The following is a 67,995-nucleotide window of genomic DNA, read 5'->3' on the forward strand; positions in this document are numbered from 1 at the left end:
CGCGTGCTTACCAACCTCGCCTTCGGCTCGGCTGGTAATTGCACTGGCGGCTGAGGATCCTTTATTTTCCCTCCCTAGGTTAGAAATATACTATACCTATCAGTAAATCTGAAAAGTTGGAGTTGTTATATTAGCTAATTACACTTTCATTTTTCATTTACAATTTTACATTTTTCATTTACAATTACATTTTTCCGTTCAAATTTTTCCCTAAAAAATCGAAAACATCCGGAAAATTCAGGAAAAAATTGAAAGTTCATGTCATTTTGGTTCTGAATATTCATGTTTCATTAAAAATGTAATCAAGTTGCGAAATTTCCGTCTCACTTCCACTGAAAACTGATGAATTTCTTTGAATTCTATCTAAAACTTGAAATCTCATTACCATTTTTTCCTTAAATCGGATTCAATGTCACTCTCATGAGAATTACTACCATATGTTCGGCGATGTTTTTAACATACTGACGGTTTGGCACAGTGGGTAAGAGTGTTGAGAAATTTTAGTCAGGTCTTGATCAGACACTGATCAGGTATATAACGCTATTTTCCACTAGGGTTTCGCCGCCTACCTTCATTAGGCATTAATTAAATTTTAATTTTGTGAGAAAAAATTTGTAACTTCCTAGCCGGGAATCGAACCCAGGACCTCCCAATGTCGAGTCGGGTGCTCTTACCATCTGAGCTACCAGGACACTTAAGAATTTCATTCTCAAATTGAATCATACCCGAGTGGAAATTTTAGTCAGGTCTTGATCAGACACTGATCAGGTATGTAACACTATTTTCCACTAGGGTTTCGGGTTCGACTCCCGGTCGGGTAGAAGGGTGATGATCTAACCATTCAGTCTTGATCAAGCGGTTGCTACAATATACCTTGATAAATTTAGGTGGCATAGGGCGCTTCGTGCGCCTAATCGCTCCATTCTAGAGTTATATGGGTGAATTCGGGGCGTTACGTACGCCCAGCCACCTGACTCCAGAATGCCTTAATCTTTTTTTATTCATTTTCCTTGCCATATATACCCTAATCGAGTTTTTACATTTTTGCGGTTTCATGGGCCGACTTTCTCTCCAACCGTGTCGCATTGTACCCCAGGAGCTGCGCCCCACGTACAGACTCTCCTGGTGACCAAGGGATACCATGGAAAACCTTGGTCGACACGGGCGTCCGTCGACCGAGCTTCATCGGAAAATGTTTTCCTAACACTTCTCCGATAATTGTCGGTATATCTAGACTCCCGTTCGACGGTTTTCAAAACATTAAAAATTCCAATTGCCCCAAGCCGGACTCGAACCCGCATTTCACGGGTGCCGCTGTCTGGCCGAGCGATTTAACCACTTCGGCCACCGTTGCCGGTTTGCCTTAATCTTTCCTTAACGTTTTTCACGATATTTCGGAAAATTTATAACCCTTGTACCCATTCTTGAATGAAGGATGTTGTTTTTTGGAGATTAACGCATTGAACGCATTAAAGTTGTATTAATAGTTTTTGAGTGTGAGGGTGAAAAAGTAAATTTAAAATGCTCAAAAAACCCGGTGGCTTGGTGCAGTGGGTAACTTCGTTGCCTCACATGCGAAAGGTTCCAAGTTCAAATCCCGGCCGGGTAGAATGGTGCGATCTAACCATTTAAAGTGTTGATAATCATCGCAGTATGCAGTAACTGGGTCGAAGCGATGTAAAATAACGATGAAAAAAAAAAATCCTCAAAAAGATAATCATTCATTATTGATAATTATTTATATGAGTGCTAACTTTGATCAGTGCAAGAAATTAATCTCAGATCATCGACTGTGACGTATTCACACCTCACAACGACCGTATAAATTCGTCTTTTTGAAACCGACCTTTTTCTTCATTTTTCCCGTGAATAACCCGTAAAAACAGATAATATGCACATATAGAAACATAAATTCATTTTGGCTCACAATTGTACAGTAATGCCCTACATTCTGCAATTATGTTTTGAAACAATAGTCTCTCGTTTGACTAGGGTGTTTCGATCAGTGACAATCCTGTAGATTCGAAAATATTTTCCTCCCACGCCATCGCTAGCATTTTTCTCGAAGCATTGGACAGATGGCATTACTATACACAATTTATTCAGAGGAGATCGGCACTTGCCTTCTAGTTGAATGAGAGGGGGATATAGCTCATCAAAGGAATAGAATAGAATTGCGAGCGTTCAACCAACGCAACCTGACACTTTTACATAACACGCACTCAGAAACGGAAATTATTGATTACAAAAGTTGGACATTGACAATAATTTTTATATTGGGCATCGGATTGTGATTCATTCTTTGTCTGATTTTTAGAGATTTTTAGAGATTTTAATGTTTACCGTAACCCCGACAAATTTATTTTCTCATTAAGACTATGTTATTTTTATGCTTCTAAATTAATTATTATCAATGATTATTTTTCCAACCCAAATATCGGGCAATATAATTGGCCGATTCGACATCACGTGGTACAAGCTACAGGGTTTTCAACTGATAATTTTTTTATAATTTTCTCTGGTAGTTGCTATATAAAAAACAAAACATCATGCAGTCGAATGAACCCCTCGTCAAACTGACAGATTGAATTCAATTGTGTCGTTGTGTTAATTATACAATTTTCGTTTCTCAATTGTGAGTTTCGTCTCATGGTCCAATTATATTGCCCGACATTTGGGTTGGAAAAATAATCCCCCGAATACCACACGAGCTGCAAAACTAATCGGGCATTTTCCTCAAGGTTCCCTGCATACAAACGAATCTATCGGAAAATACCCGATAATTTTGAAGCTCTTATGGTATTACAAGTGATAATAATTTAAACTGCCGATTGAGTACAGACTTAACTAGAATGTTTCTATTGATATTAACTTCCATTTATAATTTATTTCTGATTTTAATCTTTAAAATTTGAGTTATGTTTATACGACATTAAGTGAAATTCACATCACTTTTTTTTCTATCTCTGTTACTGACAAAGTGATGAATGGTCAAACATTTTTCGTATCCGATGGGGGAACTAGGCGGCAGGTAAACTTCATTTCATCCAAATGAAGGGTTATTAAACATCAATAAATTCGTTCTCTTCGCTGTCTAAATAATAATTCCATTTCTAACTAATAACGTCTTTTTGTGAATTAAGAAAATCCTCATTTATCCTTTAAAAACTATTTATTTAATGCGAATAAAATCGCAAATAAAGATTAAACGAAATAGCCTATTTGAATAAACCCATTTATTTCATTCAAATAAAATTTATTCAATTCAGATATATTATTTCTCCGGGGGATCACCATCAATTTCGAAAACTATGAGTTTAATTTTAATTAATCTCACTGAAGAGGGGGGGGGGAGGGGATGCAGTTTTAATAAATTCTGGGTTGACATTGCGCCTAAAAGACACTCTTACTTTATTCTATAAACTATGACAAAAAATTTACTCCACAACAAACCGTCCGAACTACTTGCACATATCCCTATGAACATGTTAATTTTAGGAGATCGACTATTTCTGTCATTTCTCTGTAAATGACAGGTACGCGGTACACGAATTTTTGTCTCCTCCTGAAGTTTCGAGGATAAAAAAAATGACTGGTTAAATTTCCCAAGTGACATCAAACAGGGATTCTTAGTTCTCCATGAAAGAGTATCAAACTTTTCTCATCTTCCGAATGAGAAATATATTCATGTTATAACCTGGTCCCGGTGAACGGTCTACGCCTGCTTTTCTCTACATTTCCCCTCCTTAAACTTCGTCGCTCTCTCTTCTTATTCATTTTTTTTCCCATCTTTTTGTTCAACCATATATACTTTTCCTCGAAGCCGGTGGGAGCCGTCTCAAAATGTACTTTCTGTCCGCACCTTCCATTCGAGAAAAGTAGGGTTTTCGCGGTATATCACGCTGATGTGAAAGCTCGCAACTCCGTGACGCTACTCTTGGGTTGAAAGACACGAAGTGGAAGGAAGAAAAACAAAAAGTTTTACAAAAAAGGCGCGTGGAGTGAGAGGGGAAACGTATAAGATGTAAGGAAAAAGTGGAGGGTAGGGAAAAGGAGACATTGGGTAGAAAATATTTGATCTTCAGAGGTGACTTGGCTGACATTGCTATCACCTTAACAACCCACTGGCGACCACTTCAACTTCTTCACTCGGGTTGAAATAATGGCGCTGGGATAATCAAGAATATCTCTTTGGTGGTGTCACACATTGTTTTTTATCCCATTATGTGGAGACGTGATGTTACCAAATTCAACATAATGTTTTTTGCAATCATTACTATTATTGGGGAGGAAAGGATGCACTGAGAGAAAAATCTCCCAACATGTAGATCATATTTACTTGAGGGAAATAAATTATTTTCAATGACTTAAGGTATATCCCAAGACAATCGGACGCAAAAGTTAGTCCCTATGGATTTCCGGAAAAAATTCGAAATAACTTAATTTATGGCATTCTCATAAGTTATTGGATTTTTATATTCTCATGTGTTATTGATGCAAGTAACAATGACTGTTTGAATCAAATCAGTAGGGAAGTGGTAAAATGGTTCAAGTGGACTTATCTCCCAGTTGAATTTTTCAGGAATATTTCCGAATCTAAAGGAGAAATTTTCGTAATTACATTTGTTGTAGCTCTCAGTCGCCTCTGCAAAAAAAATTTGTTTGAAACGCAGCAAATAAGTCATTATCTAAAGTTAACTGGCTCAACGGAAAATCTCGACCGACTTCGGGACTCTTCGGGTTCACGGGAAAATCACGAAGCAAATCGCCAAATATGAAATTTCAATAGTATCAATTTATTCCTCAAAGAGTATATATCGGTTAGTCAGAGAGTCACCTATAGAGTACAGTATCAAACTAATCGAGTATCGAGTACATCACCGAGTATTATGTTGAGTCTAGTGCTCTGTGTAGCGTCTCTATTTGATTCAATTATCAATTAATTCCGAGTTAACTATCAATTATTTTGAGTCAATCATCAAGTTTAATATCCAGAGAATCTCTAGTGCAGTGAAAAGACTATTATCAAATTGACATTGAGACATTCATCAATTCGTGTATCCCTGAAATCAAGACGCGTGGCTTGCCCCACAAATAAAGTCCATCACCAGTGTTTTGTAATCCGCGCGTCGTTAATTTTCACCATTTCCATATCACGTGTCCCCGATTCGCCCTAATGTTAGCCGCAATCTCTAACAAGATTTCAATAAAAATTTTGCCATTTCCCTTAGATTCCGAGATATTCACTGCCACCCGAATGAAGACCTCGGCCATGTGCTGCGGGACTTCTCCCGACATGATCAGCCGAGACAAAATATGCTCAACGCATTACAAAGGAAAAATTTCCTCCCTCCATACTCTAGCCAAAATATCCTGAAAGACCTAGACCTCATATGCATAGACATCATCACAAAGTTTCTGAAAGAAAGCAATTTAAGAATATAAGACCTAACTAAGACACCAATGTACACATCTATACACGAATCTATCCACGGAGAGAAATATTCAATATAAATTACGTATCTTTTCCGTAATTCCGGAGTGAAATGTAGTTGTAGCAAATTTTACGGAACTGTCACGGAATTTTTCCGGAGCGTTCCGTAATTTTTATCTGAATTGCTTGTGAAAAATTACGATACCGTCACTTCAATTTTCTGAGTCCATTCCGTAATCGGTGAGTGAAGTGAGAGTTCCGTAATTTTTACTGAACATTTCTCTCCGTGTATAAACTGCCTGTCTTAGGTTATATATTGTTTTCTGTTATTATAATTCTTCTTTTTTATTTTATTTTCTATCCTATATTGATAAGCTGTATAAACTTGTAAAGTTTTGTGCTAAAAAAAAAGAGAGATTCACTGAAAACCGGTCAATAGTCAAAATGGACTTAAATCGTTTTACCACTTCGCTACTGAAATAAGAAATTATTTGTTAATTAATTTTTTGTGAATTCCCAAATCTGTGGTATGGTCCATGTAAGAACTGTAAAGGGTACTTGGATACCCTTAATATATAGGTATCGATCATTTCCGGACTCTCTTTTATTTTCTTACAAATCTTTTTAATGGCTCTTTTTCAACACCCGTTGTGTAACAACGTTGGTCAACAATTCGGCTGAATTTTTCTACCTTGAATTCGATTTAAGGGGAAAAAGTTGATGGAATTTCAAGTTTCTCTGACAATTGAAGTAAAATCTCAATTTTTTAGCGACAGGAAGACGGAAATTTCACAATTTACATGAGTTTTCAAGTAAAAAAGAAAATTCACTCTCCTAAAGTAAAAAATAAATTTCACCAAATTCTGTTGGATAACTCTATGCTATTTTTTGGTTTTTCCCATTACCGTATACCGTTCGGTTTTTACAGATACGAGATCGGCTGCGCGTGCTGCGCACGCGCCTTCTCATCTCACGTAGTGGCGCTTCGGTTTCAGTCTTACGTTTACGCTTATTCGAGATTTTCGAGATATTTCGAGATCGATTGCCTTTTCCCTTTTTATAATAGGATAATAGGACTGTTCCTTCCCATTTCTACATTCCGACAAGTTTCAATCATCACTTTTTCCAAGGTGTTCCCTCGTGGTCACCACTCCACTTGGTGACCACGCTCACCGCTGCTTAGCTTTCCAAAGCTAACTAAGCCTGTCCACCGATGCCGTGCGCTAGCTCCCCAGGGCTCCAAATTCTCTTCAAATTTCAAGTAATCTCTTTAAAATTTTTGGAATTCCAGGATTTTTTAAGGAATTCTTTGAAAATTTAGAGAAGAAAATTCTCTGAATTTCCCTGTTAGATATTTGTGATTTTATGGATTTATCGAGGCGAATAAAATCAAAAACATTTTGTTTCGATTGGAGCCGACGAAATAGGAAACTGCTGAAAGTTTGATTTTTTTTCGCACATTCACTGCGGTACAAAGGTTAAAATTTCTTCGTAAATAGAAATTCTGGGATATTTAGTAGATAACAAGCGTTCCACTTAGCCGTATCTTCCTCTATTATTTTGTAAAAAAAATGAAAAAAAAAATTGATATTGGTAAAAGTTTCAAATTTCAACAGTTGCAACAATTATAACTTTTTCGAAAAAAACACCACTAGATGATGGGGCATCTAATTGACCGCATACCGAAAGCTATAAAAATTCAACCGAGAAATCATTCCTCCCCCAAATTTGACAATCCCCCCCCCCCCCCCCCCCCCCCCCCCNCAATCCCCCCCCCCCGTCCAACAGCCAGGAAATCGTAATCTCAGCCTGACTGAAAAACGATTTTTAAGCGACTCGACTGAGCGTTCATCGAGTATCCGCCATCGCAACCACCAGAAAAGAAGTGAACCGAGGGTGGAAGCGGATGGAGGCTCAGAGAAGAGGAAGTCTTCGTTTATTTTTTTTATTCCCTCCGAGGGTGCAAGATGAGTCGACGACACACAAGTCAGTCCTCCTCAAACACATAAAACGCCGAGAGTGAGAGGAACAGAGAAGTTGACTGCTGGGGTAGTGGGCGTGCATCCATCCATATCCATCCCAGGGTGACTATCCCCAGTAGCCACCCTGGCTTTGATTACTTGTTTTAATCTTCCGACTGGCGGGCGAGCATCTGTCACTCGAAATACGTAATTGCACACCCCCCACCCGACGTCCCACCGCGTTTTCATGTCTTTCAGCGTTTATATGCTCGTCTGGGTGACTGCTATTACCTTCTTATTGGTCGCTTAGCGCGTTCGTGTCCCAGCAGATAGCGCTCGCCACGGGAATTACCCTTGGTCGTATTCAGAAAAGCAGAGTGGATGAACAGTTCTCGTTGGATCCTTTTTTTTGTTCAGATCGTTATCGTCTCACGCATCTCGCTCGCGCAATCGCGAGAGAGAGAGTGAGAGGGAGAAAGACGAACAGTTGATTGAACAAGGGAAAGAGGGAGTTTTCAACAAAACAGGGGTGGAAAGGGGTTTGAAGAAGCGAAGTGGGTGTAATTAACCGAGCCGCTCTTCGCTGGCACTTAGATCGAATGCGGAAACAACTGTGGCAACTACATCGGGCCATGAGATAGATGAGACGAGATTCCCAACACGACACTCTACCCCACACATTTACCGTAAGTAGTGCAGTGGGAAGGAGTTGGAATAATTATTTGAGTGAATTAAATTTTGTTTTAATGAATTTTTTTTTTCTGGGAGTTCCATTATCAAATGAGCTGGACGACCGATTTCGAAGGACGTTTCGTGGGCGCTAATGTCATTTTAATGGTCAGTTTATGTTGGGTATGTGACTCTTTTTTTTTATTAGTATGAGGGTTAAATAAAATAGAGAAGTTTTGAGTTTATATTGAAGAATTTAATTGGATTTTTTTTCGAATGAAAATTAATCTGATAAGAAGATATCTGAGTACCTTTTACAGTTTCGTAGGGACCGTTTATCAGTAATAGACCTTTCCGAGGATCAGAGGTAGGCAAAATCATAATGCAGAATTAAAATTATTACATACAAAATCAATTAACTGTGCTGTACAATTTTGAAGTTTTTATTAAATTAATCATCAATCAAATTTTTCAAATATTTTATAAACTAGTAATCAACTTCGCAAGAATGACGATTATTCGGTTATCGGGAAATCAAATTTAGATATTTAGCATTAATTGGTTGATAATAATTGAGAATTGAAAATTATTTTCAAATTTGCATAAAACAAGTGTGGAATTGTTCTTGTATTCTATACAGTATAGTTATTTTTGCTAATAAATTAGCAATATGCTCCCGAATGATAATCTTGCACATCATTTCCTTCTGTCATGTACAATTCATTGTTTATTTCATTTTATTAAATTGAATAAGATTTCCTTTTACGTAATTTTGTCAGATTTTCAACTTAGTTTAATGTTATCAGCATCATTCATCTTATTAACCCTTTTCATCTATACATCCGGATTGTCTTTTTTACAGATCTATCTCTCCCCTCAGCTCTTCGATAAAATTTTAATAGAAAAATTTTATTTACACATATTTGAATGAACGTGGAACATCACATTTGAGAAAACCATGAGAAAACTCACTTTCAGGGAAATTCATGAAAAAGTCAAAATTTTCAAGAATCATCATAAAAATCAAATCAACCAATACAGCTATCGTAATCATCTTTTAACTCCAACTTAATGGTATTAAACAAAATTTTTGAACTATGATGGAATTCATTTGAAGCATGATATTCAAAGATATCCCCGGAATTCTGATTTTCAAAAAGAACAAAATCTTTGAAAATTTTCAGTAATAATACCACGAGACCTGCAAAATTATCGGATATTTCCCGGTTGTTTTGTTGCGTAGCAACGAGAGGGAGAAGTTTTGCAGATTAAAATCCAGAGCGCGCAGCGCGAGGGTTTTTGTGCAAAACTTATCCCGATCGTTGATACGCAAGAAAACATGAGGGAAATGTCCGATTAATTTTGAAGGTCGAGTGTTATTCGACGGATTATTTTTTGTAATCGGATCCTTCCAAAACCGACTCATTTTGACTTTCTTCATGACTTTCTTTCACTCCACAGGAGTGAAATAATATTTGACAGTTATTTGGTTAGAGAAACAATTGCAGAGCTAGAGGGAAATTATCAAAAGCTAGGCGGAAATAACCGCTGTTATTTTAATTAGGAAGTACTTCATGTTATTGATTATTGAACTCTGATTGGCTCAGGGAAGACCAGATCTGATTACCAAAAATAATCGAATAAATAAAAATAAACGATTATTGCTATCGCCTTCATATCTGCGAACTCGGTCAAAGGGACATCCAGAAAAATTTTTTAAGTTATAATTCAATCAATTCAGAACATTTTTTTTAGTTATTGTGGGACAACCGATTTCGAAAAAATTCAAAAATTAAAAAACTAATCTATGAATTAAATTTTAATTAACGGTGGTCGATAGGGCTCGATAATACGTACATTTGAAAAAAAAACATTCAATTCCATCCATTCATTAGCGAACAATGGAAGAAAAACTTTACCACACACATACCCACTGCCGCAGTCTAAAAATTCCATTTTCAGACTTTTTGGATCACAATGGGTCGATATAACGCAAAAAATCCAAAACTTGAATTTGAACGATTACAATGCTTCCATCCGGAAGCAAAAACCATAAGAATTCGATTTTTCTAGAGAATATTTTCTGTTGAACATTCCAATAGAATAGGACAAAAACTAATAGAAAGCTCAGTAGAAATCCAATAAAATGATCTAGCGAATTCGAGAGGTTTTTCTACGAATTTTCTTCCTATGTGACTTTACTTGAATTTTCAGAGAAACGTGAAATTCCATTGACTTTTTCCCCTTAAATCGACTTCAAGCTCGTTTTACGTAAAATTCAGCCAAATTTTTTACAGTGTAGGATAGCCTCAATTCACAGAAGACGAGTCCCTTCTCCAACAGTCAACCTCATCGACTCCGCTAATTTCCCCGCGTCCACTAAAAATTATTAATAAGAATGTAATACTTTGATCAAGTGTGGGCGCCCGAGTAAAATCCTCTTATCTGTAACATCCCCATCTTCACCCCCTCCTGTCACTTGAACCCCCCGTGATTGTGTACATAAGTCTTCACTCTCTAATCGGAAAAAATAATTCCCGGCCATTTACAAGGGGGCACAACAGATGCAGCGAGAGTGTGCGGTACCCTTCGACTCTTGCTTCAGCCATGAGCAAGAAGTGAAAGACCATCAAGAGAGAGGGGCGCAGAGACCTCGTCTCTGGGGGTTATTTTCAGTCGATTATCTGCTAAATGATGGGGTCAATGAAGAGTGCGGTGAACCCCCCCCCCCCATTCTCTTCATTCGTCAGCGGGACATACCGGACTCTATACTAGCTTTCGAGAGGAGAAAAAATCCTCACTGAATACAGTTATGAAAAGGGGAATTGTCTGTGTGTGTACCGGATCGGTTGAACGCGTTTACGTTTTCTCGTTTCGTATACCATTAGATGAGTATTTTTTCTCCTCTGTGCACATTCATGGCTTTCACCAACGAGCAATGGATAAGCGTCGATTGGATTCGACGAATTCCCAGTGGCAGTAGGATATACATATACAGAATTTAAAAAATGCCTGGCCGTATTCTGCTGTCTCCTCTCTGAATTCTCATTCATCTCTCTCTCTCTCAGTTCTCTCTGTATATCTTCGTCTCTCGCACACTCAATATTTTTGTAATTCTCTGGATGGAAAAAAAAATTTACCATAGAGAGAACAGAGAACGAGATTTCCCAACGTGGGCTCTCCTTCTTTTTACGCTGATTGGGTGAAAATAAAAATAGAATTTAAAAAAAAAGGAAAAACGATGGGTAACAGCCAGAAATTTCGATGAAATGTAAAACAGACAATTTTTTTATTACTTTTTGTTTTATGATTTTTTTAAGGGAGATTTATGAAAATGGTTTTGATAGTAAAATTTTTGTGCTGGGGTGAAGGCAGATGGGGTTTTGCGGGTGGCAGTGAGTAAATTGTCATTTCAATGACCGAAATTCCGGTGATGAATGCTTAATTGTGGGGTAGAAAGGGTAAGAGGTATGGAGAGAGGGGAATGGTGCAAGCGTTGTGCTGCGTGTCCAATATCGGTGATCCCTTTGCTGTATGGTTCTGCATAGGGCGGGGGAGTGAGAGAGGTTCATTAATTAATCCAGGAGGAATGGAGCATGGGTGGGCTCAAAGGAACCCCTTCTTGCCACATGCTCCACGCTTCGGTCCATTCATTTAGTTATTTAACTTTTTTTTGAGAAAAAAAAATACAAAACGTGGGGAATACGTTTTTGCGTACGTTCAGAAAATTTAATGCTGCTCTTGTGGTAACATCTGAGGGATAATTAATTTAGTAATTGAATTTCCTTGAAAAGTTGGGTAGTTATGTATTTCCTTTGGGGGTTGGGATTTTTTGTTTTTGGAATTTCGTTGGTAATTAAATTGCGATTTTGCAGGTGGTTGTGGTGCAGTGTTACAGAATTACTCTTGAATTTTCAAGTAAAATATCTTGAAGATGTTAATCGCATTGTCACTATGTACACGGAGAGAATTTTTTTAGAAAAATTCTGGTGCTAGCACGGGAAAAGAGGCGCAAAGTGACGGCCAGAAAAAAATTCCATTGCCAGCACTAGAAATTTTATTGGGGAAAACGTGAATTTTTCCCCGTATTTTTTTGAAAATTTCACAGAAATTTCCAGAAATTTTACCAAAAATACCAAGAAATTTTACCTTAACAGCACTAGAATTTTTCACAGCCGGTGGATTGTGATTTTTTCCAGTACTACTCGTACTAGAATTTTTCTAGAAAATTTCTCTCCGTGCACCCTAGTAGAAATTTCATGGCGCAAAAACGTCGCTGCGTGAGTTGGGGCGCGACATTCAATGTTATAGGTATAGACAATTGGGCTCAATGTCGCGGAATTTCGATCAATTTCTACTAGGAAAAATGCGGTTATGAAGAAGAAAACATCGATCACGTCCTATGGCAGTGCCCGCTGTAAGATGATTCGAGACAAATCATGTTTCAAAAACTTATGAAGCAAAAATTTTTTCCACCATATTATGCACAAGAATTCCTAATTAGACTAGATAAAAACCCTCTTGGTATAATTAACGAGTTTCTTTTCAAATGTTCTATAAAAATCTGAAGTGTATTGTAAGCTACCACATGTATAAATATTTCACATAGTCTTATTTTTATAACGAGAAATATGCATGCAAATTGAACTGCAATTGTTCACAAATGCTTAAATAAAAAAAAAGTCAAGTAATCGTTGAGGGAACTCGATTTTCAGTACTTTGTCACCCTATATCGGGGAAAAAGTGAAAAATGAATATCCATGGAAGAGGAAGAGAGAGGCAGATTTTTTGAATAACCGAAGTGAAAGGAAATTGAAAAAAATTGTCGATTTTTTACTTTACGGGTAATTTTGAACGTTCAAGGAAAAATAAATGAAGATATTAAATAAAAATAGTGAGCGGATAATCCTATAATTCAATTTCATAAGGTACAAAATTTGCACATTTAGAGGTGCAACACGGGCATTTTCTGCGAGTCGCGTTTTCAGAAAATTTTGATAATTGATCAGTGCGAGTATGTTGAGAGTAGGAATACAAATTTTTATAAGTTTTTCACTTACAAGATTTTCATATGAGAAAAAAAATCGAAAAACTGCTGCGATTCCTCAATAACGCGACCACTCAAGGATTAATTCGGAAAAAATTAATTAAAAATTAATAAAAACATCGCAAGGGTTTGGTTAAAATGAATCAAATTTTTCAAGTGTTTGTACAGTCCTTGGTACAGTCCTCGATTAATTTGTTTACACAGTAAAAAAATTTTTTTCTCTCGCATACCCTTTCGGGTTTTTACGATTTGTTCCCTTCCCACCCCCCAACCCTCAGGAAAAGAGTGTCACAAATTTTGCCCCAAGCCGGGAATCGAACCCGGGTCTCCCGCATACCAATCGCACATTATAACCACACAGCCACCACCGACGGTTGTTTACACAGTAATTTTTAATTTTAATTCTCTCCGTATAGGTTTTTTTAATTAAATTTTTTCATACACGGAGAAAATTTTTTGGTAAAAATTACCCTTCCAGAATGATAAACGTGTATTATTGTAATTTTTCGTCTGATTTATATCCGGAAATTCGACAAAAATATGTTAAATAATAAAATTTATCATATGTAAAATAAATTTTATCCTTCCGTATGGTAATTTTCGCCGAAGGAACCAAAAATTGTCTATACATTTGTCAAAATGTATATAGACAAAGACAAAAAATATCTATGTGAATAATAAAAATTATATTTATCCTGGTAATTATTATAAAATTCCTAGAATAATTTTTATTCACCCAATTCTATTAAATTATACCCATCGTGCGCATCGAAAACTAACCAGATGCGCGCGACACTTTTTACCCTTCCAAACAATAAATTCTACCAGTAGAATGTCTCGTGGTAAAAACACTTTGAGCTCCGTCGGTAACCATCGAGTGTTTTGGAGTATTAACCTCTGAGTGGAATAAATCTGTAGGTAAGGTCAGTATTTTTTACTATTCTGGAACAGTGATTTTTATCCAGATATTTGTGAAAACTACTAAGATATGTAATAAATTTTTAATATGTAATAATAATTTAATCCGCGCGTACTGGCAATTTTTACTCAGATAAGAACAAATATTATCCGGAAAAGTTCATTAAAATTTATCCACACCAAGGATATTTATTGCTCCAACGATAGACTGCCCCAGAATTACCCTTCCATCCAGGTAATTTTTACCTGGATTTCACGATAATTTTTACGAAAAATTTCTCTCCGTGTACGTGTTTCACGATTTGTTCCCCTCCCGCGCCCAACCTTCAGGAAAACCTCATTTAAGGGAAAAACCTGCCCAGGTACAGTTGTCTCTTGCGAGTTTCCCGCTCGACAATAAAACCGTAAGATTTAGGGTGTCACAAATTTTGCCCTCCCCCCAGCCGTGAATCGAACCCGGGACTCCCGCATGCCGATCCCACATTATAACCACACAGCCACCACCGACGGTTATTTATACAGTAATTTTTAATTTTAATTCTCTCCGTGTAGGTTTTTTTTATTAAATTTTTTCATACGTGTTTCTTTTCTCTAAATCGAATCTCATGTTAATCTTCTGAAAATTACCAGCCAACTCCCTGAAATTTAATTTTTTTTCTAAAAGTTAATTCTAAACAATTCCAATCCTCTGGAAAATCCCCCTAAAATCACCTGCAAAATCAACCGAGCACCCCTCTGATTACACCCCCTCCCGAAACGAAAAAAGATGTTTGTCCAAGCACTCCGCCTAATACCCTGCAACCAAAAGCTCCGATTCACAAATACTCCAAGAATAATCGAGCAAACCTGCAGCATCCACCTAGAATCCTCGAAATCCGATTATGAATAGACTCTTCATTCCATCCATATTCTAAACTCGACTTTGCCCAACCAGGATACATCTCCCCCAATAACGCGTGTATACAAAACGCGAGATACCTTTTTTACGCAGCAGTCCATACGGGAGCGTAAAGGGGGTGGCTTAGTACTCCACTGCGTACCTACTCTCGGTCTGAACTCAGCGCCAGGATATCGAATTGCTTTTTTCACCATACGGTCACGAGGAATATCGAATGATGTTGGTATACACTCAATGTCCGTATGTGTTATCCTCGGGAAAAAAAATTGCAGAACTTTACGTTCACTCTTTTCACCATTGCCCACCCATAGTATACCCGCGCGGTCTGTGTATGCACGCTTTTTTTCGTACACATGTTGCGTGGGGGTGGCATGTAACACACAGGAGAGAGGAGTGATTCGAGGCGCGGTATAAAAGAGCAAGTGAAAAGGGAGAGCCTCTTTTTAATCTAGCGACGATTCGCGAATACCCCGCACTCACCCCCTCGTCGCCCCCCCCCNCCCCTCGTCGCCCCCCCCCCCCGCCGACTCCTTTTCATAGTTACGTGCTTAGTGCTTATACCCATTGACTCGTTTTTTTATCCCGTTTTTCATGTTCTCTTCCTCTCCTTGGCCCCTCTGGTCCCTTCGTGATCTATTCCCCCTCCCATTTTTATTTTTTCCCTTTTTCACTTTATACGTTTTTGTACGAAAAAGCCTGGGGAGCGCCACACATCGTGAATCGCCGGGGCTTCGATGGAGGGATGATATTAAATGGCTATAGGTGTATGGGTGGGTTTTTTTGGTTGAGGTTGTCACTTGTCTCTGATGCGTGATGCTGGCGATCGAGGGAAACCACTCGAAAGGATATGGATTTTCGGGGGGAGGGATTGTCATCGGGGGTGAAGCGGCTGGAATGGTAATTGGTATAAGGGGTTGAGGAATGTTCAGCATCGAGATCGATAGTTGCTCTGAGGATATTGTTTTTGATCGAAGAATAATTGTGTTGATTATTCATATTTTATATGGTGTGATTTTATGAATATATTAATGCATTGAAGAATAAATAATAATAAATTTATTGGCTGAAGGCCCTCGGGCCATGGCCGTTCGCAAGTTCCTTGGAACTTGCTACAAATTCCGTTCAAAATGAAATAAAAATAATAAGTTTATTTCGTATGAATTCTATGAAGTTTTAATTATGGACGAACAATCGGTTAAACTTTTTTATTTGATAAAATCATCCATAAATTTTTTTTCCGAATGAAAGCATTGTAATCATTTAAATTTGAGTTTTGGATTTTTTGCGTTATATCGACCCATTATGATCCAAAAAGTCCGAAAATGCAATCTTTAGACCGTGTCCGTACGTATGTGTTTTCTCTCAATTCTTTGCTAATGAATCCATGGAATTAAATCACTCCTTTCTCTTCAATGTAGGTATTGTTGAACCCTATCGATCGCCATCAATTGAAACTTAATTCACCGATTAGTTTTTTAAAATTTTGAATTGTTTCGATAATTGGTTGTCCCACGATAATTAAAAAAAATGTTCTGAATGCATTGAATGATGGCTTAAAAAATTTGTTTGGATGTCCCTTTGACCGAGTTCGAAGTTGAAGGCGATAGCAATAATCGTTATTTTGCTTTATTCCAAAAATTTTCAAAAATTTCGTATTTCATGAAAATCAGAATTCCGGAGATACCTTTGAATATCATGCTTCAAATGAATTCAATCATAATTTAAAATGTCGAAGTTGAAAGATGATTACGATGGCCATATTGGTTGATTTGATTTTTATGATGATTGTTAAAAATTTTGAATTTTTCATGAATTTCCCTGAAAGTGAGCTGTCTAATGGTTTCTTCAAATGTGATGTTTTAAATTCCCTCAAGTATGTGTGAATAAAATTTTTCTACTAACATTTTATCGAAGGGCGGGGCGGAAAAATAGGACTGTAAAATAGCCAATCGGTTGTATAGAAGAAAAGGGATAATAAGATTAATGATGCTGATAACATTCAACTAAATTGAAACTCTAACAAAATTAGGTAAAAAGAAATCCTATTCAATTTAATAAAATGAAATAAACAATGGATTATACATGACAGAAGGAAATGATGTGTAAGATACTCATTCGGAAGCATAATGTTATAATTTATTAGAAAAAATAGCTACACTATATACAATACAGGAGCAATTTCCTACTTATTAACTAATGAAGTGGAAACTTTGAAATCATAGTCATTTTTTGAATAAATTGAATAATCTTCAACGGAGCCTCAAAGACTTGGAAGGTACAGTCTCGTCTGCGACAAAATAATACACAGAGAAAAAAGTTGGAGAAAAGTTGCCGAACATGATAGTTAGAATTTTCTTCAATTGCTGGGAAATATCATGAACATTATTTATGAAAATAAACGGACAATCGCAAGAAAAACCTGTTTTGTAGAAAAAAACCTTAAAATCATCAACTTAATTCTGGAAACTAAAACCTTGTCTCTGTTTAATTATCATATTTGTCATTTGATTATTCTAAGATAACATAATTGTCAATCAAATTATTCGGTTTAGATAGTGGTAATGATGGACCAAAAAAGACTCCAACAAAAGAATTGATTTTATTTTCCTGGAATAATTAATCTAATGGAGTACATAATTATTTCTGACACGGCGAGTGGGGCGCGACTTTTTGGTTTTTCACCAGGGGTCATGATGAACCCCTCGGACGCACCTTCAGCTTACGACAGCTTTAACCAGTGACGAAAACGATGGTGAAGAGCGATAATGGAGTGCTGCGATAAATTAAATGGGAAAGAGTGTTATAGAGCGCGTGACCCCTTCCAGCGTCATCTGTCTGACTGCGGTGATCTTCTCCCTCGGTTAACATCGCTTTTTAGGATCAGAATCGGGCTACACAGATGGTGGGGTGTAGCGACCATGGTAATGGTAATTAAACGATCAATTTGGGGGTGAAGTCGGGAGTAAATTAGTTGTTTGCATGTTGTCAATATTTGGGCTTGTTTAGATGAATTGATTGAGTGATTTTATTTCCCCCTGTGATAATCCCCCGAATGATACAATCCCTTGCGGTGAATGAAGAATAACTTCAATTATTTCAAATGTCAATGATTCCAATAAAACAGAATATCAGATTTCATATTTTTAGAGAGGATCTCTCAGTGGAAAATACATTCGATAAAATTGCTTGCATGAAAAAATTTGGCGTTATGGTGCTGAAGGGTGTTTGATGTCGGACTAGGGGGCTACACGCTCCAACTCGCTCCGCTCGCCAACCCCCATATGACCCTCATGGTCCTTATTCTGACCCTTATTTTGGTGTCTTATTTCGAGCACCAAATTTTCATCACCAGAAGCCGATTTAGATTTTTACGATATAGAGAACTATAGAGACCCTTATTTTAACCCTTGTGACCCTTACTTTCTGACCCCGATGACCCTTATTTGGACCCTTAATCTGACCCTCCTTATAACCCTCGTGACCCTTATTTTGACCCTGGTCACCCAAAAAATTGCAAACGTGAACGAAGAACTTGCATATCCTTAAACTTTTAAGTACATTGTTAGAAAAAAAATGAAATTTTATGGACAGTTGACTACCAATTTTGAGGACACTGACACTGAATGCGATTTAGGAGAAAAATATGATAAAATTTCAGGTTTTACTGGAAACTCAGAAAAATTCCAGAATTTTAAGGGGCATAAAGACGAGGATTCCTTAATTTATTTGAATTTCCAATCGAATATGAATATTCAGTGTCAATTTGCATTGAATTTTCAGTGCAACCTGAAATTTCATGATTTTTTTTTCCTCTGAAACGCATTCAGTGTCTATCCTGAAAATTCAAGAATATATTTACCAGAATTTTCTGGTTTTCTATTCATTTTTAGAGAAAAATGGAATGGAAATTTACAGTTCTGTTTTGTTTTTCTATGAGATTTTGAACTTTCAATGACAAGATTTCCGGAAATTTCAGTGGGATTGGAATACGATAAAAATTTCCGGAATGTGGGATGGAAAATTCAGAAAAAATTTTTTTCCGTCACTAGGCCCGATAAACCACGATTTTAACCTCGCTCCGCTCGGTTAAATCGAGGTTTTCGGCCCTAATTACAAAAAATATTGTTCGACACACGGCCACAAGAACTTTTCCACCTCATATGATTATAGAACTCGCTTTCGACTCGTCTTGTAACCTCATATTCGCTAGAAAAGTTCCTCACGGCCTAGTGTCGAAATGTACTATAATAGTGTACTTGGATTTCTACCGCGAAGAAAGAGTGACACTCATTGTCAGACTGGGACACACACTATGTCATGTTATATATTTCCTTATAGCTTACATCCGACGTTTGCATTTTTACCAAGAAACAACTGTAATGATCCAGTGCTCTTTCTCTACACGTAATGCATGATACATTTTCTCTCATAACTTCGATGGCGTTGACTCATGCGTTTACTACTTTCGTACAGAAAATGGGAAAGGAATAAAACGTAAAAACCCGCGAGGGTAGGGGAGGGTGTGCCTGTACCACCCACCTAAGGGGAAATGCCAGTTTTATATTTTATATTTCAATTTGAGTATAAAAAACGTATTTGCAAGACTTCTTTACCTATTGAATTCGTTATTCTCGAAGTGTAGACGCCTAATTCTCCTTAGAATCCACAAAATTGATTGAAAATAAAAGAGAGACCCTATTGAGCAGTACTACTCGCCGTCGGGTAATACCGCTCGGCACGATTCCAATGCCGCTCATAGGGTTTTGCGTGTATCGCTCACGCCGCAACCTAACCTGTACCCCAATGCTGTCGAGCAACTACGTGGCCGATCCTATGAGCGGTATTACCGCCTCCGCTCGGCGTCAACAAAATTGTTGATAATTATTGACATGAGTGGAGTTTTGAGTTCAAATTGGTCTCAAATTACGCGTGAAAGTACCACGAATCGAATAACCACAGTTTAATATGAGAATTCAGCGTTTGAAACTATCAAAAACCTTAATTACAAGTCCACAAATTTTGCACTGTAAAGACCTCAAAACTTCGTTAGGTGTTTTTTCATATTTTAAGGTGGTAAATAAAGTGAAATTTTTCCGACAATCACATCCTATCATCAAATTCTTCATGATCAGGAACAGGAAGAAATTTTCAAGTTGATGGTTGTGGACAAAATCGGGTGAGCGGTACAGGCACACCCTCCCCTAAGAAAAAAATCCCAGAAATACATTCCTTCGAGTTTAAAACTCATTCAATCGCAAGAACCGTCCCACTGATATCCTCAAGCAATCCACTCAAATTTCCTCCAAATAAAAAATTAATTCCCTGCCCCACCCGTACATTTCATAGCCCACAAAAACCCGTGAAAAACATGTTTTTTCACCACTCTACCGATAAATCTTCTACTGATCCACTAAAATTGTAGGCGTCACGTTATTAGGTGATTTTTCTTTCGTCCTAGGGATTTGACAAACACGCCAGTAACACGATCATTACCCGTACTGGATACATCCATACTCGATAGTAGAGTGCAGTGAAAAGGGATTCCAGAAGCGCGCGGGGGCTGGGGAGAGGAGGGAATATAGCCTTAACGCGGGGGCACATGGCGCTCTCTCGAGTTTATTGTCATCCCCTTTACGCGTTAAATTACTCCGGGGCACGATACACGCGTTAGGAAGAGGGCGGTGACGAGTGAGAGCACACGGCGAACACCAGAGTAATACCATAAGGGGGAAGGGGGGTGGCGAGAAGAGGAGGTAATAGGGGGGGATGAGAATGAACCGTACTGAAGTACAGAGGAGAGCCCCGCAATTCGACTCCAGATAGCCGGGGTGACAATGCTCCGAGGCAAACTTTCGGTCCGTTGACAAACTCGATACCTGAGCCCCCTCCCCCCCTTCCTTCCCCCACCCACTTCCCACACATTCTCAGTTTTTCTCTACTACCAAATTCCCAGAAGCCACAGGAGAGAATGCTATGGCAACATAGTAAAAGGGTTTTCAACTGGCGCTACATAGTAATGCTTACTATGTTCCATAGTAATGCTTATTATGATCTATAGTGATGCTTACTATGTTTCGTAGAAAATTAAATAGTAAAAATTACCATAGTCATAGTAAAAAATATTAGGGGAGGGTGTGCCTGTACCGCTCAGCGGGTAATACCGCTCACCCGATTTTCCCCACAACCATCAACTTGAAAATTTATTTCTGTTCCTGATCATGAAGATTTTGATGAGAGGATGTGATTGTCGGAAAAATTTCACTTTATTTACCACTTTAAATATGGAAAAAAACGTAACGAAGTTTTGACGTCTTTACAGTGAAAAATTTGTGGACTTTTAATGAAGGTTTTTGATAGTTTCAAACGCTGAATTCTCATATTAAACTGTGGTTATTCGATTCGTGGTACTTTTGTNTCCCAGAAGCCACAGGAGAGAATGCTATGGCAACATAGTAAAAGGGTTTTCAACTGGCGCTACATAGTAATGCTTACTATGTTCCATAGTAATGCTTATTATGATCTATAGTGATGCTTACTATGTTTCGTAGAAAATTAAATAGTAAAAATTACCATAGTCATAGTAAAAAATATTAGGGGAGGGTGTGCCTGTACCGCTCAGCGGGTAATACCGCTCACCCGATTTTCCCCACAACCATCAACTTGAAAATTTATTTCTGTTCCTGATCATGAAGATTTTGATGAGAGGATGTGATTGTCGGAAAAATTTCACTTTATTTACCACTTTAAATATGGAAAAAAACGTAACGAAGTTTTGACGTCTTTACAGTGAAAAATTTGTGGACTTTTAATGAAGGTTTTTGATAGTTTCAAACGCTGAATTCTCATATTAAACTGTGGTTATTCGATTCGTGGTACTTTTGTGCGTAATTTGAGACCAATTCGAACTCAAAGCTCCACTCATGTCAATAATTATCAACAATGTTGTTGACGCCGAGCGGAGCCGGTAATACCGCTCATAGGATCGGACACGTAGTTGCTCGACAGCACTCGAGTACAGGTTAGGTTGCGGCACGAGCGATACACGCAAAACCCTATGAGCGGCATTGGAATCGTGCCGAGCGGTATTACCCGACGGTGGGTAGTACCGCTCAATAGGCTCCCTCTTTTATTTTCAATCAATTTTGTGGATTCTAAGGAGAATTAGGCGTCTACACTTCGAGAATAACGAGTTCAATAGTTAAAGAAGTCTCACAAATACGTTTTTTATACTCAAGTTGAAATATAAAATATAAAACTGGCATTTCCCCTTAGGTGGCCGGTGCAGGCACACCCTCCCCTATGGCAACATAGTAAAAGGGTTTTCAACTCGCCCTACATAGTAATCGTGACTATGTTCTACAGTAATACTTATCATGTCATATGGTAATGCTTCGCATGTCACATGGTAGTGCTTACTATGGTCCATAGTAATGGTTACTATGTTACATAGGAATGCCTACCATGTCCATAGAAATGGTTACTATGTGAATGGAAACGAGTCCTATGAATATAAGAAGTATCTCCAAAATAATCGGTTGAAATTCGGAATTGCCTCTTGATGCGTTCATAAACTTAAAGCGCTTAAGGCTTAAACTCTTGAAAAAAATTGAACAAATTAAACTCTTTATTTGATATTTTCCTTTTAAATTCGACAATATTTTTTCGAAATTTACATATTTCTTTAAATAATACAGCTTCAATTATAAGGAATAAATAGCGTATTCATTAGAAGTAGATAATCAGTTAGAAATAAATAAACAATTTATGTGATTGAAACAGAGAATTAATTATTACACATTGATAAATTCTTTCTCTTCGCCGGCTAAATAATGATTCCATTTGTAACTAATAAAGTCTTTATACATGTAAGAAGAAAGTATTTGTTTATATTTATAAAACTATTCATTTGATATGAATAAAAATGCAACTGGAAATTTAATTTAGGTTTTAATGAGTTTTGTTAGGAGCTCTCTGTATAAATCCATTATTTCATTCAAAAACATGATTGTTTTTTTTGTTGAATCTTACAAAAAAAAATTATCGTTCTGGAATCAATGATATTTCTGTGTCTAATATTGTTCTACTCATATTTCATTCCTTGATGGTATTTAATTATTTTGAATAATTTCATCATGTGTTATAGGACACTTTACGTAGCATAGGGAGCTCTTCTATGTAACATCGTAAGCTTTACTATGTAACACAGTAATTATTGCTGTGTCCATAGGACCTATTACCATGGAGGAGCCCAGTATGCCCCATGCGCTATTAGACATTTTTTGAAATTTTATGGAAGATATTATAGTAAATCTCATGAGAGTGACATTGAATTGGATTTTGGGGAAAAAATGGTTATGAAATTACAAGTATTCAGTACAATTCACGGAAATTCATAAGTTTTCAGTGGGAGTGAGCTGGAAATTTCACAACTTGATTGAATTTTCAGTGGCACATAAATATTCAGAAATAAAATGACATAAATTTTCAATTTTTCCCATAATTTTCCAGATTTTTCTGAATTTTCACAAAATAATTGAACTGAAAAATCAAGTATTTTATTGATTTCCAGATAATTTGAACAGAAAATCAATACAATATTTGATTTTTCAATGACAAGATTTCCTGAAATTTCAGTGGAACTTGAACACGATAAAAATTTCCAGAATTTGGCACAGAAAATAAGATGAAAATTTTTAACAGTGTAGTAACCATTGCGATTTTCCATGGTAGCACTTACCATGTCCATAGTAATACTTACAAAACTTTGGTAACGTTTACTATGCACGGATTCCGACATAGCAATCTATACTACTTTATGTTCTCCGTGCATCGATTACACATTTCCCTTTGTTCCATCCCATGAGTTGAAAAATCCGAACGAAAAACAAAAGTAAAGGAGGCAAATTAAATATCAGAGGATTGATAATTGCAGCCAAAGGGACTGGGATCATGCGTTTTTCACTTCACATCAGAAGGACTTTGAAGTAAAATGATTGAAGCGAGAAAACTGGGGAAAATGAGAAACGATGAGAGAGCAGAGCTACAGAGAAGTGAGGAGTGAGGGGATGAAGCAATCGTGCTCTTTTCGTTTCATCAATTTTAGTGAAATAACTAAATGGAGAGAAGAGGGGAAAGTGTTCTTGGATTAAGTATGAAGGGTGGGTGTGACAATATCCGCGGCTCGACAGCAATTTTCAGCGAGGCACATAAGGCCTCACTGAGTTGCAAACATCAGGAAAAAAAGGTGAAAAGTAGAAACGTGTGATTCTGATTCCACCGTCGACCGACAACTCCCAACGGCTTTTCGAGAGGTTACGCGACACCATTCGGGCAGAAAGAGGTACAGAGAATGTACAGATGGAGGTGAGGAGAGAATGAGAGAAATAGAAAAAGCCTGTGGGTGGGTGTGACGGAAAAGACGAGCATTGCCTACGTGAAAAAGACAATATCGACGGATGAAAGGGCCTGTGTCGTTCGCCGTTAGATCAAGAGAAGGAGTGAGACGGGTTGAGGGAGAAAAAGAGGAGGGAACGGGTACATAGGTGTGAACGGCAAAGAGCGATGGCGCGCGACACTGTGTGAGAAGTGAGAGCAATGATTGAAGTGCATGTACTTATGTTTGTCCTCTCGGTATTACTTACTCAACGGATTTTCAAATACCCTGGGATGGTCTTAGCGCTGTGTACAGAGATCTTCTGTTCTATTGTCGATGAGATGCTCCCTCGTGGTTTATGTGGTAAAGAGAAGTGCAGTGATGGTAATGTCTGATGTACTTCCAGATGAAGAGCAAAAATATGTTGGAGGTGCCTCGGTGAAAGGATGAGATGATTCATCCTTTTGGTTTTCTCGCTTTCGGAATTTACGCACATCAATTCGCGAGAGATTGAGGGGGTAGGATACAGAGGAATGAATGAATTCACTGAATTCGCATATATTGACACGTAGCATCGTCTTTTATTCGTCAATATCAATAATATTAGGACAATCGGGCAAGTACGAATCGTTTTTTTTTATTTGCTCCTGTCTCCTGATAAGCGGTGCATTGAATATCGCGCGATTAATCCACCGTTTCCTTAAATCATCATATTTATATTATAATTACAATATTAATCTTTATTAACACAATTAGCGACATAATGGAATTGGTTTTGTTTATCATCACCACAATCATCATCGATGGATTCATGGAGCAGCGAGAAATCTCGAGTATCGTGCGTCAAGCTCACGCTGACTCAATGCGCCAGGACGATAGAGTGATGGAAAGGGTTATTGGGATGACTGAGCTGATTGGGCTGAATTGGGTGGTGGTGGTGGAGGTGGTGGTGGTTGTGGATGTACCTGATGTGGTAGTAAGGAGTGAGCTTGCACGTGGGGTGGATGATGATGGTGATGATGATGGGAGTGATGAGGTGAGTAGAATATCGGTGGTGCTGTTGTGCAGGGAGCGCATGAGGTACCAACACCAACAGCTACACCAACCGAGTGTGAGCCAGCATTGGGCACCGGTAATTGGTTACTTTGCGTTGTCGATTGTATCGATATACCACCACCAGTATTGCTAGAATTTGTTGAATTTGGCTCGTGATAGATAATGGGCACGCGTACCAGCCGCTGTGCCGCATGCGCCATATTGGCTGCTTCCAATTCGGCTGCCAATTGACGTTTCCACTTGTTCCTTCGATTTTGAAACCATATCTTCACTTGGGTCTCAGTCAGTCTCAGTTGTCCAGCTAATGAGGCGCGTTCTGATGATGACAAGTAACGCTTACACTCAAACGTGTGCTCAAGCTGATAGACCTGAGATCTCGAGAACACCGTTCGCGTCTTTTTTTTCCTCTTGACATTGTTGTTGTCGTTGACATTGACTTGAACACTCTGACTGCCACTACCACTTCCACCGGTTGACGAGTGGCCACCACCCGGTGACTCTCCATCACCATCACCATCGGGCCCGTCGTCCACATCACCGAGATCATCGTGACCCTCGTCACCACTTGATGGACTCCTTCCACCACTGTGAAGACGATCGTCAGCGGGATTGTCGTCGTCCAATTCCTCTGTCAACAGAAGATTTACTCAAATCAGAACGATTTTGCTACTAGGTCAGAAGCCATAGGATTGTGTTTTGATACAAGTCTTCAATGCGAAAGTGCGCAATCAAAGTCGGTATTGACAGAGGATGAAAATCAGGGAAAATTGTGTGGTATCGTAAGGCCGAGTATTAACAGTAAAGGTGGTAGTGGGCAAAGCGATCGGGTAAGGCGATCGACGTTGGTTTGTCGTTGACAGAAGCCCCCAATGAAGCCATACCATCGGCTATTCCACGCTTGTATCTGTGAATGCCCCTCACCCTCGCACATAAGCTTGTCCCTCATCATTCGTCGCGCTTACACACACCAATTTATGCTTCACAGTGGCCCTTTTTGCAACACTGTCCCTCCTAAATTCTACCCCATTCTAACCATTTTGGGTTGTATCACGCACGTTAACCGCGGACACATGAAAAAAGAAGAACCCAAGGGACAGTGAGCTGGTGGAGAGCTACCCCTAAAAATTTTAATCACACCCATGTACTGGCCACACTGGTGGTTTGTTAGGAAACCAACCTCTTTCCCTCCTGTATCTATAACCCATAGAAAACCGAGAATACCCAGTGTCTGACTCGAGAACTCCTATGAACTTGGTTGAATATCCCTTTACTCCTTTCTCACTCCACCAAAAACACGAGATTTATATTTCAACAGACTCTCGGTTTTTCGAGTCCGAGAGCCATACGAATTATACCAGACGTTTTATAAAGAGACAGACTTTTGGGCTTTCAACGCAACGTTTGATGGTATTAATTTGATTTTTATCTCTGAACGAGCTTCGTGGGAGGAGCGCCATGACTCAAATCCACTGGAGAGACACCAGATGTTACTCGGGGTTTGATATTATTGCCTCCGACAATTACGATTCTGGAGATAGTGATTCAATGGCCTCGAAAACACTGATATCGTGATAATTGAAATGACACAAGTCAGTTCTACTCATCCCGTCAATACCTTAATTACACCTAACCCTGTCCAGCTCACTGATGACAATCAGATGATGATAATCGCATTAGAGGACATGAGGTTAACCGCAATATTGACACACGTTCATTAGTTCAGTGGCTCATCACTCGGTACCTCAAATGAAACATTATTACGAGTCATGCTGGTTGATGGACTGGAAAGCGAATGCTGATTAGTCGTCTACCAACCTCGTTTGAGATAGGATCCAGTGGGTGGACTGACACGGCTGAGTGACCCTACATCACTCTGGGAATGATGCTCTAAGCTCTGTAAACCGTGCGTCCATGGAAACGGCCAGCCTCCATTGCCGAGGAGTCCGCGAATGCCGTCGGCCTTTGCTGCCTCCGACTGACATCCAACCGTCGGCAGTCGCGCATGATGCGTCTGCTGTTGAAGATGATATTGTAACTGCGCCGATGATGAGAAGAAACTACCAGGTATTGGATACAACTGCGCTAATCTGAAAAAATGAGAGAATAGTTTATGAGAGATTTCAGGGAAACATGATTCATCGAATAACCGTCAATGAACAGAGTCATGACCTGTAATCTCTGCGTTAAGGTTTTGACGATTACACTCATCATCGAGAAATTATCAGATTCATCGAGAAAAAAAACAACGAAAACTTACGTAGAGAAGAAAATTTTCTTTTTTAGATATAGATTAGATCCATGGCCAATTATCGATAATATTGGACACTGACTAGAATAATCCCGATTATTGGTGATTTTTATCACAGAAATGTGGTGATAGATTTCCAAGAATTGGTTGGCTGAAGACTCTCGAACGTGCCATAAATTTCGTTAAAAATAAAATAATAAAACATGTGAAAAAACATAATTTTTCACGTTTTTTGGCATGTTTTTTGCGAATTACTAAAGAACCGCTTAGGCGATTGTTTTTATAAACTAATCAGTTCTAAGTTACACGGAGAGAAATTTTTAAAAAAAATTCTAGTGTTAGCACGGGAAGAGAGGCGCAAAGTGACCGCCAGGAAAAAATTCCAGTGCCGGCAATAGAAATTTTATTGGGGAAAACGTGAATTTGTTCTCGTATTTCTGTGAAAATTTCACAGAAATCCCCAGAAATTTTACCAGAAATACCAAGAAATTTTATCTTAACAGCCCTTGAATTTTTCACAGCCGGTGGATTGTAATTTTTTCCAGTACTCGTATTAGAATTTTCCTAGAAAATTTCTCTCCGTGTACGTGAAGATGCATCGATTGAAAGGAAGATTAATCGAATCGCTCCATTTGTCAAGGAAATGTCGTTGAACACAATTTTAACTACATACATATATACACACACATACAAACATGTCTTCAAAAATATATCAGGATGATTCTAGGGGTCATGAAACGTCGATAAATCATGGAAAGTCCACTTATGATTTTCGGGGTAATTACAATAGCTTCAAAGGGTCCGGCAGTTAATCAATTAGAGATGGCTCCCTGAAAATACATGACACTACTTTGAAAATTAGTGATAGCACCCCTAAAAATTAGTGATGATGTTACTGAAAACTTCACTCCCGGAATTTGATGAATGTAAACCCGTAATAAATGATCCTTAATAAATGAATTATTGAAATTTGCTAAAAAATACCGCGAATGTACCCATTTTTTATATTTGTACACTAAAATTTCCAAATTTTGCTATTTTTCAGCTAAAGTACATTATAAAGCGAAAAATGTATCATTTGCTTCAGATTCATTTCTTTGATTTCGGATAAAAACCTTTGAAACAAAATGTTTTTATTATTTACGCCAGGCCGTAGGTTAGCAAGAGCCCTGCTGCCAATAAAAATGCAATTTCATGAGAAAAAACTATTGAAATTAAATATTCATAAAAAATTACCGCAAAATGACTGAAATCAAAATGACGGTCAATTTCTAACTAGATAGACACGACTCACAATCAGCAATAACACTCATTTCTCATGGAGCATTAATTGGTCCTCAGAAAGTCGTTCGAAAGTCGTCAGTGTCATATATGGGACATTCCATGTCAACTCGGCCACTCCGGGTTTTTTTTTGTCTGGAAAAAATCATTTGATAGCTGCATTTTGAACTACTATATATAGATAGTATTCGTGCCAAATTTCATTGCCCTATCATTTTTTGTTCCTGAGATAATGATGACAAAACTTGGAATTTTCAAAAACACATAATTTTTAAACGGCGCATCCGATTCGGACGAATAAAAAAGAAATTTTTTTTTGTACTTTGAGAGAAAAAATACTCTCGTGCAGTGGATTAGCTTCTACACTGATTTTTCAAGGAATTTGTACGTTTTTATTTTTTTTTATCTCCAGGGCCTTCGGATATTCGATCGGAATAATTTTTTTCTGATAGAAGACGTCCATATATACGATAGTCAACAGTGGATCAGGCAATGAATTCCCGTGTTAGAGAAATTAAGCTCAAATTCCAGTCAGATTGTATCACCCAGACTTGAAACAAAAGAAGGATAAAAAAATGAATCTATCGATCGATTTCACGTTATCAGACTGTAAGCTATTAGTTGTGAGAGATGTCTCAAATGCTTCATCAACGTTTCATTACCGTACTTATTGTTGACGATGTTAATTAAATGCATCATTTATCAGTAAAGTTTGATCATTAAACTAAATTAATAAGCCATCATTGCGTGTACTCATCCCTGTTTTCTCATCTTCATTTCTGAATTGAGGTAAGAAATTTTTGACATTCATGATAGAGATATTCTCAGGCGATTTGTGGAATCAATTTGTTTGTATTCAGTAGGATGCCCCGTAGTGATAGATGTGCAAATCTGATGCAAGGCCCAGGTGAAAAAGGCCACTATGGAACCAATTTACGTCCGATTTCACGGGCAATACACTTGAAGTTCCCCTTCCTACCATCGACTGTAAACATTTGTGGCAAATGCCGAATAAAAGTGCCAACGTATGTCGTACCATCGTTTCCTCCCACTTGCATTCTGAAGAATCAAAATCTTCAAGAAGATATATTTTCCTCAGAGGTATCAAAGACTGAAGCAGAATTTGATGATTCCACCTCACATATCATTGACTGTTCAGTGAGATCAGGCCGATCTTTTCATCTTGATGATACAAGCGTTTCAAGTCATGATGGATCACATGATTCAGGCGGATTCTTCGATTTAAGTATGGATGAGGATTCAAATAGTGACCACAGTGACGATGATCCACCACCAACGAAACGGTATCGTTCTCCCAGAGAACTGGAATTAGAGGAAATGTTGAATGATTTGAAGGAAAAGTTCAACGATTTGGACTCGTACGGTGAGCGCCTGCAAATTCTAACCATTCTTCCTCGATCATGGAGTGCCCGAAAAATAGCGCTCGAATTTGGTGTTTCGAGATACATGGCGGAGAAGGCAAAAAAGTTGAGAGAATTGAAGGGAGTATTTACTTTACCAACTGCAAGGACTGGTTATCCATTACCAGCCGAAACTGTTCAAAAGGTGCGAAGTTTTTATCTAGAAAATAGTCGGGTTATGCCCGGGATGAAAGATAAGATATCGATTAAAATTAATGGAGAAAAAAGGGTAGAATAGAAGTAAATGGTACTCGAAAATTTGAAAGATCTCCATCGAGAGTACAAAGCCACTCACCCAGAGGCTGCAGTTGGTTTCAGTAAGTTTGCAGAATTAAGACCTGAGCAATGTATATTGGCGGGAGCGAGTGGCACACACGTGGTATGTGTTTGCACCTACCACCAAAATTGTAAACTGATGTTAGATGCTATCAATCTCCGGGTTCTAACGAAGGATTCACCATGTCCAATGACAGATTACAAAGATTGTCTCAGCAGAACATGTGTCAAAATCCCACGCCGGCCTGTCATTTGGATGAATGTAAGAATTGCCCTGGACTTGAGCAATTGTCATGTGAGCTAAAACGACTTCTCTCCAAAGCTGTGATTGAAAGTATCAAGTTCCGAGTGCGGCAAAGTACTGACAGGTGCACCTTGCAAACACAGATACTTCCGGTGAACGAATTCGTTGATGTACTTGCTGAACGGATGAAAGTACTAAAGCCCCACCACTTCATCGCTCTATAGAGCAATCAATTTTTGTGAAGCAACGAAGAGAAAATTTGGATAAAGGAGAAGTGCTTGTCCTCTGTGATTTTGCTGAGAATTATTGTTTTGTTGCTCAAGATGCTGGTCAATCTTTTCATTACAATAATGATCAGTGTACAGTCCACCCGGTGGTGTATTACTACCGTGACGATGATGATATCCAATATCAGAGTTTAGTCATCTTATCAGACAGTCTAGTCCATGATACTGCTGCTGTTTATTTGGTACGGAAAATTCTGATCGAGCATGTAAAGCAAAAATTGTGGTGATGTTCGAAAAATGATTTATGTAATAGACAGCGCTGCTCAGCATTACAAAAATCGTTACCAAATGGCTAATCTTTTGAATCATAAGGCTGATTTCGGCATCAACGCAGAGGCTCATTTTCACGCAACCGCACACGGCAAAGGGACATGCGATGGAGTCGGAGCAGTTTTGAAAAGAGAAGCTAAACACGAAAGCCTGCAAACAGTTGATGGTGAACCAATGCTCACACCAAATGCTCTGTTCCAATGGGCTAAGAATCATTTCACTACAATTGACGTTTTTTTCTTCACCAAAGACGGGCACGACAAAATTAAAGCAGAATTGAAACATAGATTCGATAAAGCTAAAGGAATTCCTGCCATTCAGAAGAATCATTGTTTCATTCCACGACTAGGGGGTCAATTGGTGATAAAACGCTATTCTGCCTCAGCCACTGAGGAGGTTTTTCCGAAGAAAACTCAGAGGAAACAACGTTGAGGATTCCTGTCTTATGTTATAGATGTATTGTCACCAAAAGAGTCATTTTCAATCAATTTTTCCAATTTTTTTCTACTTGATAGTGCTGAAAAGATCATTTCTGATATTGCCCATTGCATGACCTTCGAACAATTAAAAAAAGTTATTCTAGAGTGATTGTGATTGTTGAATATCATTAAAAATGTTGAAAAAACGCAAAAATTTCAGAGAAAAATTTTTTCTCTGGCGCACCGTTTCTCTCTTCTATGGTAGTGTATGTCTTTTCTATGATATATCAACCAAAAGTATTGATTGAAACATCAATTTCTTGGTAAAAAGTACGCAGCACCCCTAGAAGGCGAAAAAACACAAAAATTTCAGAAAAAAAAATTTTTCCGGCACAATTGTCATCTCTTCTATGATGGCGTATTTTTTTTACATCATATATGGACGTCCTCTATCAGAAAAAAATTATTCCGATCAAATGTCGGAAGGCCGTAGAGACGAAAAAAAATAAAAACGTAAAAATTCTTTGAAAAATCAGTGAAGAAGCTAATTCACGGCTCTGGAGTATTTTTTTCTCAAAGCACAAACAAAAACAAAATTTTTCTTTTTTTATTCGTTCAAATCGGATGCGTTGTGCAAAAACTATGAATTTTTGAAAATTCCAAGTTTTGTCATCATTATCTCAGGAAAAAAAATGATAGGGGAATGAAATTTGGCACGAATACTATCTATATATAGTAGTTCAAAATGCAACTATCAAATGATTTTTTCCAGATAAAAAAAAATCCGGGGTGGCTGAGTTGACATGGAATGTCCCATATCTAGTTAATCCATTCAATCAAACAATCAACCCTTGATAACCGACAATTCCCCCATTTCCATCAACAATATACTGGGATAACACAAAAGAAGGTATGATGTATGTGTATGAAATTATCCGTCAAAAATCCGGTCACCGTCAATCGTCGAATCATCGAAAACGACGCGCACTCGAATATATAAACCATTAATTTGTAACAAAGCACCGAGTTGTATTCGATTAAATATTCAACCCACGTCTGGTCAATACTCAATGGAGCATGCAGCGAATCGTTAACAGAGTATCCGGTTATATTTTTCAACACACATATAATCCATATTTTTGCCTCATCCCTCTCCACCCTCTCGCCAAACCCCCGGCCGTTTTGCGGAGGGTAAACTAGCGTACAATTTCAGGTGAAACGATGAAATCCTCTCCATTCCAGGTATAGCCATACCTAGCCTCTATATATATATATACAACATTCGTGATAAACCGGAGAGGAGGGATCGATCCAAAAAGCGAAACATGGAAACTTCGCACTATCGCGTATCGCCATTGACCCAACCATAGGCTATTATCTTTGGTAACACAGTGTTTATACGTCAAGCTTCTATACCACTACTGTGGCCACTTCATCCAACATACAACACTCCACCTAGGGCCAAACTCTCTAGCATCAGCTTGGGTTCACCAAAGTTTGACCCATCAGCAAAGTATACCGTTAGTTTAGGACAATAGCCTTTTTGATAGTGCACTGTTAGAAAAACAATGAGATTTCATGGACAGTTGTCCACAAATTTTCAGGACAGTGACGCTAAATGCAATTTAGGGGAACAAAAATCTTGAAATTTCAGGTTTCATTGAAAATTCAGTAAAATTCCAGAATTTTAAACGGCATAAAAACGAGAATTCCTTAATTGAGTTGAATTTTCAGTGAAATCTGAAATGTCATGATTTTTTCCCGCTAAATCGCATTCAGTGTCACTGTCCTGAAAATTCAAGAATATATTTAGCAGAATCTTCTGGTTTTTTCTTCATTTTCAGGGAAAAATAGAATGGAAATTTACAGTTCTGTTTGATGTTTCCACGAAATTCTAAATTTTCAATGACAAGATTTCCTGAAATTTCAGTGGAACTTGAAAATTCAGACGAAAATTTTTAACAGTGTGGTACGATGCCCTAATTTTTCAAAATACGTTTCAGGAGCTTCGAGTGGTATACCCAGGTAGGAGAAAATAAACAGGCCGGGCTCGGTCCAAGCACGGCGGCCAGTCGTAGGCCAGGCTCAATTAAACATTACTTAATTACATGAACATAATGTGAGTGATTGAAATACAAGTAATTCAATATTACTCCTGAGCATTCGTGACAGGTTCAAGGATGAAAAACAATCAATACCGGCATGTGACTGGCACCGGGTTGGCTACACGGAGAGAAAAATTCAATAAAATGTGTGAGTCGGAACTGAAATTGTACGAATCGCCACGTAAATTCCATGATTCGTTCCGTAAAAATTAACCACCCGTCTGATGACTCACCGCTGTGGGGACAACAAGTCGTTCCGTAATTTTTCCCCAATAATTGAAAAATTTTACGGAACGGAACGTAGAAATAACTCACCAACTTCATAAAAATTGTTGAACGTTCAAGAATTTTTTATTTTGGAGGCATAATAAGTCGGCAAGTTTCTGTAAGATTTTACTTCTTCGAGAAAAATTACGTTACAATTTCGTTCTTTGTTCGGTGATGAACCTGAGAATTCACTGAACGTTTCAGATTTCTTCTCTTCCATTCCTATAAAAATTGCCGGAAAACTCTTCCCCATTACGGATTACGTGAATTGTTCCGTAATTTTTACTGAATATTTCTCTCCGTGTGTCAAATTATTCACGATAATTATCAGGAATAACAAAAACAAAATAATTAACACTTTTTAGGATGCTTTTTATTATTAATTGTGACCTACCCATCGACGCCCTAACCACTAGCCTACCGCGCAATTCGTAAAATCTCTGCTTTAAATCGCCCATATTAATTCCACTGTTTTTTGCAACATGAACGGTTTATTATTCAGTTCATAGAGATATTAAGTGATTAAACTACAATTTAATTGGTAAAATAATTCAATAATGAATAATCAGTGATAATTATAACAATAATGATATTTTTTTCATGACGATTCTTCTTTTCTTCGTAATAATTTAGCGAATTACAGGTGATTTCAATGCCAACAATGCCACCTTGACCTTTTATCTTTACGATTCCACCCTTACCATTAAATCCTCACGGTGTTACCCTTATGATTTTCTCGCTTTTTTCCGTTATTGCGATTTAACCCTTGCAATTTCACTCTTCAGAATTCCCCCTTATGATTTCACCTCTATCATTCCATTCTCATCACTTCACCCTTGAGACTTAACCCTCACAATTACACCTACGGCTGGAGCCCGATGAAAAATTCCGGGTCACCGCTGGCTGGGGCTTGGTTATTCAGCTCCTGCATGCCAATGTTCGGCATATGGCTGGGCCAGATTTCCGGAATGCAGTGTGATTTATAGAGATACTTATATGTATATATCGGTTGATAATTTTATATCTTCGTTTGTGGGGCTGACATCAAGTGTCTCACCAACGTAAGCCCACTGAGAGAACAATTTCCTACACGGAGAGAAATTTTTTAGAAAAATTCTAGTGCTAGCATGGGAAAAAAGGCGNCCTGCCCTTCTCCCGAGATTCAAGCCCTGGTCCCCAGGGATGGCCGAACCTCGGTCCAAGCCTGGGCGCCCAGGCTTGGCAAGCCCAGGCTTGTGCCAGGCTTGGCCCGTTTCTCCAACACTGGCATTTCGTACGTGGGAAGTGACGGCTAGGAAAAAAATCCAGTGCCGGCACTAGAAATTTCATTGGGGAAAACGTGAACTTTTCCCCGTATTTCTGCGAAAATTTCACAGAAATCCCCAGCAATTTTACCAGAAATACCAAGAAATTTTACCTTAACAGCACTAGAATTTTACACAGCCGGTGGATTGTGATTTTTTCCAGTACTCGTATTAGAATTTTTCTAGAAAATTTCTCTCCGTCTAACATGTAAACCATATTTCCTTGAGAGAATTAAATTATTTTCAATAGCTTGAATTTCAGAATGTTACCGCTTCACGGAACTCGAATAAATTCTCATACATCACTGTCGTTCCGCGTTACATCATGAATATATTACATATAGAAACATTGGAAGTGCATAAGAAAAATTATGAAAACAATAAATACATGTAGATTGAAGATTCTTCTGCGCCACTTGAGTGAGTGCATTTGCGACAAAACTATAGTTCAGTACGTGAATATTTTCAAACATGAAACCTTTTTCGGGCCACGTGTGTTGAGATGCCTAAGAGAATTAAGCGATGGAAAAAAAATTACTTGTCTCATGTAAATATGTTTCAGGTATTAAAATTTATTTCCCAATGCAGTCTATATGGTGCTATTTGAGTCTAGTTTCCGTCAGGGAACTTCTACTGGTATGATAACAGCATGCCGTAATGACGACAACTGTGAGGATGCTTCGTTCGCAATTTTAAACAAAGTAGTGTTTTGGACACGGGATTTGAACCAGTCTTACCTCTATCTGAGGCCGGTGGGTGGACGATCACGCGTCCATTCTAGGAGAGGTTGATGCCACAATCAATGATTTTGGAGCAATTATACGGAAAGATGATGACATATCACTGACCCGTCATGTGACAGGTCAGTGATCGTCATGAGACGGACGGGAATGTGACACATTCTTGTTATGTGACGATATCATCATCAATTTACTATCTGACAGTTACATTACATCTAATTAGTTGTAATATAACTTGGGATTCGGAAATAGCCCAACGGTTTCGTGATGATGAGACGTTGAGTGGATTGTCAAAATCAATGTATTCAAATCGAAATGACTAACTGAAAATACGAATCATTACTAAACGTGACAAAGTATTATGGCCAAAAAATTCATGACTGTCAGTCTGAACAATTCATGACTGTCGTAACGATATATTGGCGATATAAAAACAGAAACAAACGAAAAAGTCGAAACCCAGGCAAAATAAGTGCTCAAAAAATCGTGACGAGATGCATCGATCCAATGTCTTTCGAGATAGCAACGATTTCAAAACATTTGATGTTTTTTCAGACAGTGATGATCTATCCAAAAAATTTATCGTGTATTCTCGACAACATCACTATCCCATAAGTATTTTGCTCCCGGAAAATCTTTGTTTTATGCGAAACAAGGGATAGTAGTTTTTTGTTTCGGCTGTCTAATAATCTCAAACAAGAAATGAAACAATAATAATGATATGATAGCAATCGTGTAATTTAGGGATAAAATATTTGTTGATAAATTTTGCTTTATATGAGATATTTTCATCCTGAAAAGACATCGTCTGGTGTGAATTATCCGCCTCTTGAGCCAAATATTTCATTGCTGTCGAAAGCAGAACAATTATTCACGTTTGAGACCTTCAAATTCGAACCAAACAAATTTTTTTTTTTGAAATTTTCAACTAGTGATTTTATTGGCCCAAACAAGACTTGTTTGACAACGTGTTTGTTTTTCTCCCAGTGTAGTTTGGAGAAATAGCCTTTTTAGAGGTATGCTGCCCTAATTTTTCAAAATACGCTTCAGGGGCTTTAAGTGGTATACGGTATCTTGTATCGGAAATGGTGTATTTTTTTTAACTCAGCAAATCCGACGATTGGACGCAACGATTGCCAGGAAAATGTGGGTATTAGGTAAGTAGGATAGGATCTCCGAGGCTTGCACGGAGGTGTGTTGAGGCTTCGCGAAGCCGTACAAAAATTTCCCCCAGTTTTTTTTACCTCTGCTCTTGTAACGGTGAATCGGTTGTACACTGTTTTTAGACCAGCGAGAGGAGTGATCGGTAACGAATTCTCCTTAGAAATGCATTTGTCCCGCTACCTGCTGTGGATACGTCTAGTGCTCAGTGTGATTTGATCTCATTTCGTCGCCCTACGTTTTTCCCTGCTGTTTGTCCGATGATTATCGGCTTCTCACCGAGGGTGGGCTCTGACGCCACTGTAGAAAAGGAGACAGTTTTTTTTCCTTTTCCTTTTTTTAAGGCGGAGAGTGGAATGGAAACGATCAGGAATTACGACAAGCAAACACCGGGGGGAGACACAAATTAAGAGCTTTAAAGATCCATTCTTGGGATGAATGGAGATGGAAAAATAAGTGAGAAAGAGGAAAATACGGGGTGGGGAGGGATTGAAATGGTTTAGAGGATGGTGGATGGCATGGTTTGGAGTGAGATGGCTCTGTATACTTGTGTGCAGATGCCCCGGGTGAGATAAAGGAAATCTGACAACCGTCTGTTTGTAAGCAGCCAAGAGAGACCCAAGGCAGGTACAAGGAGGTTATATACACTTCTTATTCTCTTGGCGTGCTCCTTTGCCAGCCCTAATTCCACACCCTGTCGTTGTCGTCCCCTTCTTCGATGTCTTTCTAAGGCTTTTTCGTCAAGAGGGGCTCGACGGATTCTGTCGCAATCCCTGGATCATCACACGTCACGAGATTTGAGTTTTCTTCTTCATATTTCTTCTCTCGAGGTAAATTTATCCACTCAGAGAGATCAATTAGGCGTATCTTTTGATCAGGTTACAGGGAAAATTGAGGTGATTATTTCGGTATATTCAGCCCCTGTAGATGGGTACTCCTTGAAATATGATGAAATGGTATTTTGAGTTGTGGCTCAAGTGTCTGCGTTAGAAACTTGGAGCTCTTCAGGGATTTCGTACTGCTGAGGAGAGCCCTTCTACGGCTTTTCAAGGGCCAAAGTGCTCAATCGATCCTCACTTTCTAGGGTTTTTTGTTCATACGTTATTCCAGATGCACTTGGAATAATGCAGAGGTGAGTGGTGCTTCCGATTCTCGACTCGAACCGCCAAATTGTTCTGCTTCGTCAGGTTTGACTGATGGAGTGCTGTTGTTATCTAAGACTACTATTGAATCATCCCAGTCTGCGTACTCTACACTCATTAATTGTTAACCAACTGCATAAGTGATACGCAAGCCGACAATATTTCTCTCCGATTTGCTCGCTTACCCGTCGTATCACAGCGCCGGTTGTTAACGACTGCAACTCGATACGTCAGAACAAGCGCACGTACTAAATAATATGTAGGGTAGTTTGCCGAAGGGGACGAATAGTGTTTGCTTGCATCGGTAGTTGAATCAGCGAACTAGATAGGTAGTGGGGGATGAGGAGTTTGCGGAGTGATGAAGACAAGTTTGGCGTATATAATCGAAGCCGCTGGGCGGAGCGACGGAGGAAGATTTTCCTGCATTTGCACGGGTGGCTGAAGCTGGCAATCGTGGCCGAGACGGTTTCCTCATGACAAAGGCGATTCTAAATTTATCCACTCAACTGTATTCAGTTTGTTTCCCAATTCCTTTCCCTCCTCTTTGGTTGGACTCTTTGGCAGATTGATGTAATGCAATCATTTGCTCTTCTGACACTTTAAGTGCAGAATAATTTTCTACAGTGTTTCTATTGTTAACTTGAGTCACAGTCAACTTGAGAGAACTTCAGGTTGAGGATTGAGAGATACATCTCGGCGATGCGACCAATTACATCCATTACGGCCCGTTTCATCCGGGATCCCGCAGCGCTTCCAAGACTCATCGGCAATATTGCCTGAGTGGTTTCCCTTTCAAGCCGGCTTTTGATCTGTACTCAAAAAGAGAGGGAGTAAAAAAATTTATATAAAAGGAAAGAGAGAGCAGAAAAATCATTTGCTGCTGTAATGAACAACGATTTTTCGTTGTCCAACGATCTTCTGTCTTGCTAGGGAAGAGGAGAGTTTGATCAATTATTAGCTCGGCCGTTTGCCGAGTCTAGCTGTTTTCCTGCGGGCCAGAGGGCACTTTGATCTTCGACTAAAGTTCTCTTGCGTTTTCTCCCTGCTTCAGCTTTTTTTTATCATCGTTTTTTCTTGTAATTTCCTCCGCAATCGTGAGAGTACTTCGGCAAAGTCCAGTGGATTCTCCCCAGCCATTAGGGCAGTATACCATTGCGTTTGAGAGGGAGGAAAAAGGTCGAGAAAAGAGGATATCAGAGAGAAACGGAACTTACTGGACGATAGAACTTCAATTCCAAACCCTCTGAATTATAAACAATACGCTGAGTGGCTGTATAACTCAATCCTTTATTCTCGCTTTATTCGCTGTTTCTCGGGGTTTTGGGTTTTTTATGGAGGAGTTTCTGCGGCGTTTGTCTCCATTACGCGTAGTTGACTCGGCGGTTGACACCTATAGTCTAATGCAACTGGCAAACTCGGTGATATTGAGTTCGACGGCGCTCGGAGGGGGGAGGAGGGATAAAGTGCTATTCGGTTTACAACAATGAATTTTTGGCTTTGAAAGCGCGGTGAGAAAGTTATGGGGACTTCTACTATACAGAGATTGAGGAAAAGTGATTGAGTTGCGGATTTTGTGTGCGTTTTTTATGGACGGGCACTCCACCTATGAGACTTCTCCCTCATGTGGGGTCACTCGAAAAAATATCTATTGACCTATACAGGACCATCAAATATGCACTGAGAGAAAAAAGACAAAGTTCTCAAACAAGTTCTACTTGTGCCGAGAAAATAGTTTTTCGAAAATTATCGAAAGAGGATTTTTTTGTGCCAAATATGCAGAGAGTGCGCCGAGATGAAAAATTTTTGTCAGCAAAAATAGATTTAGTAGTGCAAAAAAAATTGGATTCTCTGTACATGCAAAAAATTAATTTGGAGCTTCGGAGCTTCGTGAATCTCTGCCTACGGCCGTCATGACAAAATAGTTTTTTTCGGCCTAGTGACGAAATATACTATTCTAACACTACACGGAGAGAAATTTTCTAGAAAAATTCTAGTACAAGTACTGGAGAAAATTACAATCCACCGGCTGTGAAAAATTGTAGTGCTGTTAATGTAAAATTTCTTGGTATTTCTGGTAAAATTCCTGGGGATTTCTGTGAAATATTCACGTTTTCCTCAAAAAAATTTCTAGTGCCGGCACTGGATTTTTTCCTGGCCGTCACTTTGCGCCTCTTGTCCCGTGCTAGCACTAGAATTTTTCTAAAAAATTTCTTTCCGTGTACTCCTTCGTTATTTGATACTGGCATACGTATTTTGCTTCCGAAAAATGTGTTTTATGCGAAACAAGGGATATTAGTTTTTCGTTTCGGCTATCTAACAATCACAGACAAGAAATGAACCCTTAAATGAAACAATAATAATGATATGATAGCAATCTTGAAACTGAGGGATAAAATATTTGTTGATAAATTTTCCTCTAATATATGAGATATTTTCATCCTGAAAAGGTACCGTCTGCGGTAAATTATCCGCCTCTTGAGCCAAATATTTCGTTGCTGTCGAAAGCAGAGCAATTATTCACGTTTGCGACTTTCAAATTTGAAGCAAACAACTTCTTTTTTGGAAATTTCAACTACTGATTTTGCTGGCCCAAACAAAACTTGTTTGAGAACGTATTTGTTTTTCCCTCATTGTCGTGAGAATCTTCAAAAATCTTGAAAACTGTTTTTTCCCGTTGAATGATCTCAATGAATATTCACTGTAAAAAATTTGGTGTTAAATTGACACCGATCGGTGTCCCAATGAGTCTACATCGTTTTTGGTATGAAGTTGCGGTGTTAAAATAACACCGCACCATAGGCACCGCACTGAATGATGTCTCAAGAAGTCCACACCGGATTTTTTACTGTACAGGATTTGATGGAAAATATCAGAAAATTGGAGGATTATCGTCTTCCTGCCGCTAATAAATTTGCAATTCTATTAAATTTTCAGGGACATGGAAAATCCATGATGTTTTTCCGCCCAAATCGAATTCAATATCGCATTTCTGAAAATTACTACTATATTAACTGTCAGATGATTTCAAGGTCAGATCAGTGTTACCAGATCGTGACGTCACCCCATTTAAAATTGTACAGGTTTTGGCTATAAATCGCCAAAATCTGGCAACCCTGGGTCAGATGAAACAGATGATTTCAAGGCAATAAGTATATTTCGATACGAGTGCGTAATAGTATATTTCTAACCTAGGGAGGGAAAATAAAGAATCCTCAGCCGCCAGTGCAATTACCAGCCCAGCCGAAGGCGAGGTTGGTAAGCACCCGGCTGAGGGTCCTTTATTTTACCTCCCGTGGTTAGAACGCGATTTTCCGTCTCGGCGTAGGCGTAAAGTCAGAGTTCCCTCCCGCGAAGCGGGAGGGAAATGTAACTTTGCGCCCGCCGGGACGGAAAAGTGTTTTTTCCACAGGTTCAGTAGAAAAAACGTTACAATATAGTAGAATTTTTCTGAATGAAAAAAAATTAATTTGTTGCATCAGCTTACCAGAAAAATCAACTTTCATGGGAATTTTCGCTCCGTGTAAAGTCGAAAATATGAGGAAAAATGGGAAATAATTCTTGAACGAATTTGACTGAAATAAAAATTGGTATGATTCACATTAAAAATTGATTGATTCCCCGATGAATAGAACTCGAGACTCTTTTTTAATTTCAATCCTAATCTTGGACGGGATTAACTAGTCATCACAATAGTGAAGCTTATTCCCCGCCATAGATTCAATACATCCACTGTGACATCGGGTATCCTCCCCGTATTTCGATACATCTCTCATGGCTCATCGAAACATTTCAGTTCATCGGCCGAACGATCATCCACAATGGACTTTATCATGCGGCTTCACTGCGGTTCCTCTCCTTTTCATGTGCTGCTGCACGACTCAATCCAACACTAATTAACGAATCATTCATTTGGGCCGGGCTGTAATTAACGCAAGCGAGTCTCTATCGTTAGGATTAGCGAGTGAATCTCTCTTTCACTGATCTGGGTGACATGTACCGCTCTTGCACCGTCAACTGGTATAATAGTGATAGACTCTCTCGCGGCTGAATACCCCGAGAATAATGGATTTCATTGAATCGTTGTTCAATAATCCCTCCTGGCTAGTATCCTAAAAACTTGATTGGAAAATTGCATCAATCATTGAATTATTTCGATGACAATATTCACGTGATTGGGATGCTATTTGACAATAAATATAAATCCCATTTATCGAATACAAACGATGGAAAAATATTCGAGTTGATACTTCTTTTACTTCCAACATACACGGTGAAAAAAGTTCCAGAAAAATTACCGAACGAGTCAAGTAATCGTGGAGGGAACTCCATTTTCAGTACTTTTTCACGCTAAATAGGGGAAAAGGTGCGAGATTTATAGTACATTTTCCCGGACCAACAATGTTAAATTTACTGAACGTGACGATGATTTGTACCGAAACTATAAAATTTACCATGCATTCCATCAAAAATTGTCCCAGTGAAAGTGAATAATTGCTCCAATTCTATATTCTGTTGGAAATTTCTTGAAATTTCAGTCACAGCGTCATCTGAATTTTCAATGTAGTGAATTTGCATTCAATTTCAAATGAAAACGTTCACTAAATAACTCATTCATCGTGAAAATTGAAAAAAATTGGGTTTTTTATGTTAAACTAATCATTGATTTGTCAATGAATGCTTGAATTTCCAAACTCATCGTGAAATTTCCCCAGAATTTTCCTTATTTTTATGAATTTTTACAGAATAATTGAACTGAAAAATCAAGTTATTTATTGATTTCCAGATCATTTGAATCGAAAATGAATGGAATATTTGATTTTTCATTGACAAGATTTCCTTAAATTTCAGTGGAACTTGAAGGCGATATAAATTTCCGGAATTCATACATCTATGATCTAGAACTTCATGGCACATCAATTGAACTTCAAAACGAATGCGCACTCGTTATAGTTAATAAAAAAAATTAAACGCGTCGGTCATAACATTTGGTAAAATATCAATTTTTTTACATGTACTATGCACCATGTATTTTACGTGCATCTTTTGGATGAATAGATAGACAAAACACAACAAAACTCAACTCAATTTTTATGAAAACCATCATTGTAATGAAAGTCTCAATTTTACCTCGCAGACCCTTAGTAATAAACTAACTTATTTCAAGTTTCTAACTTGTTATTTGGAAAAAGAACAATAACTTCTAATCAAACATTCGTGTTTCACATTAGGAATCGCACTGTTAGAAAAAAATTCAATTTCATGGACAGTTGACTACTAATTTTCAGGATAGTGACACTGAATACGATTTAGGGAAAAAAAAAATGAAATTTAAGGTTTCACTAAAAATTCAGTAAAATTCCAGAATTTTAAACAACATAAAGACGTGAATTCCTGAATTTATTTGAATTTCCAATCCAATATGAATATTCAGTGCAACATTAGATCGAATTTTCAGTGAAATCGGAAATTCCATGTTTTTCTCTTAATTCGCATTCAGTGTGACTGTCCTGAAAATTTCAGAATATATTTACCGGAATTTTTCGGTTTCCTATTTATTTTCAGAGAAACAAGGATCTGAAATTTACAGTTCTTTTCGATTTTTCCACGAAATTCTAAATTTTCGATGACAAAATTCCTTCAAATTGCAGTGGTAATTAAATTAGACGAAAATTTCCAAAAAATGTAAAAATTCTTAACAGTGCGTAGTCAAATGATCATGAAAAATGGAAATCGTCCAGTATTTTGTACGAAGAATATCAAATCAAAATACTTTCCCCTCAGAGTCCAAGTGAAGTGGGAGATACGTAATTCTCGGAATATTATTCTCCTACAGTGTGGTATCTTGTACGAAGATTGAACTGTATTCATTGAAGCAATTCCCGGAAACATCTAATCAACAATGAAAAATTCGATAAAGTATGGGGATGGCGAGATTTTCGCTAAAACTCAATTCTTGCTTGTAAAAAAAGTTGCTAAATTGAGCAAAGTCCTTGGCTAACCTTAAGGCGAAAATTGACCAAATATTTCGAATCGGGTTATGCCAAAAAATATGGAGAGCATCAATCGATCTTTTCCCACACGGGGAGAAATTTTTTAGAAAAATTCTAGTACGAGTACGGGAAATAATTACAATCAACCGGCTGTGAAAAATTCTGGTGCTGTTAAGGTAAAATTTCTGGGGATTTCTGTGAAATTTTCGCAGAAATACGGGGAAAAATTCACGTTTTCCCCAATAAAATTTCTAGCGCCGGCACTGGAATTTATTCCTGGCTGTCACTAGCATTAGAATTTTTCCAAAAAATTTCTCTCCGTGCACACTGAGAGAAAAACAAACACGTTGTCAAACAAGTCTTGTTTGGGCTAACAAAATCGCTAGTTGAAAGTTGCCAAAAAAGAATTTGTTTGGTTCGAATTTGAAAGTCTCAAACATGAATAATTGTTCTGCTTTCGACAGCAACGAAATATTTGCCTCAAGAGGCGGATAATTCACACCAGACGGTGTCTTTTCAGGATGAAAATATCTCATATAGAGGAAAATTTATCAACAAATATTTTATCCCCAAGTTATCATATCATCATTATTGTTTCATTTAAGGGTTTATTTGTTGTCTGTGATTATTAGACAGCTGAAACGAAAAACTATTATCCCTTGTTCCGAATAAAACAAAGATTTTTCGGGAGCAAAATACGTATGGGAGTATCGAATAACGAAGGCGTAGTGCTAGAACTGACATTTTTTACGTCTACAGAGAATGCATTTTTGTTTGAACCACTAAATCTATTTTTAACACTAAATTTATTTTTCATTCTCTCTGCATGTTTGGTACAAAAAAATCCTTTTTTGATCATTTTCAAAAAACGCTTTCTTGGCACAAATAAGACTTGTTTGAGAACTTTGTCGTTTTTCTCTCAGTGCACGATAAATAGAAATATTTGAGCCCTTCAACTGTGTTTTCATAATTGAATTGGACATGGTATTGAATGGAATCTAGAATAGATTGAGAATTCAGAGCAATAGTCACCCGAAATTTCGTAATCTTCAATAATTTTTTTATTGATATTAACGTGGCAATAAGAATCCCATTGGCAATTGCACAAATTTGTTGATTTGTTTACAACAGCGCACGGAAATTTCATATAAATTTCAATTTCTACACTTGAAGTTTCAAGATTAATTTTCCAACAATGCAATATGATATCAAGGGTGGCTGGATGGCGATGTGTATCTAGACAACTTTGTGAAGCACCCGGCGAATTTAATAATAAATCAGCAAGAAGTTGCATACTTCCTTCCTTGCGGAGAGGATGTAAGGGGCTCTGCTGAAACAAATGGACAGATCTTGCCGTGATGAGAGTTGGGGAACGCCTCACATATAAGGAATATTGCTGCCAAGCACCAGGATGGTGTAGTAGTTTTGGTCCTCGGGGGAGTCTTATGGCTCCTTAACCTATGCCATGTGAGCGCCCCACTCGCTCTTCCATCCATTATGTACGTCCACTCCTAATTGATTCTCTCTTTTAACCCCTCGTACTCTCTGTAACCGACTCAGCGCTCCCCAATTTTTCAGAAAATCTTCTCAAGTTTATCAAAGACGCCGAAAAGTCTATTGAAAGATAATCCGATGATTTTTGAGGGGAAAATGTAACTTGAGGAAGTGATTGGAGAAAATTGCGAGGATCGGGTTTCGAGATTGAACATCAGAAAGTTAGTTTCAGATAAATTGTTAATTCAGTGAAAATTCCCAAATTGAAGATATCGTCCGCAATTCAAAAGTAATTCTTTTTTCTTTTAGGAACTTGAAGGTAGAGATCGGCATCAATCATTAGATTATTAATATTACGAGAAGATGAACCTAAAAATAATTAAGGTTTCTTCATCTTCATTGAAATTGGGAAAATAATGAAATAATTGATAGTCTAAATTATTCAATTGACTTTGAATTAAATAATTGATAATATGGAATTGTCAATCTTGCGAACTCAATTATTGATTGATAAAATAATTTGGAATTTGCATGTTCAATTGATGATATAATAAATTCAGTAGTGAAGCGGTAAACCGATTTGAGTCGTTTTTAACTATTGGTCAGTTTTTAATAAATATCTCGCAATATAGGGCAGATAGCAAAATTTTCATCAAAATATTTTTTGTAGAGCGAACTGAGAGCTGTGAAAAAGTTGATTACGAAAATTTCGGTATCTCCCTTAGATTCGGAGATATACCTCAAAAACTCAGTTTGAAGAACACGTTAAATCGACTTTAACAGATTTACCGCTTTGCTACTGAATTTAATAACTAAAAAATTGCTGAGTAATCTTAATCAATTGACTAATTCAAAATTCAACTTTATTTAAAATTCATGATCATGCCGATGTCTGCTTGAAAGGTTGCAAATTACGTCATTGCAGAGATGAAGACATTTAATTCTGAACTGAAAGAAGAAGACTTATTTGGTCACAATAGCTGCTGGCGCATAATAGTTATCGATTCTACGCAATAAAAAGCCCTTCATCGGTATCTGGAAAGCTGTTGAGGAATAATTAGCTACCTTCTTCAATTTTTTAGAAGGAAAGTTTTGTGTTTCTTATTAATGAAGAAAAATTTATTGAAATGTAGAACTCTGTTCCTTGAAATAAAATGATTCTTCTCAAATATAGAACGATTCTCTCCGCTGTTCTCAAACAGTCAGTGATTTTTTTTCGTTCAATAGTTTCCGAGATATCAAACAAATCGATTCGATCAAATTGCAAGTTTTCGGGCTTATCATGAGACCTATTCATGGTCTTTTTGTTTAATCCCGCATGAATTGTCCTAGACTTTCTAATAACGCCATTCGGAACCTTTCATGTCATTATTTCCCCCAAATCAATAAGTATAACAGTGTTCTTGATAAGAGGAATATTGTGTTTGTAAATGAAGAAAAATTCCTTAGACTTTTAATACTTCTTCACTGGGAAAAAAAATTACTTTTGCCAAGGAATCATTTTCTTGGGAGAAGAATTTATTTTTTTAGGAGCTTATTTCTCTAGGCCAGTCATTCCCAGGTGGCCCATGTCCATCTTCAAACATTACAATTATGTTGAATAATGAGATGATTATGCTACATATGACCTTGAATGAACACGCTTTATTATTTTTCAATTTTTTCAAATTTGAGATTTTTTAACGTATAATAATTTGAAATAATTTCAAAGGTTAATAATTGCCAATGGAGTTCATTCAAGGTCATATGTAATATAATCATTCCATAATTCAACATAATTGTAATATTTAGAGATGGACTTGGACTCCTTGATAATGACTGACCTGGAGAAATACACTCCTAAAAAAATAAATTCTTCTCCCAAGAAAATGATTCCTCGGCAAAAGTAATTTTCGGTTCTCAGTGGTGGATTAAACATAATAACATATAACATATAACAAAGACAGAAATTTCCCAAAATTTTATTATTGAAAATTACCGAATTGATAAAAAAACAGAAACTGTAAATTCCATCAAATTTTCAGTAGTAATACTCCGAGATCTTCAAAAGTATCGCATATTTCCGGAAAGCTTCGTTGCAAACAAATGAAGATGTCAATTGACGATTGGATAAATAATTCGAAAATTCATAAACGAATTTCAGATTAACCAAATAATCGTCAATCTTGCGAACTCAGTTTTCGTAGTTTGGAGAGAAATTTGACGGAAATTTTGGATTAATTGTAGAAATCGAGTGGTAACCGACGTCGGTGGCCGAAGCGGCTAGGTGTGAGCCTAGTGTGGAAAAGGTTGTGAGTTCGATTCCCCGTGGAACCGAGTTTTTCAACCGGAGGCTCCGGCGAGCGGAAGGTCGCTAATATAGTGACCGCCTGTACCGGCATGGGTTTTCTGTGGTTTCCCATGCTACTCCTATGTTCTATAGGAGTGCGAATGCGGTGCAGTGTAGAATCCACAGCCGCATGCATAGGGTTGGATAGGGCCGATTAGCCAATCAGAGGGCAGAAAGGGCCGAAATATTGAAAAAAAAAAAAAAGTCGAGTGGTATTCGGAGAATAATTTCTGGATTACGGATCTGGCTAAGCAGAGGGCAGTATTACAATATTTTACCGTTATTTGATTAAGGCCCGGTTGCACCAGCTCCGGGTAACGAAAACGTCTGATAAGAAAAAGAGTAAATTTGGATGTTCGATGGATTATTTTACCCGGGAGAGTATCTGAAATTTATCCCAGGGACAAAAAATAAAATTGAATCTGAAGGTTGAAGCAGTGTTAATTCAAATGGGGCTACATGATAAATAAAAAATTATTCTTCGCGTCAAATATTGAAAAATGATGACCCCTAAAGGAAATATGCACGGAAAATTATCAAAAACTAGGAGGAAATCACCACTTATATCCCAAGTTGGGTGTAGTTCACAGCATCGAATACTATACTGAGAAAACAATTTCTAATATCTGAAACGTATTCACTTGAGACAAGTAACTCGTCTTCAATCACTTAATTCTCCCATGCATCTTAACTCACTTGGCTCGAGAAAGGTCTCATGCTTTAAAATATTCCTGTACTCAAGTTTGATTTTAATGCGTTGAAGAATCGTTAATTTTCCAATATTTATTGTTTTTATGGTTTGTTATGCACTTCCAATATTGTGATATGTAATATATTCGTGATGTAACGCGGAAAGATAGTGATAAATGAGAATTTATTCGAGTTCCATGAAGCGCAACCATTCTGAAATTTAAGCCATTGAAAATAATTTCCTTCTATCAAGTAAATACGGTCTACACATTAGGAAATTTTTCTCTCAGTGTACTCTCTGATTGGCCAGAATCCGATGACCAGAAATTATCACTGTGATTGAAAATTTTATAATTTTTCTCGCTAAATTGAAGTCAATCGCATTCTCTCGGCAAAATCACTAGTAAACTGTTTATGAAATGTCAATTTTCTTCCAATACTGAATGTGATTCCGGATGAAAAAATTTCATAGAAATACAGCGAATTTGCTAGCCAATTCTATTGGATTTCTATTAAATTTTCTATTAGTTTTTGCCAGGTTTTCCATTGAAATGTTCAATAGAAAATAATTTACAGGAAAAGTTAACAGAAGTGGATTTTTCTATACAGCTTACTATATTGAGATATTTTCTATAGAATCACCTCGGCTCAAATTTCTAGATTTTTTGTTTGATATTCTCCATGAAAAGAAAAGAAAAATCGAACGAAGAAAACTTGGAAAAATATCTCGATAGAATAAGGTATGCAAAAATCGAATTCTATTGACCTTTTCTATCAAATAATTTCCGATCGAACATTTCAATAGAATTGGTCAAAAGCTAATAGAAAACTTTCTATTCTGCACTGAGAGAAAAATATAATTCTTCTGACTAGCTTCCATCACCATCGAATTATAGTCAAAAAGTCCTCAACAATTTTTCATGGGTTACGGTAACTATGGCCGAAGTAATTACTACAATGGAATGTAGTCATTGCAACTATTTTATAGTTCTCCTCACGATAGATTTGTCATGGTTACTTTTGAACTTTGTTTAGTTTAACTGCATTTTGATTTGCAAAAATTACGCTTGTGAAGTTACTATAATGTTATGTGCCGCATAAAAAAAAAATCGTATCGTTCACCAAAATGCCTCAACTATTTTCTTATTGTAAATCGAACTTCAGATTTTTCTCTCAGTGTGTTTTCTATTCTATTCTACTCTTTCTAAATGGCAATCCAATAGAATTGTCTAGCGACTTTGCTAGATTTTTCCATTAAATTTTTTCCTGCGTGATTCTCAAGAACGAAAAAAAATCATTATCGAATGTTTCCTCCCCGGAGTAACCACTCCCTCCCTTTTGCATCAAAGATAACGAAATTCAACCCCCAATAATCAAAGTGACCCCGCTGGAACTTAATAAAATGGTAAACGGGTGGAAAACAAGCAATTTGGCGGGGCATCACCCAAGGGTGCGTCCCATCGGGAGGGGAACCAAATGACAAATCTGATAAAATCATCTGCAACCCTCGAGCACCAACATCGCTATGTTTCAGGGGTGTTATCCCGCTGACATCCTGCGGCTCGCATCATCCAGGACATCTTGTGTCCTCACGCAGCCTAAATACCCCCAATCACCCATTCTCCCCCGAAAGCGGTAAGTAACGAAAGTAAGAGAAGAGGGTGGTAGCCACGGTTGTTATTAAATGAGACAGCCTAATAGGGCCATTACCAGTACTCTCAGCCCCCCCTGGTCCACTCCACTATAATATAATCCTTACCGCACGCGCCATCCCCGCATCGCTGTCCCTGCACGCCCCCTCTTCAACCTTTTCTTCTCTTCATCGAGTAACTAATGCAGTCCATACAAGTTTGGATAGGTATATCGAGATACATCTTGCACACGCGCCCACGTACGAGATCACACGAAAGATAATGCGGCATATTGGGTTAAACTTAATGACGGTAGACTCCTTTTTGCGGGCGGAAAAAGGCCTGATGGGTCATTGTGTTGAAAGCTTTTTGGCTGACGCCGGAATTTTGGTTGGTTAAGCATGTTTGGAAATATTTGTGGATTTTGGGGATTAGAATGAATACGTGGGACTATTCAGAGTGTTTCAAACATTCTTTCAACAGCACCAGCAGCTTCTTCTGATTGCACTATTAATTCAATGTTCTTGTTCATCTTAATGAGAGTTTTAGAATAGAAATTGAAGCATTGCCAAAAATGTGCACATGATGCTCTGAATGTTTGACCACACGTCTTCAAATCCTGAGATAGATTTTCGTCAATTGTTGACACAAAAACGAGGGCCTTGCTAATGAGATAACAACCAATTTCTAATTGACAGAGAAAACCCAAATGAACAGCACCACCAATCTTACCTAGCTAACAACGCCTGATGTCCCATCAACGAATTAACAGGATCTCCAGCCTGTGCAAAACCAGCTGGAGGACTAGTAGCACTCGTTGCCCAAGGAATTGCACCGGGATTACCCCTCGTCTCATTACCCCGACTAATAGGTGACCTCTGTCCCCCCGGAAGTATCAACGAAGTAGGCGATATCATTCTGCTCTCCGACGGCGACGAACTATGCGACATACCAAGTCTCTGCGACGTTGTCGCTGCTGGTGGTGATGCCCTGTCACCATCGGACTGTCGTTCAATCGACACAGCGGCAGTCGCATCGGCTGTCGGTGATTCCGGTCTACCCAGTATACTCGATATACTGAATGACGTGTACTGGGGATTGCAGGCTGGTCTCAGCGCAGCTTTTCCAACGTCAAAACTGAACGGATGGCTGCCAATACCACATCCAGCTTTACCATTACTCCTCTCCTGCAGCAACATGTCCGCCGGTGTTGAGCTACTTCTTGATCCTTCGAGATCCTCAGCTGATACCACCTCAATATCAGTCTCAGCCGACATGTCCTCCTCCTCAGTGACGTTAATCACCACCCGCTCCTCCGTCGGGTGGTGGTCAATCTCCTTGTCCTTCACTTCCACGACCCTCCCGGCTCCCGCCGTCGGGAACAACACGCGTCGAACAATCTTCGTTTCTTTTATTAACACACAACCAGTGAAAACAAAAATCGTCAGTTGTCCTTTGACCACAGTTTAATCAACGCTAATCACCCTCACCCTCTCAACATCTGTCGGACATTTCATCCAAAACACCAGCAACTCAAACACTTCTCCCTCGACAAATCAACCAACAGTCTCATCGCCACCTTCTCACTATTGTTACTCAAACCCCGATGAAAGAAAACTGACTTTCCAGGTAAACAGTTTGATGCTGTAAAAACAAGGATGCTAAAGGTGGTGGTGGGTCGCCAATTGAAGTGGCCGATCGCTCGATCGCGGTTCATTCGTAAACGATACTCGGAACAAGAAGATGATAGGAGACAAGACACTTGAGGTGGGCCAACCCCTACGCTGGGTACACACACACTATCCCCACTACTATTCCCATCGCTCGTTGGTGGTTGTATCTCCACCCCTCTCTCCCAGCTTTTGCCTCTGTATCGCGTGTTTCCTGCTACTGTTGGCGAACTATTCACCAACAAAACCCCACCACGAGCTACTTCACGTACACCAAATGGCCTCGGTGATGATGTGAGCGTGTAAACGATTCCGTTTTCACTATTTCGTGTCACTTTGTACTTATTGGCTATCAGTGCGCACACAAGATTACCGCTTCCCCCACTCGATGATCACATCTTAGTATCCATTTACGATTAATTGCCAATGTGATTTATCGATACTACCACTGATGGTTAATTTTTTAAATTAGGAGTTTCGATTAAAAAATCCATCGATGGCGGCTCCATTAACCCCGAAATAACCGCAATCTGCAATAAACCACGATGGCGCTGTGCGCATCAGCCCCACGAGGTTGTCCAAACTCTCTCACAACGAGAGCATCCCTCCCTCATCACTGTTCCCCCAAAAGTGACAGTTGAAAACACCTCAAAATCTCATTCGCTCCATCGTCAGAGCCTCGGTGAGGTATAAGTGCCAGCAACTATCGTGTTGATCTTACTCCCAGCGATCAGTGGATGGTAACTGGAACCAAGGGGCTGGCAGAAATACCGGCGAAAACCACAGGTCACACAGTTGTGGAACGGTATATTACACGGAGCACAGGCATAGCGATAGCTTGCACGCACAAACACACAATCGGAGTGAGCAGATATCCAGCGTCAGTGACAATAACCACTGTGTGAGTTTTTTTTTCGGAAGGGTTGATGGGCGAGCACAAGTACATGAACAACATATACAACCGTTCATCCACCAACACTGTCAACTAACAAATATACACACAACAACGATTTTTACTTTTTCGCTTATTTTTCAAGTGCGATAGGGTGCCACGTACATAACAGTGAGAATCTAAAACGGGGTGTTTTATAACGGTCCGAGTGAGATACGTGACGAAAACTGGAGAGGCAAAAGAATGAGAACGAAATAGGCACGAGAGTATTTTAGAGAGTGAGAGGGGGGGGAGAGGGGGGAAACTGTTGTAGCGAGTGGTGTATGCATGAGTCTCCCTGGAAGTTGGTTTTTCGAATGGAGTGTATTAGATCTCTGTGAGTGTTGGTAAAGAGAGCCCTCGAGTGGAGGGAGAGAAGGGTGGTTAGGTGGGGCGGAGCTTTGGGATTGAAGGGGACGGCCACCCTCGATTTCTCATAGGGTGGTGGTTGCGATCGATGGCCTGTGCCGAGTCGCTACGCTCAGGGGTAGCTTACAGTGTCGACCAATCGCGGGCCACCGCTCCTTAATTCGAAAGACATAACAGTGTACGAGTCATGCCGAGTGGAGGGAGGTTTGAGGGGAGGGGGGGAATTGAAAGGAGGGGAGAAGGCCGCGGGCCCGTCCCGTGCCACGCCGTGTTACTTATCCATTATAACACTCCAAGATCTTGATTTAAGCCTGCAGCGGCGGTGAGCTTTTAACCAATTAGCCTTTATAGCCCACCACCCCACTGTCCCTATCTCCCTCTTTTTCTCTAGTTTCTTTCTTCGTCTGTATCGCCTCTCACATTCCCCCTCGCGACTATCGTCTCCTCTCTTCTTATCTCTCTCGCACAGACAGCGTTAGATGAACTCTAGGAATTCCCCCCCCCCCCCCCCCGCTACTGCTCATTGCGCAGAGTTGTTTTCTCCCTCGCTCTCTGTCTTTTATACGAACGCGCGATATACCCACCTAATTTAGCAGTTCGTTCTCTTCTCCCGAGGCCACTATGGCTTGTGAGTATACACGTATTTTCCAACGTCCGGGTACTTACGCCCGACCTGTAGCAACGTACTTATCCCTTCTATCTTCACTCACATCCAGCCCTCTCCTTCTCCATTCTCAATACTCACCCCCTCCGCTAGTTTTCCCTCTTTCGTGGAGCCTCTTTACTCCCCGGGAGTGTTATATCGAGTCACTCGCGGGAAGAGTGTGCATGGCCACATTACTGACGTACGCCCACAGAGGACCCGCTCCACTCTCCCCTCCGACGAATTATCTCATTCTTCTCTCTCGTCTCTCATCACTGCGGGGGCGGGAGGGGGACTATTGGGGATGATGGTGGGCCCTGCTCTCTAAGTAGATGCTTACACATGCGGCCGACTAAATAGCCGCAGTGGGAATCCTCCAACCAACCGCGCCTCAATTTTACTGTGGTTTTGGAAGTCGTTGTAGTTGATGTGCATTCAAATTTATTTTCAGAGAGAAGACGCTCTTGTTAGACCCGTCGGAAATATAGATTTTATTATACTGTTCATGAAATATGATTCTCACACTGAGAAAAAAATATATTTTTGCCAAATATCCATTTACTTGAGAGAAATATTTATTTTTTCAATGCCGGATTTCTCCAGCCGAGTCATTCTCAGGCAATCCTCATTCGGTGTCAATTATGACAATAATACTGCTCCAGAAGATGAGCATGTTAATTATGACCTTGAGTGCACTCCCTCAATAATTATCAACATTGAAAAATTAATCGAAATTCTTCCCTCTAGAAAATAAGAAATTTAGGAAAAATGAATAATCATTCGAGTTCATCCAAGGTTAAAGGCAACATAGTCATCCTCTAGAGCAACATGATTGCCATAATTGAAACCTAATCAGACTCGTCTGGGAATGACTCAATAGGAGAAATACGATTTTGAAAAAATAAATGCTTCTCTCAAGTAAACGAATATTTGGCAGAAATAATTTTTGTCATTAGGCCCGATAAACCGCGATCTAACCGAGCGAAGCGAGCATTATCGCCTTCGGCTCGGATTATAAAGCCACATTCGCCAGATAATACTTTTATCGCCTAATGACATAATATACTAATTCAGGCCTAGGACCGAAATAGTACATTTTTTTACATAGCCGTGGGAACTTTTCTACCTCCGGTTCGTCCTGTAACCTCATATTCGCCAGAAAAGTTCCTCACGACCTAGTGTCGAACAATATTTTTTGTCATTGGGCTCGAAAACCGCGATTTAACCAAGCGAAGCGAGGTTGAAATCGCGGTTTATCGGGCCTAGTGACGAAAATTACTATTTTGACTCGCACATGTGATTACCCTAGCAGAAATTTCACGGCGGAAAAACGGCGCGCAACATTCAGTGTTATAGGCATAAGTACTTTTTCACACACCTGCACGGAAAGTTCGTACTTTGCTTCCGCTCATCAGACAGCAAAATACAAACTTTCCTTTGCAGGCGTGTTAAAAAATAGCATGTGCACCTCGGGCGGGAAAACATGACTTTCCGCCCTTGATGCACAATATACTATTCCCATTTTTACCGCATTTCTTATCACAACGTGCGGCAAGTGGGATTTGCGTGAAATTTTACTTTACGCGCAAGTGGTGAAACTATACATTTCGGCCCTAACTCAGCGTTAGAAAAAAGTGAAATTTCATGGACAATCTGGTAGTAGTAGGTTTCATAAATATTACATTGAATTACACGGAGAAAATTATTTGGTGAATTTCACCAAGAAGGTGGTGGAATTCAGCTACTAGTTGTTGAAAAAAATTAATAATCAACCAGTTGTTGAATTTTAACAACTTGTGTGTGAATTTCAACAACCAGTTGGTGAATTTGAAAAAACTAGTTGGTGAAATTTAACAACTACTTGTTGAAATTCACCAATTAGTTGTTGGAAATTTTTTTCAAAATCTAGTTGGTGAATTTGAACAACTGGTGGGTGAACTTCAACAATTAGTTAGTGAATTTCAACAACTAGTCGTTAAAATTCACCAAAGAATTTTCTCCTCGTAGATTTAGCGAAATTAGAATGTCTAGAAAATTCTTCATTTTAGGTAGAGAAGAGTCGGGCAAAATGGGACGTTTCGTGATCTTTTCTACTTGTCAATATTTTCACTTATAAATGAAGGTATTGACAATTGGAAAAGATCGCACGTCCCAGTTTGCCCAACCCTCCCCTAGAATTCAGAAATTCATAGTTTTCATCAATTTTCCAATAATACGATCAGAAAATCTATGAAATACTCGTTGTTTCAATGGCGAGATTCCCTGGCATTTCAATGGAAATGTCATCTGCTGAAAATTTGATTCGATAAATTCAGCCAAAAAATTTTTTAACCGTACTGTTAGAATAACACTCTTGAAATTCCCTGCGGAAAACCTAAATTTATTACAACCAATTGAAATAAATTCTATAGGTTTCGCTGTTGATAAAACAGTTTGTAGAATATTCAATGAAATTTCGATTTTTAGCTCCATACGACAATGAAAATGATTAAACGTCATAAAAATTTAGGCACCTAGTTCAAAACTCAACTGTATTCTATATTTCATCGTCCCAAAAAAATTAAAAAACTGTTCTCGAAATATCTATGCCCGTTTACCATTAAAAAAAATCAATTCTCATGAATTTTCAAAATAAATCGGGGATTTCAAGAACGAGTTGATGTCCAATCGAACTCATATCAGCATCATAAAAAGAATAAAAAATCGCCAGTTGAAATAAATTCCACCATATCCATCGAATTTTCGGGCATCCCCCAGGCCCCCAAAACCGGGAAGAGAGTGATATCTGCTAAAAAGTTCGTTACGTCATGTGCCGAAAAAACCCGGAGGCCGCTGCGGGAGTACATTCGACTTCTGAATATTTTTTCGTTGTCATATACATCACCGAATGAGCAAAATGTACCAACAGTTGCGACGAAGAGGAGAAATGGAGACGGCACGTGAGCATATGAAGCACTGAGCGAGAGAGGAGAGAGACCAAGGGGGTGAATACCAAGGGTGAAAAGGTAACGAGAAACATGGACGCCTGGAGGCACATCCAGGCAACTGCGGAAGCCCCCAGTGAGCGAGAATATAAAAACCCACTTCGGTTGAGTATAATGAGGTTATTCCGAGAGCGCCGTCCGATTTTTGAGGGTGAACAGGGGGAGGGGGATAACAATTCCACTGGTAAAATATATTTCACCAGATAGTCACGAGATTTTGAACAATTTAGCACCCTCCCCTACCGCTTAAGAGATTTTCAAGTACTTTTCGAGCGAAATGAATGCTCGATCGGTTTTTCCAACATTATGTTTATTGGCACCGCTGCGTGCTGTAATACTCGACCATCGTGAAGGTCACGGACGAGTGGATAACCAAGAGAGAGTGCCTCTACTTTTCCATAATAAAGGGAAATGGAGGAAAAAAAGAGAAACGGGAGCGATTTACTTTGTGCTTGGCGCGCGGTGCGTTAAGAGGATTATACGCCTCTCTCGAAGAGGTAAGTGGTGGGTATATGCTTCACTTTTCACAGGACCAAGTATTGTTACCTATTATCCGATGTGATTAGTCGATGATGCAGGTAAAGCTACCGCAGGGGGTCCCCCATTATGCCGCAACTCGAGAGACTGCTATACGATTTTTTTATGTTATTCTTAAACGTGTGGCAGTAAACAGTGAATGGGGAGAACAATGGGGTAATCTTGCGATTCTTCATTCTCAGTTTTCTCAGTTCAAAAATACCGCCCAGTGGACGCCAACTGGGAATAATCGACGAGTGGTGGAGGGAGGGGGAGATGAGGATAAAAAACATTGAAATGCTTTTCTTGTTTCTTTATCGTCAATGTAACAAGGAGAAAGGGAGGGGTTTTTGGGGATTTGCATGGGAGCGTGAGGGGATGGATGAGTGCAGGAGGCTTCACCGCATAGGCCAATCGATCGTGGAAAATTTTTGAAACTAATGGGAGAGTTGTGGGCAGCGAGGATATAACTTTCTGGGCAATATTTCGAGTCAATTACGGAACTAATGATATGAGATTATTTATTTATTTATTTTGATCATTTATTAACTGCACATTATGTTGTGCAAATCGATGTTGACAAAGTCATACAGCATGAAAAAAGCAGAGTTTAAGTATACACAGAATTGAAAAGTGTAAGTAACATACAGCCAGCTGACCAGCAGATTCACATGGAGTTAAATATAAAATTTATACAAGGCATACTAAGGCATACTAAGGCAGATGGTGAAATTTTTATTATAACATTTTCTGTAAAGCAAATTGAGAGCTACAAAAAAGATTTTTACGAAAATTTCGCTATCTACGTTAGATTGAGAGATATTCCTCGAAAACTCAACTAACACTTTGAAATTTTTTGAAAATTGAGGAATAGTTGAATTCTCAATGTTGAGAATTGGAATTCAATTTAACATCAAATCGTTCATGCAATCTCTCATTCAGTATAATTGGATTTTCCATGGGAGATTATCACTGATATTTCAATGACACCTAGAATTTTCAGATTTATTGCGGAAGTAGAATTTTCAGTGGATTGAAAATTCAGGGAAATTGGTGCTTGAATTTTCAAATTATTTCATAATTTTCATTATTATGTGAATTTGAAAATTGCAATTCTATTGAATACTCCAGAACTCAAATGATTTTTCAATAACAAAATACATGGAAATTTCGTGTGAATGAGTGATTGTTAAAAATTTCAAGATCTTTTACTTGAAATTTCAGGAGCAATTTCCTATCAGTGTAAGAGCTAAGTCGACTTAAATCGTTTTACCGCTTCGCTGGTGAATTGTCGGTAGACTTGGAAATTTTTATCGAGTTATAGTTTCACTGAAATTTAGGGAATTTCGAAATTAACAATTTGATGAAAAAATCAACGGAAATTGGGAATTTCAGTTCAATTATTGAATGAAAACGGATAAAAGAGAAATTCAAAACTCTTGAACTTTTAATTAATTAAACATTCAGCGTAATTTGGTACTCAATATCCATGTTTCGACTGAAAATTGAAGTTGGGAAATTTTTATGACCCCCATAACCCTTATTAAAACCCTTTTGCTGTCCCTTGCGACTTCTAATGTTCTTCTGACCCGCGTTATAACCCTTGTGATCCGTATTTTCACCTTTGCGACCCTTAGTTTCTGACCCTTCATTAGGGAGTCTTAATTTCGAGTACCAAATTGTCATCACCAGAAGTCGATTTGGATGTTGATAATATAGAGAGAGCCCCATATGACCCCCATGATCCTTATTTTGACCCCCACAACCCTTACTTAGACCCTTGTGACCTTGACTCTGACCTTCATTATACACCTCGTGACCCTTATTTTGACCCTTGTGACCGTTAGTTTCTGAGACTTAATTACGGAGTCTTAATTTCGAGTATCAAATTGTCATCACCAGAAGTTGATTTGGATTTTCTAACCCTTAATTGTTAACCCTTCATATCTGACCTTTGGTTTTTGACCTTTCATTTCTGACCCTGGAATATTGACCCATAATTTTGGAATCTCTGTTTCGAGTAATAAATTTTCATCACCAGAAATTGATTTGGATTTTGATAATATAGAGATAACCCCATATGACCCCCATGACCCTTATTTAGACCCTTTTTTCTGCCCTTGTGACCATTAATCTGACTCTTATTCTAACCTTCATTGTAATCCTCGTGACCCTTATTTTGGCCCTCGTGATTATTAGTTTCTGACCCTTCATTTTGGAGTCTTAATTTCGAGTACCAAATTTTCATCACCAGAAAGCGATTTTATAATAATTATAATATACAGAGATATCACCGTATTTATGTTGAAATTTCTAAAAAATAATCACCAAAAACCCAAGTTGTCACATAAATACATATAAGAATGATTTCTTCGCCTTTCACAACACTCTGAACCATTTGCAATCAAACTTGTAAAATAAAAAATCGGTCAAATAGAAAACTTTCATTCGCAAGCAGAAATCAAGAATTGCATCATCTGAAGAAAAACCACCAACAAAACTTGATTATTCCCTGCCAACAAAAAGAAAAAGACAATTGGGTAGACTATATTCATCATCCACATGTCTATTTACCATTAATAATGATGATGGATGACACGTGTATTTCCGCGTCAGACATAATCTACCATAAAATGAGGGAAAAAGGTTAAAAAAAAATGCAGAGGAAAATGAGACATTGACGATGGTAAACAAGGTAAACAATGCAAGCATAGTGAACCCTGAGAATATACTAGGGATTGCGTTGGAACGTTTAGACAACAAACGATTAACGACAGGCAAGCCAGGAGGGATTCCCAAGGTACAATGGTCGATGGGTAAAGTTGAAGGGGGGAAAGGAGAAGAGAAACAGAGAGGCCACGCAAACAACGGGTGAGTGAGCGAGTAAGACCCTAGAAAGAGGTGGAAAATAGCTTCAGTCCTTCAGCACTATACCTTACGTTATATAAGCTACAGTACCGAGAGCGACTAATTACTCGACGCGCCGTTGAGAGTAAGCGAGAATTAAAAGGGGGTCTCTGTCTGAGTTTGTCGCGAAATGTTTCTCATCCTCTCTCGCTGTTAGCCACCGGGTAATAAAGAGTATAAAAGTATATCTCATCCTCTTTTTGCCTTTCTAATTCTCCTCTTTATCCCACTGCCTGACTTATCCACCCCAACCTCGACGTTTTCCTCGGCACCTTGGAGGAAATTTCTTTTACGGTGACTTCTCCAGCGTTGAAATAAAAAAATTTTAAATGTGGAAAAAAATATTAAATCCGAGGAGATGAGTCCAGAGGTCTCATTTCTCGTTAATTAAAATGTAAACCAGCACTTATCCTGTGAAACTTCTCAATCTCGGGGGCTCTTTAATTTATTTTGTCCCATTATTGTAATCGTGGAAGCAGCTTCACCCCCTCCGACCCTCTTGTTGTGTTTGCTTTATTTTTGTAGATTAAGGATGATAAAAAAATGAGGTAAGAGGTTGATGTTGTCGACTGTGGCTGAATATATACGGGGGAAAAAATATAATTAAAATTGTTGGGGCGGGAATTGCGTAGAAAATGTTGAGTGGAATTTACGGTGTGAAATATTAGGATAATTTGAAAACATTCTGTTGGACTATTAAAAATTTTCGTCTCAATTTTCCCTGCAAAATTCCGGAAATTTTTATCGTATCCAAGTTCTACTGAAATCTCAGGAAATCTTGTAATTGAAAATTCGTGATTTCGTGGAAAAATCAAGCAGAACTGTGAATTTCCGTTCCATTTTTCCCTGAAAATGAATAGAGAACCAGAAAATTCTGATAAATGTTTTTTCCTCCTAAATCCCATTTAGTGCCACTGTCATGAAAATTGGTAGTTAACTGTATGAAATTTCATTTTTTTTCTAACAGTGTGGTTTTATATTTGATGAACAGGGCAAATACAATAAGCTGGCGTATATTTATACCAAAAACGATTATTATTCATCTTTTGATAATTTCTTATCTGGATTCTAGCTTGGATGAGTGTAAGAAATTAATTCACCCCATCCTGCCTTCAGGTATTTTTTTAAACGAGAGTTGACTCGCCCTAGTCTCGTTTGACTAGGGTGCTCCGATTATTGGCAATCCTGCCCGGAGAGAATTAAATAGGAAAAATTACCATGGCCATAGGAGAGATTGCTATAGTAACATAGTAAAAGGGTTTTCAACTGTCCATACATAGTCATATTTTTAATCATAATCAGATATCTTTATCTGAATAGAAACTAATTTTGAAGATATTTCAGCAATACAAAAATTTCATGCAAAACCCCATGAGATTCATGCGATTCATTGAAAAGAATTGGACTTTCTGAAACTTCATTCACGGATGAAGCAATTAAATTTTCATCACAGCTCTTTTTATTTCCACTTGAAAATGAAAAAAAATCTCTAGTTTTTCATCTCCATCAACCCTGGATTTGCGTTTTGGGGTTTGTACCCGAGGAAACCGAGCGAATAACGAGAACGAGTATCCCTTATGGTCGTTGAAAATGGAGTCCACGCCCGTAGTCATTACTTTGGGTGTAGGTGGCAGAAAAAGCCCATACTGAATAAAAAGAAAGGGATTTCTTTCACTAGAGAAATGAAAGTGTATAGGTCTTGGTGTGAGCGTCAAGCGAGGAGGAAGAGAGACCTTAGCAAAAAAAAAGACGGTGGAAATGAGAGATATGCAAATGAAAAGGGAAGCATAAGTAGTTCGCCTTTTTCTCCATACCTGAAATGAAACCGCACGTGAAAATAGCGAGCTAGGTGGAGGGGGCGAAGGTTCCAGTGATGCTCGGGCGAGTCTGATGTTCCTCGAGACTCTGAGCCCACTCGACACCTTTTCTTATTTGTCTCTGTGCTGGAAGCGAATCCAAATGCTCTCTCCCTCTGTTCCCTTACGGAATGACAGACTGAGAATGGAGGAAGAATGGCTGGATATAAATGTGGAGATTTCGACTCTCTTGAGCAGAAAAATTACCACTTTCCACGAGAACATTATAATTAATTTCGATGCATATGAGGTATTCCACGCCAAATGAGTCAACCGCTAATCCTCACCTTCTTGGAAATTAATGGCGATTTTAATTATATTTTTTCGGATTTTTTCGACAGCCCCGTTCGGAGATATGATTTTTGTTTCGTTTTTCCGGTTTTTTTCAATAACTCGAGTTCTATCCATCCGATTTTGATTTATTAAGTGTCAAAATTTTTCATTTTTTACTGCCTTTAAGAGTATTTTTAGTGAAATTTTTTTTTCGATCCCTAGATGCGCATAATAACGACTTTTCAAATAAAAAAGTTGAAAAACTTCAATTTTGCAAATTATGTCACGGATGATTTGTTTCATTTTTTTTCAATAATTCTTATAATCAAAACGAGTGTTTTAAGCCATCATACAAGTTGGATCTATTTTATTTTCAATTTTTTCGTTTCGAAATTCCGTAAATTTGGTCGCAACACCTCAAAATGGCGTTGATTGACTTTGATTATAGACAGTATGAAGTGAATTTGATTGTATACCTATATATTACATATTTTTTCGATACATAGTCGAAGTCGTTTTGTGGTGTTTTGACCAATTTGAAAAATTTCCAAAAGAAAAAACTAAAAATAACATAGATCCAGGAGGATGCCAACTTGAATGACAGCTCAAAATACTTGTTTTGATTATGAGAATTACTGAAAAAAAAATTTTGAATATCAACCGTGACGTAATTTGCAAAATTCAAGTTTTTAAACTTTTTTTTTGAAAATTCGTTTATGAGCATCTAGGAATCGAAAAAAAAATTACTAAAAATAGTCGTATAGGTGGTGAAAAATGGAAAATTTTGACGCTTGATGAATAGAAATCGGACAAATAGAACTCGAGTTATTGGAAAAAACGGAAAAATGTGAAAAAAAATCACATCTCCGAACTGGGCTGCCGAAAAAATCTGAAAAAATTTGAGAGATAGTTTTTCAACCTCCCCGATCGTAGAAAAAATCGCCATTAATTTCCAAGAGGGTGAGGGTCAGCGATTGACTCATTTGACGTGGAATACCCCATATGCATTTCCATTTCGGTTCGAATTCTTTGACTGTTCACTTCTAGGCATTTTTGACTGCAAATTCCGTTACATTTTTCGAAAATTCTCTTCAAGTAGGGTATAGCTGGTGCATGTACCGCTCACCTAAGGGAAATGAGTCTTTTTTTCCAGCCCCGCACTCTACACACGGAGAGAAACGTTCAGTAAAAATTACGGAAGTCACAATTCACTCCCCCATTACGGAATCGACTCAGAAAATTTAAGCAATGGTTTCGTAATTTTTCACAGGAGGTTCAAATAAAAATTACGGAACGCTCCGGAATTCCGAAATTCCGTGACAGTTCCGTAAAATTTCCTAGAATCACATTTCGCTCCGGAATTACGGAAAAGATACTCAATTTATATTGAATATTTCTCTCCGTGCAAGGAGTTATAAACGGTTAGAATGGGTTCTTCCAGGTGTTTACTCAAAGATGTGAAGAGGACGAATTTTTTATGAACATTAAACATATTTAATTATGTAATTCAATTGCCATCGGCCAGTGAGCGTTGGAATGGAACTTTGAGGATAATACCGCCCACCTTGTTTTGATGATTTTTTTGAGCAATGCAGACTGTTATAATTTATCCTATTTTCATCCTTCGTTTCCATTCTTTGGCTCCATTTTGAGAAAGATTTCACGTGAATAATAATAGATTATCGTCAATTTACCCGATGTTCCAGCAGCTACCGACTACCCTAAACAATCGAACTGTCACTCGACCGCCCTCTAGCAGCAGAGTCTAGCAGCCCTATGAAAACCTTAGGCGGCATTAATCACAAACTCTGGACGAAATTACCCACAAACGCGGAGACTGATAAAATAGCCAATAATAACTGACGAAGATATTTTTCTGCTATCGAAAAGGTCGCAATGGATGTGGAAATGTAGAACGAACATATATTTCGCACTTCATTCAATTATGGACCAACTGAAAATTTAAAAAATCTTGAATTCTGGGGTCGAAATATTTTAAGAATTCAGTAGGATATGATTTCGATTTTTTAAAATCATGTTTTCACCGGAGAAAGTTGAAAATTTTTGTTGAAATTACTTGTTGTTATCGAATATTTGCATAATAAAGAAAGAAAAAAAAATTCTCAGCTAATCCTGAGAAATGCGGATGGGCGGTATTACCCACTGGACGGTACAGGCACCAGCTACAGGCACCACCTCATCAGTTTCACTAAAATTTCCAGTAATTTCATAATGGTAAATTTAAATAATTATATTTGTAAATTTTTAATTTACTGAAAGTACATGTAAGATGGTGAATTCTCTTCTTCTTGCGCCTCTAAAAGGAAATTCCATTACATTTCCAGTGAAATTGAAATTTCCATTATTTTTCTCCCTCAACCGAATTCAATGCCGCCCTCCTGAAAATCCCTACTCAACTGCTCATGAAATTTCAATTTTGTTCTCACAGAATTGATGTATTTTATTCTGAGTTGGTAACTGGAGCTTGGCTTAAGCAGTTATGAGCAATTGCTGGATGGATAATCGCGAAATGAAACAAGTTTGAATTTTCAGAAATCTCTCTCTAATTTTAAACGATTCTTTACTGTGTCTCGAGTTGGCTTTAAAATAAGGGATTTTTTTATTGAAATTTGGGAAAAAATTCCTAAAATTCAGAGCAGAGAAGTAACTGAACCTTAATGAGAAGATGATTCCGTGAAACAAGTTGAAATGTTGGTGAATTTTTGTGAAATTGCTAGAAAATTGGTACAAAAGTTACTGATAGAACTAAAAAACTAAAACTTTTATTCCTCTGTGATTAAATAGAATCAATTTTCGTCGATGATTCAACGAATCGGCCTCCAGGGGATGTCTCATTAGGGGTTTCCTCATTCTTTGGACTCTCACAATGAACAATACAACACAAGTCATCCTTTTTTAAGATCAATATAAATCGATGCAATCTGTGATGAACAGAAACATGTTGATACATGCTACAGTGAAAGAAAAATTTAATGAAATTTCTATATTTTTTATTAACGAATCAATTGCTCTCTTGAATACTCAATGAAATTCTGATTTCCAGGTCCCATTCTAATTCATAGACATTTGAAAAATTCAAACTGCCATCGAAATACCAATGGACGGCTAATATGAAGAGCTTAATTTTATTCAATTTTCAAGACGACATTTGGTTGCAATTTAAATTTAAATCCTCAAGATAGAGAATAAAACGCAGCTATTTTTCAAGAGGAGACTAGTATGAGTTTTAAAAGTCGCGGGCTACTGGAATGAGATTACATTGAAGATCGATTATATATGTCTAAAAATGTGAAATTAGTGAAAAAAAAATTAATTGTTCATTGTTTGTTTGCCCCGCAGGCGCTTAAAATGTTCAAAATAGTCCAGGGCTTCCAATTTTTGAGCTGCAGAGGTTTTTTTTCTAAATTTTCGAAAAAATGTGTGCAATAATTACGAATCAATTTTTTGAAACTCGACTCTTACACGACTAATTTAATTTTTTTTAAATAAAGAATTGCACCATTCATGTCAAATAGTCCAAAAAATGTTTCTGAAAGAATCGAGAATATATTTTAAATATTCTAACCATCATTTTTTCGCCTATTGCGACAAAATCATACTTGAGTACAAGAAAATTTTAGAGCATGAGACCTTCCTCGGACCGCGTGAGTTGAGGTGCCTGGGAGAATTAAGCGATTGAAGAAAAATTACTTGTCTCCCGTAAATACGTTTCAGACATTAGAAATTGTTATTCTCAGTGTATGAGATTTTTTTTTCAATGTATCAAAATATTTCCCATGACAACAACAAACTTCCACTCCCCAACCCACCCAATTACCATGGACAGTGAAACGAATCAACGTATGTTCGACCGACCCACCAGCCCCCCTCCCCCCTCCAACTATTACCATGACAATCTCCCCAACTATCCCAAGTCCCCCTCCCCCCCCTAAAGCACCAACGGGTATAATATCACCTCAGCCTCTGGATAACTCAACCGGGAGGAAATAATTATCCAACAATCTACTATGCATTACCCCCCATTATCCCCAACAACCAATGAAAGCCCCCCACCCAAACAAAAAACCCCAAAAGAAATATTTCCTCATTCAACAAACGTAACCGAGCGATTTCAACTGGAGAAGGCTAATAAGCACGAAGCAACTTGCGCGACTCGATTTCAGGAAGCGCTCACCGAGTGCATTGTTGAATACACCGACTGTAACTCCCAAAGTATATGAGATAACGTTGAATAAAATTTCAAGGGGAGGGAATACACATAGGAGTGGCCCCGACAATGCCACTGCGACGAGAGTGGCTTTCCATTTTTTTTTCAAGAGCCGTTGGCTGGAATCGGTGACAGAAGCCGATCGATCGTGTCGCCTCGCTTCAAAGAAAAAACCAAGCGTTATATACCTTTCCCCCTCTCCCCCTCCACGCCCCCACCGACTCCCGTCCTCCACCCCTCGGCCGCGCATTCTTCCCCGATTCCCTCATTCCAAAAGGAAAGAAAAAAAACCAATGTATACTGGGGGGGGGGTGCTGGTTGGAATAGTGGCAATATGGTTGTGTACCCCGGGTGCGACATCCAGCTAATCAGAAAATGTAGGAGCGCTGGTAGACTAATAGAGAGTGAAAAGGCATCAAATAAACAAACAGCGGACGCGGCAGTGGCGTCGCTGGTGGCTTGATGGTGGATGAAGAGGAAGAGAATCCGGGGGAAAGAGGCAGGAGTGCGAGACGGGGCTCAACGCCGAGGTTACACCCGCGGGGAGGGGGATGAAAGGCAAAAGGGAGTAAAAAAAGAGGGGAGAGGGAGGAAGATATAAATAGAGTGGGGAGAGGAGAAAAACACGGTGGAAACGAGTTTCGGTGTTGCTGAACGTCCGCGGTACTGCCGGGGGGTGGGGGCGAAGGGGTAGGCCAAGCTTTTTGCGAGAAGGAGAGAGCGAACGGAGCGAGACGGCGGCGAAGGAGGGGCGGAGAGTTGAAGGGAGATGATGAGTGTGGCGGATGCGGAGAGGGGTGAGATAGGTCTATTAGGGCTGGGTGTAGGCGCCGCCCAAGCTATTATAGAGGGTTGTTTCATTTTGCCCCCTTACTCCACTTCTGCCGCATTTCTCTCGCCTGCTATATATATCCTGCGTGAAACTAACGGTGAATATTACTCGGGTGTGTATGTGTGTGTGTG

General features: G+C 38.5%; 1 protein-coding gene and 1 non-coding gene across 2 annotated transcripts; both read right to left on the reverse strand.

The window, feature by feature from the left end:
- Window positions 1-618: 618 nt before the first annotated feature.
- Window positions 619-692, reverse strand: Trnas-cga. Its single transcript has one exon. It is a non-coding gene; the product is annotated as a tRNA-Ser (tRNA).
- A 24,192-nt stretch (window positions 693-24,884) lies between these two features.
- On the reverse strand, window positions 24,885-51,932 carry LOC107039386 (homeobox protein Hmx). Its single transcript, XM_015258964.1, has 3 exons — window positions 51,388-51,932; window positions 27,172-27,443; window positions 24,885-25,984 (listed from the first exon to the last, which is right to left on the reverse strand). Exons 1-3 carry the CDS (start codon window positions 51,930-51,932, stop codon window positions 25,194-25,196), a joined length of 1,608 nt encoding a protein of 535 aa, XP_015114450.1. The 3' UTR covers window positions 24,885-25,193.
- Window positions 51,933-67,995: the final 16,063 nt, after the last annotated feature.

Source organism: Diachasma alloeum, unplaced genomic scaffold (genome assembly GCF_001412515.2).
Source record: "Diachasma alloeum isolate Michigan unplaced genomic scaffold, Dall2.0 Dall_scaffold_00299, whole genome shotgun sequence".
Lineage (NCBI taxonomy): Eukaryota > Metazoa > Arthropoda > Insecta > Hymenoptera > Braconidae > Diachasma > Diachasma alloeum.

Bases quoted from the DNA above. Each gene is read 5' to 3' on its own strand.
- LOC107039386 (XM_015258964.1), bottom strand. From the start codon at position 51,932: ATGTCGGCTGAGACTGATATTGAGGTGGTATCAGCTGAGGATCTCGAA. The intron at 27,444-51,387 runs GTAAGATTGGTG...TCATTTTTTCAG, and splicing joins CATCAGGCGTTGTTAGCTAG to ATTAGCGCAGTTGTATCCAA. The intron at 25,985-27,171 runs GTTGGTAGACGA...TTCTGTTGACAG, and splicing joins TGGATCCTATCTCAAACGAG to AGGAATTGGACGACGACAAT.